Below are 71411 nucleotides of genomic sequence, written 5' to 3'. Positions count from 1 at the left end.
TTCTAAGGTTACATTTAGTTTTGACCAACCAAAAGTCCAAAGATATTCAGTTTACAATTAGATAATACGAAAAAGCAAATCCTAAGCAAATCCTCACATCTTTGCTTAAAAAAAGAGACTTAAACAATTAATATAATATCAAAGTAGTCAGGGATTCATTTTATGTTGATCGACCAATCAAATGAAATCTATTCTGAGAATTTTTTCCCTTTTTGTGATGAATTGGCTAGAGGAAGGAAATCGTTGGGGACAGTTTAAAGCCTTGAATCATGTTTGTGCTTTGTCTACATTTACTACATTAAAATGCTGATAAATATTTATATTTATTGTGACCATATCGTGTGCTTGATGGAACTTTATTGATGTATGTTTATTTATGTTATATGACTCACTCAGGCTGTGGGCTCAGAGTCACTGGAGTGGTCCACGTAGCTGGTGTTGTGTAGTTTTCGCCCATTGTGTTGTTGCACCCTGCAGTGGTGAGTGGGAGAGGATTTGTCTTTTCAGCCGTTGGTGGGTAAATCTGGGCTCCAATCCCCACCCACAGAGTCAACACTAGACCAATGATCATTCCCACGAGGCTTCCCTGCAAAGTAAACTGCAGTCAAATACTTCCTCCACGTGACACGTTTGTAAAGTTTTCTTTGTGTCGGGAGATGGTGCAGTTGTGCAAGTGAATGTTCCAGAAAGGAAGTACTCACTATTGAATTTGGTGTGCGGAACAGCATGCCTAATAGGTAAAGACCTAGAAGAGGCCCGCTGATCATGCCAAATATGGACAGAGCTGCCTGAAAATACAAAACCATCAGAAGGCTTGTAATTCTTAATACTCAACACATTGTGGTGCTGTAGAGCAACACATGGCTGCAGTACTGCTAGTGCATGGTGTTGGAGAGGTTTACCTGCAAAACACTTCCCATCAATGAAGCAACTCCAGCCATCCCAATGCACAGGGCACCAAAGAATACACCTGTGAAGATGTTAAAATCTGCATTATTGAATTAAAAGAAAGGATCTAATCACAACTTTCAATGGTACAATCAGTGGTACAAACTCTAAGGCAGATAGGCTACTTTTTTTTTTTTTTCTAAAATGAACATACATATACATTTTTTTTACATAGATGTACATGTAACTGAAATCTGAGTCCTTATCAATTTAAAAGAGCTTTTTGGATTTTGAATTTTGTGCATGTTTGTCCAGGGTATCTGAAGGTCTTGAAAAGCATTTAATTCATTAAATTTTCAAAATGGCCTTTAGTGGCCGAACACTAATTTCATGTATAAAAGTGTATAATGTATAAAAGTCCTTAAAAAAACAACAAGACAAAGAGAATGTTTTTGCATTTGATTTTGGCTGTCAGGAGACGACCTACTAACTAAAAGTGGGGGTATTGCGACAGTGGGATGCGGGTGCAGGCGGCTTTCTAGGTCACATTAATTTGATCAAATATATCACTGGTAATTACTGTTATCTACTGCTGAGAAGAACTGAACACAGGTTATGCAAACTGATTTCCCAGTAGGCTTACCTATTGGAGGTGTTAAAAAGGTCTTTTAGTTGTCCTGAAATGAACTTTGTGAACAGGAACTGTGTTTTGTACCTATTTACCTACCATAAATGACAGCTCTTATCAACACCTACAGCTACACTGTAATGAACAGGAACATTGTGTCCATTTTGAATCCAGTGTCTGTGTTGAATTAAGAAAACTGTGTCTTTGCTGCAGAATTCTTCTCAAAAGACAGCGAAGCCACACCCTTGATCTAACCCTGCCAAAAGAAGATTAGACCGTAGTTCCTGCATGTTCCTGCCTGTCCAGGTTTATATCCAAGTAAATCCATCTGATGAAAGACTTGAGATTATTGTAGCATTAGCCAGTTTGTGCATCATGTCCTGTGAAGTCTTTTTTTGGAAACTGTTCACGAGTAATGATTTAAATTTGTCTTTGAGCAAACAAGATTGTCTTTGTTCACAGCTTTCAGTCCATCTATCTCTACTACGTTGGACCATGCCGTAACCTGGACACGAGTACTGTAAACAGTTTTTTTATTACCAGCTAAGAATAACAAGATAATGGTTATCTTGGTGTCTACTGGTATCCTGTGAACGGATACCGTAGTATTCATGATCACTAGAATGCACCATAGACTTAATTTAGGCTTAAAGTGTCTAATTTCAAAATATTTCTTTATAAATGAGAAGATTTTAAAGAAAGGAATTCTTCAAAGCAGTTGTTAGCCACTCTCAACCTATGCTTAACTATGCTTTTGTAATCCCTGCTCATTTTTGATCTACTGTGGAACTTACTCAAGCCCATGTTCATCCAGGACACCTGTTTCTCTGTGAGGTTTTTGAACACTGGAAGAATAAAGTCTTCCACAGTGACAGCAACTAGGGCATTAATGCTGGAAGACACCGTGCTGGGGAAAAAAATAGAACAGAAAGGCAGATTCATTTAAAAAGCAGATTATACTATGGATACGGTTAGTCTCAGGTAGCATATAGATAGTGGCTCTCATAAATATCAATGCAACAACAACTTGCTCAATCTTCAGTGGAACAATGACGTGGACTTTTCACAGGAAGCAACATAATCTAGGTATTGCCAGCTCATTCTTTTTTAGCATTGTGTCTTATCTGTTGGAGCATTTCCTTATCAACACAATATTTCTGACTACATTTTTTCCTTGTTCGTGTCAGGTCTCACCTTAGCGTACCGCTGTAAGCAGCCGCCACAAACAAGCCAGGTATTCCAGGGTAAACTGCCAGAATATCCATCACAAGGTAGGGCAGCAACTGGTTTATAAATACAAAGCATTTTTTACTGCCAATGCTTTGTTACATTACAAACAGCATGACCACACCTGCCAACATTCTGGTTTTTCCAGAGTTTCTCCCATATTTAAAGGCCATCTCCCAGCGGCATCCTATTTTGTTGTTTCACCTACAGTAAGAAATGTTTGTAATTTGCATGGCTTTCAAACTTTATTATTAGTTACTTAGTTATTTTTACGATAGGTTAAATATGTTTGACCTCACCCAAGTTGCCAGATTGTCTATGAAGTTTAATCTGCAAACAGAATTTTACAGACAGGCTGCTTAAGCGTTAGCTGCTAGAGCAGGACGGCGTTCCACCTGTTTCCACCCCCACCCTAAAGACCTCCTTATTTTTGAAACCCAAATATTGACAGGTATGAACATGCCATCATTGTGATGGTTGATTAAAAGACAGTGGCAGCTGTAATCACCTGGTCTGGGGTGTCAACATCATCGTTTGAAAGTGGATCACAGTTCTTGTAGATGGAGAACATGGTGAGGCCAGAAAACACAGCCAGACTCACAGTTAGCCACAAGCCAACCATGTTCACGTACAGAGACCTGAGGGATATAAAAAGACTTGTCAGTGCATGAACCTTCGCTCACTGCCAATAGTTTACTGTTTGCATTGCATTGCAGGAATGCTCACATCTTGGCATGTCCCAAGGTTTTGCAGGAGATGTAGCGCTGCACCTGGGATTGGTTGATTGAATAGATAGAGGTCCACATCACGCTGCCGCCGATTACAATAGTCCAGAAAGTATGTCGCTTCAGAGGATCTGGGTCAAAACTGTGACAGAAGTAAAAAAACATGACAGAATATTGAAGGTAATGATGGGGACGTGGGGTGACGCTTATAGGGCAATGAAAAGGCATAATTGATATTCAGTTTTCTTAATTACTGTGAGCAGAACAGATTGGATTCAAGAACAATTAAGAGTTACAGGAAACGATTATGAGACAGTTGATCAAATTTTGATTTGGCCACATTATTTTGGTATCATAACCAGCTTAAAACAAGCAAACAACAAATACTGTTGGCCACAAGTCTGCTTGTGTACTTACTCAAACGCCGCTAGTCGGCCTCCTTTCCTTGCGTCCTCCCAAATGTTTGTCAGGCCTCCCTGTAGCACAGCTCCTCGGGCTATAACAGCCACAAAACCTGCCAGCATGATCACCATCTGCATCACGTCTGTCCAGATTACTGCTTTCAGACCGCCCTGAAACAACAGCCATCAAGTCTTTCCAGTGTCGTGATAGTTGCGGCTAACTGTTTTGTTCAAATGTGTACTTTTACTGTATACATTCTCATGCAGATACTTTGCCTTTGCGCAGATCAGACCACAGAATAAAATAGTATGATGACACCAAAATGTAAAATAATGACCCAGCCTGCTTTTGATTAAACAGTTATAAATAAATACACTATAGTTATAAATACACATTTTGACACACGTGGTACCAACCAAAGTGCAGTAGACTATGCACACTGCTCCTGTAGCCACCAGCACTCCCCATAGATCAAGTCCTGTAACTGAGTAATAAAAACAAGTTCCATCATGAGTCATATAAACAAAATAAGCCTATTGAGACATAACAACATGTGACCGTTTTAGTAACTTTAAGCCAAAGTCGCCATAACCTCTCTGATCCATCCTAGTCATTTTGCACATGGTTGTCTCTTTGTTTTTAGAGTGAACCTGTGTTTACGACAAACATTAGAGAAAGAGACCCTGCTGTATCTTTTACCAACTCTATCCATAGCACACAATTTCTGGTATCCAGAAAAAAATAGATTCAACTGAAAAGATTAGACAACAACACCAAGTTGCATCTCAGGTTTACTAATTTTCAGTAAAGTTAGGCTGATATGCAAAGAAAATCTTGTCTACCCTTGTTTGTTGTCCAGAAGAAGTACATGGGAGAGTTTGTGGCAAGTGAAAAACAAAACACAGGACTCATGACAATGCCATCTGACAAAGTAGTTTTTATTCATAATTGTAAAAAAAAAAGCCCATATATAGACTTACTTTGATTTAGTGCAAGAGCTGGAGCATAGATGACCAAACCAGTGTAGAGAGCCTGAGAAAAGAGGCCACCATTAGTTGATTAGGTGGAAACACAACAAGCATGTGATTCCTATCAATCTCAGAATTGTTATCTTTTACATAAAGTCAAACAGAGAAAAAGACAGGTGCTTTTGACTGTGTTTAATATGGATGTTTTTTCCATTCTTCATGGTTTTGTACTTTAGTTTTTAATTATCTAAATACAAAAATGAAAATGAATATTCCTCTTGATTTCAATAAAGGCATGTTTAGTTACCGTCTGTACAATGTACATTGATGTCCCAATTATCCGAATTGGCCGACTGAAGCGCAATTCCAGGTACTAGAAATGAAAAGGAAACATGGTCAGACATCATTAAAATGGTGTTTAATTCACGCATCCACATTTTTGTTTTTCTTTCTTTAGTTTTAACTGAAATGTCCACCAACCTTTCAGAGGAAACACTTTTATAACAGTTTCATTACGTACAAGTTTCTACAGCCAAGGTCACGTTTTATGTAGCCCTCCAATAAAACGTGTCATCTTTATTGATATTTTCACTGTAATTTCCTGCTCCCTGTCAGCCAGCCTTAGTACCAATATAATAATTAAAAGTCTGTGACATTTCCTTACCTCATAAGCACTGGTGATCCCCAGTCTGTAGAAAACCGGGACAAAGACCTCGGCAGTGATGGCAGACATGATGGCGTAGGAGAAGCCGAAGAGCCAGAAGGCAGCTCCGAACCGGTAGGCCTCAGCAGGTGTGCCGATGACTGTGATGCCAGACATGAAGCTGGCAGTGAGTGACATGGCAACCGGCACAGCTGTCATCTGCCGTCCACCCAGCAAGAACTCAGCGCTGCTCGTCTCCTTACGTCCCCGGATGGCCTGGAAGAGGCCAATGCCAGCCGCCAACAAAATTGTTCCAGCAAACACCACATAATCCCACACGGAGAAAGTGGCCACTGGACCACCTGTGCCAACCATGGTTAGTTAAACAGCTTTTCTAACACTTTTTTATGAACTGTCGACTGAGGATTTCTGTTTTATGCAATCTGGCTAATGTTTGATTTTCTTCCCTCTAAATGATCCTGAAATTGTCATTGAGACCAACAAGAAGAACAAAAGTGCACACATGCAGCAAGGCAAACACTTTTCAGTGTATTTTAGACTCTACTGTTAGATGAATTTAAATCAGCCACACTCATATTAAACATTTCCCTTCAAACCTTCAACAAAGAATAGAAAAATCCAAAGAGTTCAGCGCTTAAGTCCTTTGTTGTTTTATCCAATCCAGCTATCAGAGTCGCTCTGACTGATAGACGAAAGTACATCAAATGCAAGCGGCAGGCGTCTGGTCAACTCTGGTGTCTTCAGGAAGACTATAAAGACTAGTTCACTTTAGTTAATGATCTATCAAGGATACAAAGTACTGAAGTCAGCCAGAATTTCATTGATAGTAAAGGGTGGTGATCCTGTGGTGTGTCTCAGTTCGTGTTAACCTGATGCTTTATTATGACATAGTGACACATCCACAAACTCTCTTTATAAAACCTCATGTCACTCGGTAGTTATGAGGAAATTCAGGAGTCAGGGACAGGTCACTGCTCCGGCTATCACATCCTTTTTAATGTGTCAGACAATCAGGTGTGATTACTATTGCTTTACCTCTGTATATTTTGCTTATCACTCCAGTGATGCAAACTCAAAGATATGTAGATGTCAGCTGGGAAATGTGTCTACAGTAAAAACAAAATAAAATGTAGGTTTAAGCTGTTTGCAGGGACCTTATGTGAGTCCAACAGATATTAAGTGATGACTTGTTCAAATTTATATTCTAATGAAGACAGATTTTATGGTTGATTTCATTCAAGTCACTCTTGATGAGAGCATCAGACTCAGTAAACTCTTTGAAAGTTAATGTAAAAAAGCAGTTAGCGTTAATGTTTATAAAGGTAAGTAAGAGTTTAGGAAAAGAATGAGGCACTAAAATGGACATTGAACTTACACTGCACTGTTTATGTTTTTCGTATTCACTGATGGCTTTAGTCACTACTGGAAAAGGACAATACACGTGAGCCAGTTAGCCGTGTGCATTATCCAAGGTAAATGTTATTAGATGAAGACTTCAGTTCAGTAACAGGTGCTGTGGTTGAAACAAAATAGAAGAAAATCAGTCATTGTGAGATAGCCCAATTTATAACATGGCAACAGGAATGCCGAGAAATCGTTTTGGATTGTAAATCAAGAGGGAATAGACACAAATGCTTCACGCATATGAATTAATGTGTCAGAGAGACTCTGACTACCTTCAGCAATCATTAAACAAAAATATAGATAAGAAAATCTGGCATTGTTTGGAGGAAAACACTCCTCATTGGTTTTTGAGTCAAGGTATTGCCTTGTCAGTTGCTTGAAGTTTATCTGTGTAAGTGTATCTGAAGTATTTGGTGTTAAGAGATAAATGCTGATGTCTGCTACAGCAGTTTTTATTTTACTTACTATGAGGGCAGATTAGATAAAACCTAACCTGAATGTTTTCTGCTCATGTTCAGTCAGTACATGTCTGGACAGTGACAGCTTGTGAATTGACTTGTGCACATTGCTGAATGGTGTAGATATTTGTAACTCACAATGCACATCTCAGCATTCAGAAAGTACCTTGAAATATTTTGTATTACATAAGTGCATTTTGTTCAGTTAATTTTAACTCATATGAGAACCAGATTATGTTTGTTTCGGAAAAGGAAGAAAAAAGTCCTGGTTTGACTATCTCTTTATAAATTATCCTTTTTTTTCAAGCAGCCATGAAGCTTCTTCACCTTTTGTCAAGTGGACACTGTTTTGGACTTATTTGCACAGAAGGTTTTAGCTTGTGCAGAATCCATTGCGTCAGCTTCCGTGGTTACTGTTACTTTGTTAATGAAGCAAATCATTAATTCATGTAATCCACATAATGGAGTAAAAGTTCAGTTCTTCCTTTTCCGTTACAGATAGAAGATAACAGCTAGTTTGGATAAAGATGGACTGTATAATCTTCACATAAATACTGTTCAGCGGGATGTTCAGACTCACAGCATCAGTAGGCCTGCAAGCACTGCCATCTCTGGAGCAGGTGACTCACATTCAGAGCGAACAAACAACATTAAAGATTGCAAACTTTCTGTTATCTGGTTGTTAATTTGTCTTTTTTATCTTTCTTCCCATGCAGGTCCCGGATTGCTTGGAAAAAATAACACCCGCTGAACATGGAGACTGCAGTGTTCAGCTGCTGGCTCCTTTTTCTGCTCTTCAGTCCAACCGTTCCCATGTGTTTACCCACTGACTTCACCCTGTATGTGGAGAGGCCAGAGTGTGACTTCTGTGTGGCCATCAACACGACCATCTGCATGGGATTCTGCTACTCAAGGGTATGTGCAGTTTGTCCTTCATGGTGAAGAATAGTGCTGTCATTCATTCATTCTAATGGTGGAAAAAAGTACCTAGAAATATTAACAGACAGAAAGCGAAATCATGTAAAAGTTTATGCCTTTGCCATCGTGTGAATCAATGTTTAGTAACCCTTTTTACATTTTACATCACTTTGTATTGGCCAGAAGTGCCCTAAAGAAAGTGTAATGTTCATTTATGTGTTTGTGTATGGTGAGCAGGACAGCAACATGAGGGACATACTCGGCCCCCGCTTCCTTATCCAGAGAGGCTGTACTTATGACAAAGTGGAATACCGCACAGCCGTGTTGCCCGGCTGTCCCATCAGCGCCAACCCTGTCTTCACCTACCCCGTGGCTCTCAGCTGCCACTGTGGGGCCTGCAGGACTGACAGCGATGAATGCGCACACAGGGCCAGCGTGGACGGAGCTCGGTGTACCAAACCAGTCAGACGTCTCTACCCGTATCCTGACCAGAGCAACTACATGATCCCGTTCTGATTCTCCTGTTGTTAGCGCTCTCAGCTTGTTGTCTTTTCGTTTTTCTTTTTTTTCCTTAAATTACCAGGTGGAAACGGCATGATTCATGAATGTTTTGTGAGGAGACACACGTCATCCTTAACCTTGTGATGGATACAGTAATGTCTGTCCTGTCTGTATTATCTCTTGTACCAGCCTGTTTTGTTGTGTCTTCGTTGCCCAACTTATCTCTGCTGCAGCTCTGCTTCTCAGTTAACAATGGGGGTGGGGGTGGGGGAGTATTTTCATTAGCGCCATTATTTATCCCCCTGTACACTCATGTGTGACTTATTATGTTTACTGTGGAAGGGATACTCTGAATGCAATTCAATTAAAGCTGAAGTCTCTAAATAGCTCTCTTACTAAGCTGCACTTGACTTAATCACATCCTGTGCCGGACTGTGGCTTTCTGTTTACCACATAACAAACACAAGGCCATGACGCTCCACAATGTCACCTCGAGATACTATATTTGCACCAGGAGTCATTCTGGAAGGCACATGATTGTTGACACAACTCTTTTTAAATGGATTATCAGTGAAGATGTTGAACCACAATGATCAGGCACAACGCACGTAGAAGAGTCACCGAAAACTAAATTTACAGTGTGTGTTTGTAGCTGAGTAATTTTATATCAGCCCAAGTAGAGTTTATGTGTGTAGTTTCCCATTCACAAAGGGAATTTGGGAAGACAGCTGGAGCTTATTAATAGCTCAGCGGCTCAGAGTGGGAGTATGTATAAGTCCATCATGTGGAGCTCTGTGACATGTGCCATCTCATCTCCTTATTTTCTATTATGTCACTTATGGATATTACAGCCTTCTTCTGTCAGTGACGTTTTCTTCTGTGTTGATTAAAAATAAACAGTTTCTTCTTGCTATTAAAGTATTTTTATCAAAATAGTAAAATGAAATATAACCGTAAGCCTGCAAAACATCACACAGGCAGAGACAGTCTTAATTTCATGAGTTAATAGGAGTAATCATCATCTGGATCACTCCCCATGTCAACTTATACCTCTGCCACTGTTCCCATGACGTGATTTATAGAATTACACAACTTGAAGCAACCTTGAGGGTGGTTTGTGAGAGTATGGACTGAAAACCAGTTTGTAAAATGCTGAATCACTATAACCCAGGGGAAGCTTGTACAACTTATGACAACCCGACACTCTGTTTAACCTTGCAGACAGTCAGCTGACAAGATGGTGGAGTATTTACCACTTGTAGATTTGTAGTCCTTTTGTTGTCCTGATCATTTCTAATCTCATATGTTTGGCTTTTAATCATAAATTTGACTTTATCACATCATTTTGACTTTTATCTCATATTTTTTTTTTTTCATTAACCTTAGTTTTCATCATCTTTTTTTTTTTCTACCTGCAGAAATGGGCTTCCATAGTGTTTAACGGTTAAAACTGAGTTAAGAAATAGATTTTGTACTTGTTTATATCTTCAGGTAGATAATTCAGTTGAAGCCTTTTGTCTGCAAACTGTCTGCAAAGGACTGTCATATTTATCAGATGTAATACACGTCTGTTTTGAGATTTATTTTCTCATGAATGTTCAAAAAATATGTCCAATACAAATGAGTTGTACACCCACATAAATGGAGGGTTAGTTATGCTTTATACACAAACAGTTGAGCTGATTTGACTCTACAATCAAGCACAATGGTCTGAATTGCCCAGCTGAAATTCCCTGTGTGGAGGTGTTTTGAAAACCCTAATACCCTAATGGATAAAGCAGTGGATGAAATGGAATTTGCTTCCGTCAGCACTCCAAAAGAATCAGCTATATGCCCCACATACCGACCACTCTTTCATTCAGACAAACCACACACTTTTGTTTGTGTTGTGTTTATTCAACTGGAAAAAATGTGGGAAACGTTGTCGCTGTGTTGGCGGCTCCAGAGACGGCAATGTTGATCAGATAGTAGGTTTGAAACCGGCTGAAATATTGCTAACTATTTGACAGATTGAGACTACATTCATAAATCCTACAGACTTTGGGGATTTTTTGACTTTTCATGTAGTGCCAGATTTATTTTGACATTCCCATCACCCACAGCTGTAGGTCATGCTCACTGCTATTAGTAATGATAGACTGCTAACATGCTAAACTAAGACAGTGGCTCCCAACACTTTCGAGTAACGAGTGGGTCCCCCAGGTAATCTTTTCTCCTTCTTTGGTGTTGTTAACGTGATCCCTGATTATCTGATTCCTGAGTTGTCTTTTATTCAAAGAAAACGGTATGACAAGATGTTTACCAATCAGACAAACGCTTAAATACAAAAGTCTGATCAAAACAACCCAAGAACATATGGATAGGATAGTTATGTAAGTAGGAGATGCTTGACTGTAGGCTGCAAAACATGACTTGTAGATCATTCTGTTACACAACCTTTCTGTTACACAACCTTTTAGTGTCAGTCATGTATTAACAGTAAAAGACAGGTCCTAAACCCCTGGAATGTGTCTATAGATTCAACACCGTTACCCCCGATGCTCCACTTTCAGTGCCAACAAAAGCCTTCTTGTCTTGTCATGCCCTGGTAATTTTCCACATTATGCCGCTACTACTTGAGCACCTGCATTTGAAACCAATTCAGTAGAGTTCACCAGACGGTCTTTCTAAACCCAGGAAAAGTCCCTTTGAGTAATTCAATAGGGTACTTTTTGTTCCTGCTAGATAGACCATGTTCGTTTACGTAGTTATCTGAGGTGAGTTCATTGATATCTCTTCCATCCAAACCTGTTTCATATGCACACATTTGCACACAACCACACCTGGGCGTTGAGCAGTCAAGAATAATGTGTACCTTCATTGAGGACATTTCAGCAATGAGTAATTAGAGCGGGTAAGAACTCAGCTACTCTACCTACATTTATCCTGTTGAAGGTAGCATGAAGAAACCAGAGCCAGCTGATGGTGTAAGAAGTACGGTATTCAGATACTTGCCAACCACACAATTAAAATATACTCCTTAGTCCTGGGTTTAAAACCTTACTTTAGTAGACTCTTAGAAGTATTGTCAGCAAAATGAAGATAAAGGCACCAAATTCAAATTACTCTTAATTCAGGAAAATGACCCCAATCAGATTTACTTTTCTAATGGTTTTTTGTGTGTTTACAAACCTACAAGATTGAGGTGCAGCAGCTGTCGGTGCTCACCTAAATCTGGCTTGGTGAGTCCCCTGCGCAGCTTTCTCTGGTTGCAAACAGAACTGAAAACCTGCAAATCCTGTGGTCAAGGCTGTGAGGAGGTGGACCAACAGGGCAAAACTGGAATTTGACAACACTGGGTGGAGTGTTTATGAGGCTGCTGCTAGAGTCCTGGATTAACTCACTGACTGAGATCTTGCATCAGTTTTTGTGAGGATGTGCGTGCCAACTAAATCCTTCTGCACATACAACAGCAATAAACCTTGGTTTGCAGCTTTGTTAGGCCAAGGATGAGGCCCACCGAAGTGGGGACAGAATTCTGTGCAGCCACACCAGAAACACAGACGAGGAGATTTAGATTAGCAAAGAAAGACGACACCCAGAAGTTGAAAAACAGGTTTTTCACCCTGCTTTAGTGTCAGAAGGAATGAAATGGGGCCTTTCTGCCAGTGGCACTTTTGGCAATGCCGAGTCAACACATGCCATAGTGATTTGCATTTCCATTACCGGTTTTGACTGTTCTTTAATTATATAACTGTGATGCACTTACCTGACCTTGATACTGAGGTCCTTAAATCACTCTGCATCAGCTGTGTCCTGTTGTTTGTGGGGTTTATGTATTTTTTTCATTTATTTTTTACAATCTAGCTGCAAACCAATATTCCTGTAAGACACTTTGAACTCACTCTCTATAAAATGTTTGCAGACATGTCTACATGTATATATTGTACATCATGAGCATCCATTTATTATTTATTTCTTTGTATTGCTGAGAACTTACAGAACACTTTACATGTATATAGTTTTATTTATGTTTCTGGCCATTGTTGTCTTCTATACAGTACATTTCTACACACCTGTGCACTTAATGGTCATGTTTATTGTCCTTGTTCATAGCTGCCATGACTATTCCTGCGTAAGTGCATTAAGGGCAATGAAAAAAAACGTGTCAAATGTATTTTATTTGCTCTCCTACTTGGCCATTAAAGCTGATTCTGACATTATATAAAGTGATGATGTGTTTTTATGGGAAATCCTAATCTGTAAGGTAACAGTTGTAGCCTCCTTCAGTTTATTTGTGTACTTAGTAAGTATTTAGTTACTTAGTACTACTACTACCAACCTCTAAGTAGAATAGATCCTAATGGTGTAGCCAGCAAGCTTAGTAGAGTGATCTTAATGCCATTAGGATCTTAGCCACTAGACGTACTATGGGAGCAAGATCATCCTAATCTTAAAATCCATTTGGGAAATGACGCTCTGACCCCTTCACCTACCTTACGATAATCTCTCCAAAGGTATGTGTAGCCTTAAACATTTGTACACATCTAATCTTTAACTTTTATAATTAAAATAATTTAAAGTTCCTAAATGAATGGTTTTCCTCTTAAGTTACGCGCTTGACAACGGCTCTGCCCTTCGCAATCTTCGGAACTACACGATTGGTCGGACAGTTTGATTGATCAGTCTATTCACCAATGAAGCAAGGGGCATGTCAATTCAGCCAATCAGATCCGAGTATGCAAGTTAGCTGAGCGGTGATTGGTCGTAATTCAACGATAGTTCAGACTTGACTGAGCCCGCCCCGCCCCCGCTGATAAAATTCAATGGAAATTTCCAGTCCGTCTACTCACAGAGGAACCGGCGAAGATATCGGAGGTACACTATATCACCGGCTCGAAACAAGCATAAAGAATAACTACAAGACAATACTTTGGTGAGTAAAATGTTTAAATGCATGTTTAAGTGATGTAGTATGCGTGTTAGAGTCAGGAAGTCGTCCGCCAAAGCTAGCTTGTTCGCTTTTAGGGACGGTATTGTTCTGAATGGGCATCATAGCTAACGCTGCCCGCTAACCTTATGATTGAAAGTGAGAGTAACGTCACGAGACGTGGCTGTTTGGTAATTGTTTCTGCTCTTTAATCCTAAATATTTAAGTAAAACTGCCTGCAGTGAAGGATACTCGATGTATATCAGCAGAACCTTTTAATTGACATGCATTAAAGCATCATATTTGCATTTAAAGAAAAAAAAACTCAAGCTCTTTCTCATCATCTCATCGATCTGCATTGATAATAGTTATAAAACTCGAAGAAGTTAACGCCGCTGCCTGCACGCCGACGTTACTCAGAAATTCATCTTAATGAGTGCCGTTATCAAGAATGTGTGAAAGGCGGCAATGCCCATGTATGGCGTTCCGGTATGTGAGCTAAGACACGCCCACGGGTTGTACGACTCATATTACAACCAGCAGGGCTGCTACGTCACAGTCACATGACCCTGCGTGGTGTGTAGATAAGCCAAAGCCTCTGAGCTGCAGCAGGATAAGCTCTGCAAACCTTCCCCCCCTAACTCCAAGTGACTTCCGCTTTCTCTGTCTTAGGACTCTATTCATTGATCTGACTGAAGAGCACCTGGACCTACATCACTACTTTTTACACTTCTACCTTCATCTAATTCAAAGTCATCATGTCTCAGCAACAGATTAGGTAAGTCTTCATTCATTTTTTTTTTTTTAAACTGTTGGTTGGACTAAGCAAAACATTTTAAGGACTTTCCCTAGGGGGAATTTTGATGATGTCAAGATGAATAATTGAGAGAATAACTGTTTGTTTGTTTGTTTGTTTTTTACTGTGAGAAAAACAGTTATTTGAAAGGGGTACTATGTAGATTTGGAGAAGACTTTCAAACTCAGAATTTCAATATTTATGATATTAACAAGGTAATTATACCAAATCGGAAATAATTATTTTTTTCATAAATGATTAAACAGGCTGTTCTCAGAGGAAAATAAGGTCCTTGAAGCTAGAGAGGTGGCAGGGCCCATCAAATATATATTTTTAAAAAATCAGTCAATGAAGATCTCACAGTTACAATTTCTTCCCCAAAACTACATAGTGCACCTTTTTGAACATGACATTTTCATTTCAACCCCTTATTTTAAGGTTAAGGATTCATTACCATATTTATGATTATCTCTGATGTTTTATTTTCCACTTTGAAAAGCGTTATATAAATAAAATGAGTTACTATGTGTTGACATTCTTTTTTTGTCCTCTCCTTTCAGCCTCCCAGCCAAGCTCATTAATGGAGGCATTGCTGGCATTGTTGGGGTTACTTGTGTCTTCCCCATTGACCTGGCAAAGACCAGGTTGCAGAATCAGAGACACGGTCAGCAGGTCTACAAGAGCATGTGAGTATTTTTAGTCACTGTTGTTGTTGTAAGTGTGTTGTCCTGCACGACAACACACTTATTTCCAAATTGTGTCTGCATCCATGTATAATCCAGTACTATTACTGCTAATCCTGCAATGACACATGCTGGGCGTCAGGATGGACGTGTAGAATTAGGGACATTCCTGACGCGATAGACAATAATGACTTCATCCTCTTCATTCCTCTCCAATGAGTCGCTCCAAAGTCTCTGAAGGATGGAAATTTACTGCTCTATTTACCTCTCGCCGCCTTAGTTGCTCAGAGCAGGCACCATTACCATTACTGTCATTGTGATAAATCATTTATTCAAATGATAAAGCTTCTGTAAAATCAGTCAACAAACTTCAATGTTTCATACCACTTATATTTTCCTCTTTCTTGTGTCGTAGGATGGACTGCCTTGTCAAGACAGTTCGATCAGAGGGTTACTTTGGAATGTACAGAGGTAAGATTCATACGCTTCTGAATATTATTAACCAGTAGGCCAGAACATGTAGGAGATGAATAGATATAGTAGATCCTTCTAATGGTGAGGCTGAACATTGATTAAATGTTTATAACTCCGTACAACTCAGATTCAGATAGTGTATTTTGAGTGCATGGGTTGCTTGATTTATACAAAAATATAGACATAAGAGGAAGTAAGTTATAAAAAAGATGGCCAAACATGGTTTTGCAGCTTTCAAGGTCCAATTTATTAAGAAAGTTGATTTTCGAGTCTCATTCCCAACTCGCCAAATACACTTCGGGATGGCAGCTGACCCGACCTACAATCCCAAAGCGACAGTATTTGAAGAGTTGGAAACAAGAAGCCAAAATCAACTCTCTTCCAAATTGGACCTTTTTTAAGCTCTGGTGTTTTTTAATAGCATTCATGCAGTAAAACACATGTCCTGTTTTAAAGATCAGTTGTGTTGATGTGATGTAGAACAGGAAAAGTGAAATCTTGTGGTCATAGTTAAATATGAGGAAAATCGAGACCTTTTTAGTCTGGGTCTCTGCTTGTGTGAGGAATGCTGTTTGTTTGCATCTGTGTTTTTCATATTACAGACTGGGTCCCCCTGGGATAATGAAGGCTAGCCGATAAGGCGCAGCCACGCTGGAGGCAAATCATTAAATGGTTCTTACAATATTGCTCTATTTAAAACTATAGGCACAAGTTTTTGTTTTGCCATCTATTTGTTCTGTTATTTGACTACTTGTTAATAACTTCTTGGCTGTCTCTTCACTGTCCTGTCAACTTGTAGATCCTCATTTTCTAGACAATGAATTGTGCCCTGGCAGACTTTGGTTGATCTTAAAAACTGATGTGAAATAAACTTAAATTCACTTCAGATTCATTTTTAAGCTTGCCCATAGTCTGCAGACAGTGTACATAGTGGAGGATTAGGTCTGTCCTGTCACTAACACCTCTTCATTTCTCTTGTCTGTTGTTGTCATTAACCTACTTACTGACTTGGAGCCTTTCGATAGACACAGATTTCCTTTCTTCAAGTTTTCTCCACACAATGTGGGCCCTGTTATCATAAACTGTCTCATTCGATGTTTGCATCTTCTTCTATATTCATTACCCTCCTCATTTGTTCTCTTGTCTTGTGTTTGGCTTGTTTCTCATTTTCCTTTTTATGATGTTTTTTAATGTTAATGTTATTCTCTTGAAGTAATCCCCCTCAATCATCATGACTGAAGCTACTTTAAATTGAGCATTTGTCTTGTCTGTGTGTAGATTAGCTATACAAATGGACTTTGTAATATTGTAATGATAGTTGCGGGGAATGTTTTTGTGTGTTGTGAATGAAAACATGATTGCGACTTCAGTACTAACAGTGTGTTTGTTTGTCCTCAGGTGCTGCTGTAAATCTAACCCTGGTCACTCCTGAAAAGGCAATCAAGCTGGCTGCTAATGACTTCTTCAGACATCAGCTCGCTAAGGATGGGTAAGCAAAATCAACTCATGAAATCATCATCTTTGGAGAATACAGCATCCCATAAATTGTTGATTAATATGTTTTTTTTATCTGTTAACAGAAAGGGGCTGACAGTGTTCAGAGAGATGCTGGCAGGTTGTGGTGCAGGCATGTGCCAGGTGATTATCACCACCCCGATGGAAATGCTCAAGATTCAGCTACAGGATGCAGGCAGACTCGGTGAGAAAGTACAAAATTGATTCAAAATATAATCATTCTAAGCATTAGAACATATTAATATGAATGCAAGAAGCAGCAATTTGATTTTTTTTTTTTGGTCATTTGTTCACAGCGGCCCAGCAGCAAAAACCAGTCATGATGTCTCCTACCAAGCTTGTGGCCACCAACACCATGCTCAGCCGCTCCTACAACTCTGGCATGGTGGTCTCAGCACCGCGAGCTGTGTCTGCCACACAAATCGCAAAGGAGCTCCTCCAAAAGCATGGCATCCAGGGGCTCTACAAAGGCCTGGGGGCAACACTGATGAGGTAAATTCTTATTCTCAGATGAAGAGAAACTAGGGCTACATGATATTGACAAAAACTGATATTGCAATGCGTGTGTTGTCACAGTAGGTTGGTTACAATCACTAAGTTGCAGAAAGACTACAGAGTTAATATTTGTTGACTGTTAATATATACGATTCAAACCAACACTAGATTTTTGGGTCCACTGTCAATGTCGATATTAGGAAGTTAAAAAAATAGGATATCATTAGTTCGGTTGATTCACACATTTTCTGCACTGATCCCTTAAATGTGGCTATCTAACACTTGTGACAAAGATATGTGACGGAGAATAATTTACTCTTTAACAACTGTGAGTTTAGTAATTATCATCAGCATCTTTTTCCGCATTATAATCTAACAAAAAACTGTTTTTCATACGGGCCAACATATAAACAGATAGCGATATCTGATAGCTGTATTATCAGCCGATATCAGTCATGCTCTAGTTAATATTTATCAAGTGAAACTTAACATTCACCTTGAAAACATATCTACATATCTGTCATTGCACGCAGCCTTAAGAGGAACTATGTTGACTTGTTAGACCAGTTACTTCTGTATCAGGTTTTCAGTCTGAATCAACTTGTTGTTTTTTGCTTTCAGGGATGTTCCCTTCTCTGTCGTCTACTTCCCGTTGTTCGCCAACCTGAACCGTCTAGGTCAACCCAGTCCCGGGGAGTCGTCACCCTTCTATTGGGCTTTCCTCTCAGGCTGTGCTGCAGGATCTACTGCTGCTGTGGCTGTTAACCCCTGTGATGGTGAGTCTGAGAGCCATTTTGTGCTGTCTTAATTAGTAATGTCTTTGTAATGTTTCTGAACTCATACTTAATGCGTTTCTTTTTTTTCTTTTATCCAGTGGTGAAGACTAGACTGCAGTCACTGAACAAAGGAGCCAATGAGGAGGCTTACAATGGAGTTATGGATTGTGTGAGGTAAGTCGTTCATTGTAACATAACCACCTTTCTCTTTTTTGTCCTTTTTTATTTGTGTGTGTGTTTAAATAAACTTATCTCCTTGGTTGTCCACAGTAAAATAATGAGGAAGGAGGGACCGTCCGCCTTCCTGAAAGGTGCCGGCTGTCGAGCTCTGGTCATCGCTCCTCTGTTCGGCATTGCACAGGTTATGTACTTTGCTGGCATTGGTGAATACATCATGGACAACTCACCTCTGAGCCTCCTGTCGCCATGAGCATGTCAACTAGCTGGCTATGCACAGGACCTTTCCGAGCGTCAGTGGTGGAACAACTGGCAGCTACTGTACAAACTATCAGTTTACAAGTCTTGTCTGACTGAGTCAGAAAGTCTGACTGAGTCAGAAAGACTTCGGGGTGTGAAGAGACCTAAGATTTCATCTTCTGTGTGGTCTGACAGCTGTGTTGCACTTAAAACACTTTTGTGACTTATTATTCAGTAGGCTGTGGCCAACGTTTGCACTTGAAGCTGTTAGCCTTACTGGACTGGGGGGACTCAGAGTTGCAGTGTTATTCTTTCTTTGTCCCCTGCAGTCCTGTTGTTTCCCTCTGTGAGGGAGGGGAGCTCACTCCATTGAAGAGACAGATCTATTTGTGTGTTTTTCATGCAAACAACTTTCATATTATTCTGTATGTGTATGCTAAATTCATTTTAAATTGCAGAACTGCAGCAGCTTGCAGGGCTCTGTATGTTTTTCCTCCTTTTCAGTCTGTCTCATGTTACAAAGCCTTAAGTTGAATAAAAAGGCTTAAAATGGAAGATACACGGGGCCCAATTAACACCATTTATTGCAAAGGGATTTTTTTTTATTTATATATTTTTTTTTTTACACATTTCAGCAATAACTTTCAGTGTTTATATGACTGATCATGAACCTTCCTACTAACATGGGACCATATACATGCCTAACCATCAAAGTGTCCTGTTACATACTTGATATTCGCCCTACAGTTGTTTGGTTGTTGGCAAAAATTGTATCTTAATATCTGCAAAAACTTGAGATGCATCCATGCACATTATATATATGTATGTGTTTTGTTTAACCTCGGTTTATACATTTGAATATGCAGACCTACTTCACTAAAAATAATAATAATTAGGGCTCACGCCTTAAAAGATCAGATTGACATTGATCTGTGAAGAAATGAGGCTCCTGGCCAAGAAAACAGCATTATTACTGTGACTGTGAGCATGTGAAACATTACTGTTACTATATTTTGTTTTGTGATGGCTTTTTGTACATACCATATACATTCATTAAAATTTGCAATGCATTCATTCTGTGTTCATGGATTTATTGACTGTATGACCATGCAGAAATAGGGAAACAAGTATCAGTTTACATGAAGCGGATGGGCAAATAACAAATGCTGCATAAAGCAGCCAGGTAATTAATGTTGTTATTGTTGGATTACAATTAATGTGCAGATCACATCACACTAATGTTGCAGCTGGTAAAGATAGGGCTAATTTTAATGATATGACAGCTGAGTAGTCTGTTAATTTCCCCCTGGGGCTCAATAAAGTCTATTAGTCACTGTTGTTAGTTATTATTATTAAGTAGCATGTGATGGAATAAAAACAATGTTCCCATTTCATATGTGGTTACGTAGTAGTTGTAGAAAAATGTGTTGTAAAAAGTATCGGCCTTGTTGATCATCAGATTCAATATTCAGGATCTTTCCAATTATTGGAATCAGTGTCATTTTAACTAACTGCAGATAAAACAAATTCATTTAAAAATCTGCCGCTCTGGCTGAAAAACGGGTGAAAACATGACCTCGGCTGAGCTACATAAGACTGATATGCTATTCTGTAACCACGCACACATGACAACACTTAACATAAACATCAGTGTGATCTTGAGATAAGGCTCATAAAAATCAGTAACTTAGAATCGCACTTTTATAGACTTTCTTTTACGTGAACCCGCTTTTACTCCTTTTACTGCTCTTAGTCTGTTTATGTTTTTATTTGTTTATTCTTAATCTGTTTATTGTCTTTTTTTTTTACTGCCCATAATCTTTTTATCTGTTCTTAATTCCTCTGATGTGATGTCGTCTTATCGTCCTTTATTGATTTTCTCCTTTTACTTATTTTTATTTTTGCATTACTTTCCCCCCTCACTCTTCCTTGTTCTGTGAGTCTACCTGTTTTATCGCTTTTATTCCTTTTACTTGCAGTTATACACATTGACTTTTTGTCTTCTGACCTTTTCTGTTCTGCCATCTTGTTTTAACTCACCTTCGACTCAGCTTCCTTGTGTTTGGCTTGACTAGTGTTTATTCTGTAATATTGTCTTCCTGAGTTTCTTGCTTCTGCTTGGTTGTCAGAGCACTTTGTAAACTCTGCTTTAAAAGGTACTATATAAATAATGTTTATAATTATAATAATAATATGTACAATTACTACTATTATTATTATTATTATTATTAATAAGATAAAACCAGTCATCTTGCTGATATTTTGTTTCTCTAGTCTTTATTCACATATGTTTGGTATTGAGGTAATCAAAAAGTAACAGAAAGTAATCAAGTTACTCAACTTTTATATTATGATTCTTGGATTAGGTCACTGACAAAATGTTTTAAGAGGTAATTAGTAACTGTATCTGAAAAGAAATGGCAAAAGCCTTCTTCTGGTGAGAAATGTAAGGAAATTACAGTTTAGCAAATGAGAACTGATACTGAGGTCACTGTAGCGTTAAAGCTCGGAGGTTCATTCTCAACACGAGGTCCATTTGATGTTGGCAAAGCTTTCAGCAACATCCTGTGAACTTCCTCTGATGATGGAGTTTTTAAATTGTGTCAGAGCAAGTAGGCAAGTAGGTCAGTGGGCCTCCTGCAGAGATGAGTTTGTCATGCCAGTGTCATATTGTGTCAAGAATCCTGACTTTGTGTCGTTACGGTCTATGTGCAAACTGCACTACTTAGCATGACTCAACTGTTCCGCCATTTCATGTCAGCGAGTCCACACACACTGAGCTCTGACGTGTCCAGGAAGCTCACCGACCACAAAATTTACATCCTGACACCGCGACGCCGCTTTGACAAGAAGCCGACGGGAAACAGAAAAGCAGTCAGACACATGGATAATAGCACCCAGTATTGTTTTTATTACGGTTAACAGTATGACATAAACTATATTATTCTATAATTCACATCTTATTGGCACACCAACAAAATTTACATCCAAAAATAATTCACACAAAATGCAAAAAACTAGCTCACTGTTACAGTTCACACGTGCTCCAGAAGAGCTCAGGACGAAGTGTTACTCATGACCTTTTAGATGAATTTGGAGTGGCAGTTTATCATCAGACCTTTTTTCTAACCCTTTGGGTTGATATCACGTCCACACTTCCTCTATTGTGCTTTAAAGTAGAAATACTTGAGAGTGGTGGCTGGGATCAAGCACGGTCATTATGTACATATACAAATCACGAGGAGGAGGTGAAGAGCACAGCAGCTGGAGGCTTCGCTGTGTGGCTAAATATACAGTAGGCACATCATGGAAATTTACTTTGCAAAGGTAGAACAGTCCTCAAAACATTTAAGCACACAAAGTATGATTGGCGTAAGGCCTATAAATTACATAAAAAGAGCTAGAAAGGGCACGATAAATAATGTTAACAGCCAAGTGCATAAAATAGGTGCCCGTATTTACAGCAATACTCCTCAGACCGAACAATCCTGTGTCAGAGAAGGCTTCGTGTGCTGTGTTGGAGCTACAGTGCAGCACTGTCGCCTCTGTGGAGCGTCAGCGATGAAACAGAAACTTGTTAAAACCGAGGAATGTGACAGGGTTGTGATGAAAGCAGAGCGTGTGTTACGGAGAAGAACGGAGAAATGAATTTTCAGCGCTGGTGGAGTCGAGGAGAAGGTGTGAAGATAACGATCCAGCGTGTCGTGTTGAATTTGGCCCGAGGACAACTGGGACAACTGGGATGTGCTGTACTCTCTCTCCCTCTGTGCTGCTCAGTGAACCTCCCCACCAGATCACTCTGGACTATGAGAAATGACTTTGAAATGTAACTTTGGTGTTTCCCTTCTGACGCAGGTGATTATGAAGGGATCAGTGAGCGTGTAGCGGGCCGGCTGGTGGGGGGGTCAACTCACCGTCTATATCACCTCCCTGTTGTTCCTGATGGCACAGCACAGAACCATACTGAAGATCATTCCTAAGATCTGAAAGCAGAGACATTTCGGGACAGCTTAGAAAACATTTACAGGTTGGGTCAAAGGTAAGGTCACCCCAAGATCTCTTGACTACAATGGAACTGGGTGACACTCAAACCTCAATAGCACCCATCCTTCTTGCAGACGTCAGTGCGAGTTACACTGGAAGGACGTAGTATGGGGAGCAACTGCTAATTGGGAGGACGTTGGCCTCACCAATGTCTTCCCATACTATGTCTTTATTCTATGCATCAACATCTGCAAGACGTAGAAGGAAGAAGGAAGCATGCATCTACTCATGGACGAGAAGCTTGTGCTCGTGGCAGCACGGGACGTGAATATAAATGGCGTCCTCCTCAGTTTAGCAAAGTTAGCTAGCCTCACATTCATGAGTAGATGCATGCTTCCTCCTGCACGGTGATGAGGGAAGAAAATAGTTCCCACATGAAGCTGCTCACAACAAAGGCTGTGGATTATCTTCAGTAACTGGGTCATGATTTCTGTATAGAGACATCGCTGTTGAGTTCCTCAAAGGCAATTTTTTCCATTATATTCAAGAGAGGGCCGATATCTCTAAAACTTGGCAATTCACACCAAAATAATCTAGATGGAGAGATAGCACTACATGTAAGAGGAAAAAAATATGTATTTTAGATTTTGTGGGGAGCTCCACGTAAAGAAGCACCACACAGTAAAATCACTATTTTAGGTTTGCGAAGTTTAAATTCAAGGTTTAGTAAATCCTCACCATGACTCCCGCAACACCGATCCCAATGTATCCAATAATATGAAGCTTCTCGTTGAAGAAGTCTGTTATTGCAGTGAGACAGTCCTGAAAACAATAGAGCATTCATATCATTAATTAAAGGTACAGTACACCATCCTGCTGTGAATTATTTTACATGGAAAAGTACCAGTGATACATGAGTGACCCAACGCTAAACTGAAGCAGATACTGTTCAGACAGTGGTATGCTGCCACCATGTGGATATGAAGTGTCACAGCAGGTGTGGGGGTTCACCTCGGTTTCCGGTGGAGCCTCTGCGCAGAGGGTGTTAGATGCTTCTGATGTTGTGCCTCCGCAACAGTTCAGCTGCAAATGTAAAAAGCAAAAAGGATAAAATGATTGTGTTAACTGTTACAAGTCACATGAGGGAAACGAAAGTCAAGTTTGACTCACGGTTTTGTGGTAAATTAAAGCGATTGCAGTGCCGTTGGCACTGGTGACGTCGGCGATGGAGCTGCTGTAAAACTTCTGGACTTCCTCAACAATCTAATCAAAGATACAAAAAACACACAAACAATACATTTCAAGAAATTTCGAAGATATTACAGTGTGAATAATTTATCACTTGACACGTCGTACCTGCTCCTTGTTTATGAATCCAAACACACCAGCAGCGATCTCTGCTCCAAAGATTATCAGAAGGCAGGCGAAGAACTGCAGAACAGACAAGAGGCTCATTATTATTGTTGCCTTCCGGTGAAAGCTATCGAAAAAGAGTCAGCGTTAATGGGTTTTTTTATTGGTTAATAATTTCCTATTACTGAGATTGAAAGTTCATTTAACGTTCATTCAAACAGCATTTGGCCAAACAATCTCTGAGATTAATTTGTCAATTTCTTCATTATTTCCTTGGAGGAAATATGTTATATGGTACTTAATAATATGAAATGTCCATTTAAGCCAAAGTAAATATTCATCCATCATCATTAATTATTAGAAACTTTCTCTGTATTTGTCCAGTTGCTTGCTTTTCTGCAGACAAATTTCACTTTGCTTTCACCTGCTGTGCACCAACTAAAAGACTCAGCAATTAATCAGAATTAATTAATTGAAAGTACACCAATCAAACTCCATTTCCCTTATAATTAGTACTAAATTTGTTTTATCTGTGCACTGAAATATATGGACCATATTCTTTTATGTTTCATTATCCCTTTACACTGCACTAGTTTAATTTTAATGTGCAATTTCTGTCTCAATGTGCAATGTCAGTATTTTTGTTTATTTATATTGTTTATATTGTTTCTACTGCTCTTTTATTTATATTTTTATATATTTTTGACTTATTTATAAGTATTTTAACTGATGCTCTCTATTTTTGCTCTCCCCTTTACTGTAATATTGCAAAATTCCCCGCTGTGGCACTAATAAAGGAATATCTTATCTTAAATTCTGTGTTTCCTGTATTTCTTACCTGTAATTTTACACTTCTGACCTGTAAATCTTTTGTTTTGCTGTATTATTATCCTGTACAGCACAGAATTGAATTGCTTTATGTACGCAATGTGCTATACAGATAAAATTGCCTTGCCTGATTTGGGTGTAATTTCAAAGAAATTTCAAGCATATTGTTTGGTAATCACCAATGACGTGTTACTATAAGTTTGTGAATTACCAGTAAAATAACATCAATGTATAACACTCAAGTCCAAAAATTCCCCCACGAGAGGCAGAACTTTCATCAATCACTTCAACCCACCGATGCAAGAAGACACTGAGACTCACGAACAGCCCCGAAACATCCAAAGAACCCAACGATCATCATCAACGCTCCTGCACCGAGAAGGATGTACACAGCTGGGGAGAGAAAAGGTCGGACATATCGTTATCTTCAACCAGGAAATTAACAATCCTACACCTGTGCAATTCTCATGATACAGTCATGTATAACCTCAACAGACAAAGAAGACTGGAATCTAATCTCAGTGTGTGGCTGCAGTTCACAGCTTGAACTGAGGATGGCAGCACGATCCAACTGCTTTCTTCTCTTTGGTGAAGCAGAATTCATAAAAAGCTCTGTTGTTGTGTTTGACTACCAGCAGAAAAGTGTAGGAGGAAACTCTCTGAGTTGCCTAAAAACCTCTGAATCGCCTCCCACAATTCACTCTGATTATCGGCCTACTCCTTCAGTCAAGCCGCTTTGAGTCGAGATGAAAGAAGTCGGAAACACAAAGAGGATCTCTCTCTGTTCTGTTCTCTGATCAGAAGTTCTGCCGCTTTGGCTGAAAATAGTACTTCTTTGTAACTTTGCCTCCACTCGGTAGATTGTGGACAAACTGTTATAAATCCGTAGGAAAATATTGGAGATGGATCAGTGCTTTGTGAGTCAGTCCAGAAACGGCTGAAATAAAATATCTTTGGCCATCTGTCCATCTCTGTGAGTGTGTTCAACAGAACAAGATGCCGCCCCGCTGCAGGCGGGCTGCAAAATAACATCCTACCCTAAAATCTGAGTTAAAGCCGATGCAGTAGCTGAGCCTGTTTGATAAGTTGCGTTATTTCCAATTATTTCGACTGTCCTGAGGGGTAAAGCAGTGAAAACAGAGGCCATCTGTCCTGTAAAAAAGACAAATCTAATATTCAAGGGTTTGATCTCTGCAGAATCAGACTACATCCCCCAACATCCCCGCTCCCCGTGAGCCTGGATGTCGTCACCTCCTCTGTCTGCTCCCCTGCTCCCAGCCCTCACTACTGAGCCCGGCACACTGTAACCATACACCGGACCGGTCTCTGAGGCCCCTGCTAAGGGTCTAATCAGTGACACAGACAGCAACCATTGCCGCAATTTAATTAATCCACATGGGGGGGTTGCAAGCTGTTGTTTTCCTACTGAGGAGGTAAAGACGAGGTGAATAGACGGCTGGGAGCGAGGGATACGCTGCTTCAAAGAAAAGGGAGTCAGCAATGGAAAATATTAACAGGCCAAGACATTTTCTACTGTATATACAAAGTGTCGACACAGAGCTGATGTTGGCTGCTGATGTTTTCCATCGCTTGATCGCAGATGTTAATGTGTACTGTTTTACTGCAGCACCTCCAGGTGAAATCCAGCAGATAGCCACACTTCCCACTTGTTAATGTACATATTAGTGAGTGTAAACATCTCTTCGTCTCTTAAGTTATCTCGTATTTGAACCTAAAGGCTGTTTACGCGCACAGAGCAACAAAGGTGATAGAATGGAAAGTGATTCACCCTCAGGGAATGCTGCCACTTCGCCTTGTTATGGTATCACACACTGTTCACACTCTGTTCTTTGCGAGAGCTGAATGTGGCTCCACCAGGCTGCTCGGGAGGCTCGTGACGATATTTATTTTGTTGCTAAGGCTCCGCAGGAAGACGATCGATCCTCTGCCGGATCGTTCAGATATTTACTGTAGATAAATTGGTAACTTTGCTCTGCTTCAGGCTGTTGCTGCCTGACAACAAGGGCGCAACACTTGTACAGGAAGTATTTTTTCTTAAGTGCCGATACGCTGTTACAAGTAGGGCTGGGAGATATATGGATATTATTTTGTTATTGTGATATGAGACTTTCTTTCCTCGCTTTATAGGTGACCTTACAGTGAAGTGATGTTATATTCTGAACTTACCAGACTGTTCTACTTGTGCTAATACTTGCCTTTGCCCACTTACTCATTATTTATCAATATAATCAGCAATGTGTTGGGTCAATACTTTGTGAAAGTCATAATAGTCATCCCAAAAGTATTGTCACAATATCAATATCCAGGTATTTGGTTAAAAATATTGTGATATTTGATTCTGACATCCAGTTCTACCATAACAATAACCGCACACTGCATCTTTTCTTTAATCCTGCTTGGACTCAAGGCTGCTCCTGGCTTATGTCCCGTCACGGGAAAATTAAACGGATGGAATTGGGCTCAGACTGGCCCAGCAACGGAAGATGAAAGACTGTTGTGCCCACATCTTGGCAGGGATCAAGCTTTTGCACCCGACGGTGGGACCTTGTTTTGAGCCGACAGAGTGCAAGACGAGGACTCCGTGTTTACTTCATTGATGCTCGGTGCTCAAACAAAGTGAAAGTGGATGGACAGTGTTCACCTGATGTTGAACTTTTAATGAGAAGATGCCGACCTCATTATAATAAACTTTCATTTCATTTCATTAGGCCACCCTGTGTAGTATAAATAAATCACCTTGAAACTGAATCTTGAACCTTATGAAGTGTTTTAAAGGAGATTTTATAATGTCAGAATATATATTGTGTATTGTGATATAGCATAAATATATTGCAATGTGATTTCAAGGCCATCTCGCCTAGCCCTGTAGTTATAAGTTCCCGCATTCAAACATTTCCTTAAATGTCCTATTTGTAAGAAAAGTTGATTTTAGAGTTTAATTCCCAACTTTTTTTCCCCTAAGATTTTATAAAGGATGTACATATAACGTCTTTTCAAATCATGTTGGCATCATGGGGCTTACGAAGACTTATTACGCTGGACAAGCTGATTGGAAGCCCTTTTAGATAATGGGTGAGTAGATAATGACTGAATTTCAATTTTTTGGGTGAACTGTTCCTTTAAGATATTTGCATGTCAAATGAAACCAAACTGAAGAAATATTATCTCACCCCGAGTAGTTTGCATAAACAGTCACCCGTGAGAACAAGCATTTATTTTACCTCAATAATATCCTGTTCAATCTTGTTCGCTGAGCATGAAAGCACAACTGTCCAGTTTACACAACAATAAAGAAACAGAGATGCACTGCATGGTACGTTTTAATGACTGCTGCTGAAGGAGTCTTCAACATCGTCTCCTGTCACCTGCCCCACCCAACCTGCTCCTCATGTCCTGAGGGAGGCAGCCAGTTCCATGAGACGCAGCACAGCAGAGAGCTGATGAAGTGAAGTCACCATTTTAGGTCATGGTCCAAATGGGAGTAACAAGAATAGGCTTCATTCTGATCATCTGCTCCTACGCAGCGCGAGGGAGAGAGGGCCTATTGTGTGAGCACTGCGACGCTACTACACACTGAAGGGTGTTTGTATCGTCTTCTGCACGTTTTAATCACATACCGTGCGTTTTATTCTGAGCGCTGCGGAGGAACTCTTCAGTCGATATCGATTATCAGCCACCTGAAAGTGCTGTGAACTTGCAGGATGTTTCAAAGAAGAGAAAGAGCCATTCATTTATCAGCTAGAGGCTCTGGTCTATTTGTCTACGTTGGAGCACCTCTGATTGATCAGCTTGTATTGTTCCAGTGAAAGGAAACTCAGATCAATATTTGTAAACACGAGCTATTCCCTCCATAACTCATAAACCAGAGTCGTTACACTAATGGTGCATTTCAATCATCGTTTGACATGTGCTCTCTCACTTCCCCTCAGCATGTTTCATGTGAGTGAAGCGCGGATATGAACGACGGTAAAACCACTCAACAGTTTCAACGGTGCGTTGTGCAGAGGAAGTGATGAAACATCACCGTGCACTGAGGGTCAGATGTGCCAGTTAAGCGTTCATTACTGCTCAGTAACACCTGCGGCCCCTGAAAGTTAAGCTGGCAGAGGGGAATCCCCCCGGGAAGTTCACAAGGGTTTGTTAAACGATTATTATAGCGCGCCATAAACCACAGTGCTGCCCTGTAGAGGACAGAAAGACCTTAATTAGATTTATTTTATATGCAAAAATGTGTCTTGATCTCCAGAGAATGTGTGTCTTGAAGCATAATTCGTAGTCTCACATTTTATACTTGTTATGTCCTCGACTTTCTGGCTTTTTATTACAATTAATCAGCGACAAACCATTTAAATTCTGCAATAGAAATCAAGTTTCAGCTGTTTTGTGGCCGATAAATCTTTCTTTATATCGTCACTTGTACGAAAAAAGCCGGAGACAATATCTGGATAATGTATTACTGTTGATAAAATGATGTTGCTGAAGACAGAAACACAAGAAAATCCAACAATACCTGAAATCATTTCATTTCGGTGTCTTGCACCATATTTTATGATCATGTGGAGTGTGGAGGCTGCACGTACCTATGAAGAAGGTGTCGGGGGCGCTGTCATCTGTCAGCAGCTCCACCGTTTCTGGGTCAAACCTGAGCCAAAGTCCCACCGCCAGCACCAACAGGCCCGACAGCTGAGGAACGATCAATCATATCATCATTAATCATGTCATAATTACATACTTTTTTTACTTTTCTGAATAAAAAAAAGCACAATTTCTATTCTCCTTGAAAACGTGCTTCCAGAGTTCTCCCTGAAATGTCTTCACAGTTAAACCCTGAATCAGCCATCATGTGTTTTTGTCTCTGGCTCTTGTTGATTAAGATTCAGGAGGTGCTTCTCTTGTCTTTGTCCTGTCACTGAAGTGGCTCTTGATGCTCACAGCCCGTTTTCTTCTTCTGGTTATTCTAAACAAACTCCTGACAGAAATGTTAATACATCGCCTCTTGAGCAACTCGCAGCTTTAGACTTGTTTAGACTCTCAAACAGCTCATGTAGCCAACAGAACATCTATTTCTATTAACTCTTTTCTCTGTTTCAGACAAAATCACGTGAAATAAGTTTGTCTTTAGTGTTTATATGTTGAAGTGTAGCCAAAGTTGAAGAACAGAATATCAGGTGTCACAACATTACACAAGGACATCACGGCTCCCCGGGCAAGAAAGACCAGAAATAAACCAATCGATTAAAACCAGGAGTCACCCTGAGAAAGTTAATCCCTCTGACCTTCTGCACACACCAGACTGGCTTTATTTGGATTAGACTGACGATGTTAGACTGTGTATTAGTGTAGTTTGCTATGGGATGATAAGTATTGTCAAACACTTGTGACAAAGATATGTGACAGGGGCAGAATATTTTACAGTTTAATCATAAAGTTTATTCATCAGTGAACTGATACAGTAAACTTCACTGAGAATTTAATAATAATAAAAAACCTGAGGCATCTTTTTCTGTATAATAAACGACATAAACCCCAATACAATATATCTGTGACAAGCAAAAATCAATAATATGAGCTGAGCAATATATCTGTCAGACTTTAGTTAACACCAGTTTGGAAATGAAATTAACACCCATGTGTCTTTGTTTTATATATCAGAAATAACAAAGGTGATCCGATCATCTCAACCTTTTCAGCCTTTCACAGTGAACATGAATTTGAAAAATAACTCATTCTCAGAGGAAAACAGTAATCAAAGCTGTTTAGTCTTTGATTTCTTTTCTTGGCACGATGGATGCGCTCTCACTGTTGCCAGGGAGCTGATGTAAAAAAAAAGGCTGGAAAGGGAAGACTTGAACACTCTGTAACAGCGTCTTTATCACCATATGGACCATCAGAATATCTAACCGGCCGTCCCTCTCCCATGGTGCATTTCAGCCACAGGCTGTGCCAGCCTCACAGTGCCTTGGTGATGTAACTCACACTGGCTCCGCACCCCAAAATGACTACGTACTGTAGACGCCCCTCCTGGCTCCGGCCACAACAGCTCTGCTTTCAGTCCTGAAACTCCTCAACAATGAGGCCGCTGTCTGTGTGTGTGACACAAGTGATCGTCTTACAGAGCACAGATGAGTCGATTCAGCCGCTTACATCCATATATACTGCATCAATTAGCAGTAAAACATGAGCATCCAGGGCTGAAACACTTGGTCGATTGATTGGGGTAATCAATCAATTGTTCAAGTGATCTCCAACAGCAAATATAACAAACATTTCCTCATTCAAGCTTCTCAATGTGCTGTTTTTATGTCTTATCTGACAATATATTTCATCTTTTTGGGGTTTTAGACTCTTTTTCAAACAAATGTAGCAATTTAAAGACATCACTTTCAGCTTCGGGAAACTGTGATGTGACGCTTTTATTCATACATTTGATCAAACCCCCCAAAAACATGTGTGCAAATCCTGCAATCTGAAGTTGGAGGGAGCATAAACAAATGAATTTGGCACTGATGTTGTTCTCTAGTGGATCTCAGCCTGGGAGTCAGGACCCCCTGTGGGCTGCAGAACAAATCTGCAGAGTCGTGAGATGATTAACTGAACAGGAGAGCAGAAAAACAAAAACCTTTCAGACTTTCTCAGACATTTTTCAGACATTTTTCTGTGATTTTTTGAATTATCTTGAATGCCAGCGTATTGCTGGAAAAAGAAAAACAGAGCAGAGCCATGATATAATGTGAAAAGTTTATCGTTATAACAAGTTGTTTTTCATATTATGATAAGATATTTTCACGTTACCAATCATACATAGTTTACACATTATAAGAAGAAACTTTTCATTGTTATAACATGAAATTTTACATGATAAAGTAATGTGAAAATATCTTGTTATTACATGCAAATATCTTGTTATAATGTGATATAACTTGAAAGCGTGTTGTTATAACGTGAACATATCTTATTATAACATACAAATATCTCGTTATAACGTGAAATAATGTAAAAATATCTCGTTATAACGTGATATAATGTAAAAATATCTTGTTATAACGGGATACAATGTAAAAATATCTTGTTATAACGTGATACAATGTAAAAATATCTTGTTATAACATGATATAATGTAAAAATGTCTTGTTATAACTTGAAAGTATGTTGTTATAATGTGCAAATATATTTTTTATAACAAAAAACGTTTCATATTATAACGCGATACTGATCCATTTATCTTTTTCTGGCCTGGCAGCAGTACACTTCTATACTTTTGTGGCTCTTAAATCATTAAAATAAAACAATCTGAAAAGGAATGACCGCTCTTACATCCTTCACTTGAACTGGTTTGCATATGTACACAACTTGTGAAGATGGATCACAAACACACAAACAGCAGCTTTGCTCCAAAACTTTTGGAAACCAAGTCCCTAAACTATTTCAACCAAATGTGTATCCCATCATCTCTACTGATAATAAGCAGACCTGACATGCTGCACAGTGAATCCTGCCACAGGTAACTTCATCTGCAGCAAAACAGCCCAAAACAAAAACCTGCTGTGATGTGCCCAAAACAGATTAACCCTGTGTGCAATAAACACCCTACACACCCTGAAACCTGCAGCAGGAAAGTCACAGCACAATGCAAAGCCATGGGAGAGGATCTGAACAGTGGGTGTGTTGGAAAAGTAGCAACACGCTGCAGCTTCACAGTACATTACATACTACATAAATCACATGAGGCTTAAAGGAGTTTGTGGCTTACAGGCTCTCAGATGATTTACTCATTAATTATTAAAACATTTTACAGATAGAGGAGGCTTTAAGAGCCGTATGGTGAGGTATGAGTGCTGAATGATGGGTTGAAATGAAAAGAAGGTTACTGATACTATGAATAAATATTGATTGGACGCACAGGTGTGGGTCAGAGTTTGCACTGAGCAGGTGGATCTGCAGGATTAACGAAAACCAGGTTAATTAAAAACCATATCTGACTATTATCAGCAGGCAGACGGACAGCCTGCAGTGTGCTGAACATGTAAACACCACAAAAGGCGGAGCACTAACAGGTTTTCCACATGCAAACACAAGCATGATAGACATTTAAATGAGATAAGTCATGTATCCGCTCCTGTAATAAAATATAAAGATAAAGATGACCCGGCTGCAGAAAACACAAGGTGATACTAAAATAGCAATAACGTTGTTTCCATGCAAACCGCTTCACTTACCCAGAAGATGAAGTTGAACACGAATAGCAGATATTTCACGCATTTCATCCCACCCTGCACTTTGCTCATGATGCCACCTGATTTGTCGCTATCTCCGGTCTGAACGCGTGTCTGTTCGCTTCTCCCAGTTGGACATCAACCATGAAATGATGCTGACCTGCTCCGCTACATCCAAACATGCGCACAACCAGCCGCACAGACAGACACACGCACGGACGGACGGGCGGGCGGGCTGAGCTGGCTGCTGCACGCCGCCTCGCACCGCCCATCGGCGTGTACATCGTGTGATGAGGTACCGGAGTGGGCTTCGGGGACCAGCCGGGACCCAGGGGGGAGCTCCAGGTTGTCACCCAACAGCATTAGCAGGAGTCGGCTCATTTCTGTCTATAATATCACTGCTAGGAGTTTATCACGGTGGTTATAAAGGTGAGGTTTGACGAACGTTTACTCATTTAAGTAACATTTATCTTAAAGTATAAATAGACAACTTTTCAGCCCCCCCTCTAGTGTTTCTCTGTGGTATTGCTTTTGGCGCCACTGTCGCGAGACAGCTAGCAACATGGCTACTATCGCTAGCAACCTGGCTACTGTCTGAAAGCAAATAAACAACCACAAGAGTCACAATTTGACCCAGAAACCCAGGTGTCAGTGCTGTGAAAAGGCAGAAGTTAACACCAGGTTGTGTTGATAAGTAGGCAGGTTTTTGTTTCCTACTGATTGAGCATAGCTGGTTTAATCTGAAGACACGTATTAGCGGGGCAGCAGACTTCGTCACAACACCGGGGCTCTCCATTAAGTGAATGCCCCCCCTACATTTCCAGTATAAATAACATTTTGTTCAATAAACCTCATTTGAAAATAAAATTTCTGAGAAAATACCAAATTACATAAGGTATCATATATCTATATGGGCATTTTTGCTATATTTATTAACAGCTCCTTCAAAGAAAAGATATTTCCCATTTCTGTGTAGATCTAATATATTAGCATATTGTAAGCACCATTTACAACTGCACATGTATTTTATTTTGTCGTGCAATAACATTTTCTAGAGTACAAAGAAGAAGGGGTTTATTTTATTGGATTTGGTGAGAAATATAAATATCTAGCCCACCACTCAGTTTTTGTACATGCAAAATCTATTGCAACGTCTGTTGCGTGTCTGTCCGTCCTGGGAGAGGGGTCTCTCCTCTGTGGCTCTTCCTGAGGTTTCTTCCATCTTTTTTTTCATCATGTTTGTCCTCACTTGAATCGAGGGTCTAAGGACAGAGGATGTTGTTCACTGTACAGTTTGTGAAGCCCACTGAGGCAATGTGATTGTGATTCTGGGCTATATAAATAAAATTGATTTGATTTGATTTGATTAATTGGACTGACAATACAATTTTAATTAGCCATTACAAAAATCTTTATATTGACTTCTCTTTCACCTCTTATACCTCCTTGACTTTTACACTAGACATGTATTCACTCAGTGATCCTTATTTCCCACGGACACCTCCTGCATGTCACCCTACACCAGGCCTCTCATATCAGTGTTTTATGTAAATATGAGAACTTGTGTACAGTGTGCACCTAAAATACCTGACCTGACCTGAGATAAGTGACTGACACGGTTATGAGAAGATATATCAAGGCCTTGGTCAAGATTTTTAGAAATACTGAAGTCAAGAGTGCCTAGTTACCCACAACTCCAAAATATTTTTACTAGAAACAAAGTATAAAGTCTGAAAATTATTCTTAAAAAAGATCTTCGCACTGTCAAGAAAATACCTGTGAAGGGGTCAATTTTTGTTGGGTGGTCCACCACTGTGGTCCACACTGATATATCTCAGAAAACAACCATTGGATTGGATGCTATGTAATTTGATAGCCATATTCAGGGTACCAAGAGGTTGTACCCTGATGACTTTGGTGATCCTTCAACTTTTTCTCTCCGGTGCCACCATAAGTTTTGACATTAAAAATGATCATAAACTATTGGAACAAATCAACAAATGCTATGATATTTGGTTCAGACATTCATGTCATCATCAGGATGAACTGTAATAACTTCAAATATTTAATCTGTGACCATCATCAGTTCCAAATTGACCTTTTTCCAAACCTGATTTATGACAAAATGCAAAACTATTGACATTCACATGAGCCTCAGCTGTACTTTGTGTTTACTGCTGATTATTAGAGAATGTTAGCATGCAAAATGAGATGGTGAACATGGTACATCAGGACTTTTTTTTAATATAGATCTGAATGTATTGAGTCTAAAATATTAAGGGTTTGTTTTTAGTTTTAAGTGTGGCTTTAAAATGTAAAATCCCTGCAGGTTGCTACAACCCAAAACCAAGGACGTGACTTCTGTGTGCTTCATATAGGTACAGATTGCATTGTTGAGTCTTTAGTGTTACATGTCACGACAAAAATCTACCTACTCGCTTGTGTAAATATGATAATATAAAAATTGTAATTGGTATCCCATATGAGGACATAATATTTGCTTGATAACTATTTGTGTCATTCTAACATGAATGTGTGTTCTAACACAGTGTTGTAGTCTTGCTTGGCACGCTGAATGTAAGCCAGTTCCTGTGAACGTACTGAGCGTCACCAAAGCTCTTCTGTGTCTTCTCTGCAGGCCGGAGGGGGTCAGCTCGGGTTCAACAGCTCTGACAGTCGAGCTTCTCATGTTTGTGCAGCCTTTGTTTGCAGCATTGATGTGGGAGGGAAACAGCGACCCCCTGTTTGTCTGCCAGACTATCTGTGAGGATCAGTCCGGGTGGATCATGAGACACATCACATCACTGCCTACATCCTCTTCTTATCACATGACAACTATAGAAAAATGATAAAAGGATCCATTTATAATAGACAGACAGACAGACAGATAGACAGATAGATAGATAGATAGATAGATAGATAGATAGATAGATAATAAGCACCATGTTGAATTACAAATGATTAATAGTTTCCATGTAACCCTGAATAAGATCACTGAACTGCATCAATGTTAACCTCATATGACTCTGGTCATCCAATCCTGTCTTGAATCCAGAGCTGTAATTATCACAGTGGAAGTATACCCAAACTGAAACCATATCCTCTGGGTATAATTGAGTCAAGATCCCATTATCCCCCCACTGCCGCCCTCTCCTCACCCTCCTCGGCTCCACTTCTGTGCTTGATATGTAAATGTGGTGCAATAATGTAACCTGATCTCCATATGGCGCAACTGTGAGTCATCCTTAAGATCCAAGACAAATCAGAGATGAAGAGACAGGGAATTATTCAATCATGCCTGTCAGTTAATTATTTATTATGGGCCAAGGTCCTTTTTAAGATAAAATAAAAAATCATTTCGGTTGACTACCATGAAATCCAGGACCTGTAAGTAATTAATGAACAATTCAATTCAGTGGTCTTCACAGTTTGTATCATCACCTGAAATACAGGAACGTTTACTGTGGAGACCCAATAAATGACCAGGACTGCACAGATGCACTGTAGTATTATGGGACTGAATAGTCATTCATGACAATGTCTCCATCTAGTGGACATACTGAGAAGTGTAAACACAGTCTGTTGGCTGTAGTTTGTTTACACTAGTGAATATGAAGGATATTATTCTTCTGGATTTATTCTGTTATTATTGTCGCTTATTGTGACCAACTGCATGTATATGCTTTTACATTTATAAAACAGTATTATTATATGATACACGATTATCAAAATTACTATTCATTTTCTGTCTTACTTAATAACTTAACTGCCCTGATTTAGTATACTTTCTTTATTTTTAATAAGCAACCTTAACTCAAGGTCAAGGTTTTGATTTTTTTGGAGCTTTCATATTCACCTCTAAGTCTTTGAAAAGTAAGATTATTTGTGACAATAATCTGTCAAGGATCACGCTTAGTTACTTATTATTGTTAACCTTCTTCAGTCCTACATTTAACTGCCCTAAAGTTAGCATTACTGCTATTATTATTATGTCACTGTCAGTTTATCGTCAGCTCACTTAAAACTGGACTTTATCAGGACATTACAGTTTCCTGTTTCTAATGATTAGATTAATTAATGTCTTAAAATCTGTTCATTAATTCTGCTTTTAAACCATTTCTTTGCTTCCTGTTGTTGTCTATTGTCTTTTGTCTTTTAATTTAATTTGTGTTCATGAGGTTTTTTCACCCACATTTTGAGTGTCTGCATCTCAAACGCCCAAGCTGCGTTTGGGTGCATTGACGACATTCATGTCATATAAAAGAAGATGGGAGCACAAAGAAGAAGTGCTCCTTTGTCCGAGTAGACTACCTGAACTATGAACTCAACATGACGCATGCGCAGTCACTAACTAGCTTTTAGCTTTCTTGTTAGCTAGCGCCCGTATTTCTCGTCACGTAAGTAACGTTTCTTCGTGTTGCTTTTAGTTTGTGAATGTATGAAAGCAAGTAACAATTCCTTTTCAACTTTTTAACTTAACGTTTTGATATATTGTGTTTATAACAGATACAATTAAGTTTTATCTCAAGACGTGTTCCTGCCTGTGACCACTAGAGGGCAGTGTTGCATTGTGTTTTGAGGCAGAGGTAAACAAGCAGCAGCACTAAAACAAACAAGTCGGCTCAGACAAGTCGTATTTACAGTTGACAGGTAGACAGCTCAAAAGAAAACACTTATCCTAAAAGTGAAGTTTATCAGAAAAATAATCTCAAGCATCTTCTTTGTCTCTGTTTCCACTTTAACTCCGAGCCTCAGACATCTTAAATGTCAGCTGTGATCCAACATTGGGCTGTGAGCCTTAAAGGAATCACTGCTGATACTGACTCTGTGCCTCGGGTACAGTGTGTTATGCTGCTGACTACACTGAAATGTCACTGCCAAAACAAAGAAAATGACAAGCCATGATATTATCAACCAGAGTTACCCTGATGAATCAGACAATCTTATTTGTGTTTCTTTTGTTTCCCATCTTGTGTCGATTGTAGAGCAGGAAAGAAAACAAAGCGAAGCCAAAACACCAAATTACTGAAGCCATGTGGGTTTTCTCTTGGTTTTTCCCTCAAGGCCAAAAATGTCTTTTCGTGTCGAAATGTTACTCAGTTTTTCTGGAGAAGCAACAGGCTTACCATCCACACAATAAACCTCATAAAACACACCGTGTATGTATGGAAGTGTTTAATAAATAACAATATCAACAACAACATTTTAACAAAGGTTTTGCTTATATCAGACCTGGGTCAATTTGTATTTCCAGAATTTGTGGGTTGCATCACCTGGAGTGAGTGTTATGTGCTATAGGACAATATAATGGTTGGCAGACAAATACTATAATTAGCATGATTGTGTTGTGCCGCCAAAACTCTTAAGGGGATGTTGCTCTGTCACCAGCCGGTGGTTTCAAGGTTTATGACAGGTTTAAACCCATGCTGTCTTCTAAGAAATCACACAGCTTCTTAAACACCGTTGCTGTGTCTCTCGAAGCTGCAGTTTAAAAACCAATGACGGTCACCTTAATGTCATCAGAGCTCAGGTTCAGGTTAAAGCTGCTGCAGAAGCTGAGAATCTAGACCTTAAACGATGATACACACACAAGTTAGTGCTATTTTTACATTTCCTTCCCTTGCAGATAATCATTAGCAGAGTCAGACAGCTGAAACTGATTTCCTCTCAATTACAATTTTTCAAGTCTGCATCACCCGTGACCAGTGTGAGGCAGCTCTCATGAGGTAACTTCATCGTGCAGTTTGATTGTGGTTCAACTGTAATGAAGTAAATATCCAGAGATCCCTTGAACGGTCATGGTGGGATTTTTTTTGTAAAATTTTGCAGCGCTTCACAAAAAAGCGAGAATTCCTTCTAATCCACAATGTAAGACTGAGCTTTGTTCCTCAGGGGAAATGAAAAGCTGGTCCCACAATGACATTTCAAGGGCACCATAAAAGTCATTCACTTTCACCCATACTTTCCATCTGAAAAGAAATATGAAAAGTGCTCCAGAGACTCTTAACCTGGAAAGAAGTTGGAGAAAGATACAGATGAAGGCAGCACAGAAACAGAGCTGAGGGCACAAACTCTTATGTTTTATGATCGTATAAAATGTCATTGGTCATAATAAATATTTGCACATTGAACATCTGATAGGAAGTAACACCACTGTATTTAATTTAAATTATGGTTAGCTTTTCATGCATCTTAAATGGCTGCACTTGTCAATGTGGCACTAAATTCTCCTGTAATGTGATTTTTCTGGTATACCCTTATTACCAGCAGCAGAGTGTCTTTCCTGCTCCAGTTTTGTTGAATCCATATTTTAAATCTTTATCTATTTTAAATATACTGTATTAGTTGTGATTTTACATCTTAATCGCTACTGTAGATATACAAAAAATATATTAAAAAAAATGTTTTTGCAGAGTAACATAGTTTACACAATTATTCTGATGTAGGGTAAAGTCTTGTCTCTCTTGCGCTTGCTCTAAACATGCATGATCAATAATGTAACCGTTTAAGATGTGCTGCTAAAGTTTACTCTTACAATTCACTGCAAGTTGGAGCAAAAATACTGAGCGAAGAATATTTCCCCTAAACTGGCTCACTCCGAAATGGTCCATTGTGTAGGATTTCGGGAGATCTATTGTCAAAAATGGAATATAATTCATCATATAACCACCTGAAATTAAGAATTGTTGTGTTTTGGTTACTTTAGGATGAGCCTTTCAGTAGTTCAGATCTAAGAAAATAACACCTGTTGCTGTTTGTTTGTAAGCATGTAAATGCATCGCTAGTTGTGTATTTTTATTTATGATGACGTGTATGTTCTGAGAAAATGCTTAACTTTGTAAATTTAAGATGGATTTACGAGTTATTTCCAGCGTTCTTCTTCCTTCCTTGTCAAAACCCTGGTGCCTACATTACCCACAATGCCACTTAACTTATCTTGGGTGTCTTAAGCTAATAGCAGCTAATGTAGCCTCAAGCTGTTAGCCTCAAGAAGAGATGAGGAGCAGGCTGCAAAGTTCTGGTAAACTTTCTTCTTTTCTCACGTTACACCAGATCTTTTTTTTAAACTTGTAGTTGTCGGCTTAAACCAAAGTTGACTCAAGTGACATCAGTTGAGGCTATTTAGCATATTTCACACAGCTCTCTCTGGAGCCACAAAATTGTTTATACAACTTTCATTTCACATATGCAGTACTCCCCAAGGCCTGTTTACTGACTCCGACTTGTAAAATAAGTGAATTTATAAGTAAAGGTTTGATAAATGTGCTCATGTTGACTCAGCAGTCAGGTTCGACTCAGGCCTGCTGGTTTTAAGCCTTTGCAAGCTGAACCTGTAATAAACTTTAGCTGAGACTGTCAGGTATCAAGTGACACAGCAACAACCCCTTAATGTTCGGTTCTCCTAAAAAGGTAAAAACAACAGCTACAAACGTCAGATCCTCTTTGACCCAGGCCTGGTGTATATTCATGCAGTCCTGATACTAATAATTTACTTTGTGCAGAAGGTGAGAAGTCTTTGGTGATGAGTATGTCTGTGTTCGTACTGTATTTCACTGAGTGTGTGATCCTGTGTGTGCGTGAGGAGCAGGTAAAGTCTTCATTGCCGCCATGACTTGCGACTCAGCACACACACGCAGGCCACGTTGATGCGTATGAGCCTCCACGCCACCAGGTTCTTAAAGGAGGTCAGCGCTCGTACAAAAGTGTGTGAGTTGGTGCAGTAGGAGTTCCAGTGTTTCGCGTCGATTCCCAAACAGCCAGAGCTGCCTGATCGGGCGCTGTGACACGTCGTCTCAAAGAAGTACTGCTTCTTGTTGACATTGTTGATGTTCACGTCCGGGAGCACCGTCACCTCGTTGCCTGAGATGTCCGTGGCTGTGGTCTTGTTGCCAACCCAGACACTGATGCTATCACACACTGAGTAAACTCCACGGTGCTGAGGCTGCCCAGCTCGCCTGTGCCTACTTCTGCCGGCGCCCTGTGACCCTGCTGGCTCTGCATCAGGGGGCTGAGCGCTGAAGAGCACCCTGGGTGAGAGGTAGCGGCGTTTGGTGAAGAGTTTGGGGTCCACTGTGTGGACGGAGCTGGGGTTGCTGCCTGGACACTGCTGCTGTGCTGCTCCTCCGATGGCCGCCACAGCCTGGGCACTGAAGAGGAGGAACAGGACCAGCATGGACGACCTCATGGGCACACAACCTGGGGGTGTCCACCAGCACAGAAAGCGTTACTGCAGATATACAGAACACTTCAGTACACTTACTTATTGACAAGACCTTTTACTGGTATGTTCACTATAGAGGGGTTATGAAGTTTACGTCTTAGATAATAATCTAAACTTTGAAAATAACAATTTTATTTACTTTTCTTCACAAAAATGAAGGAAAATGCAGAGACGTAGACCTGCTGTACAGTGTAGTTTTTAGTTTTTAAAACTCCTTAATATCAACAAGGCCTTGTGATCTCCCGTGAAGCTTTAGGGGACCCCTAGGCCTTTAGAGGAATATTGTGTTTCAGGGGAGTTCTACTAAAAAAAACAGACAGGTATGACCGTCGTCTAATAGTAAGGCCACATGAAGGGTAACAAATTCACTGAAGTTCAAATGAAAAGTCTATGAACACTGGATTAAAGCTCTAAATCCTCCAATTTTGCTGCATTCCAGTGAACTTTCAGAAGCTTTAATCCTGTCTGTGGATACTCCCAATTTTTCCTCCCCAGTTTCAAGGTACAACATGTCGTTAAGCTGATAGGTGTGTGTAACAGCTCCTCTTCAAACACACCTTGCCTATAAGTGACGTTGATCCTCAGTGATCATTGGCTTAGCAGTGAATGTTTCTAGAAGTACAGCACGAATTAAATACTGTGTCTGACACGTTTGACAGGAGATTTAGAGGAATTTCTCGGTCAGCTTTCACTTGTTGTCCCGACCACATGCGACCCACAGATCAGTCTGGTAATCACAGGGAAAGAGGGAGGAAAAGGATACGGGGCACTGCCTGAGAGGCTCAACAGAGGGCAACAAAGGCCCTGATTTTATATTAAACCATGTAAACAGGAAGCGGTTTAATGTTTGATTTGTAGTTTATTGGAAAATAGTGAAATGATCAACCTAATAACATCCACCGAGAGAGCAGGGAACTCTGTTGTATGTTCGGCTATCTTAGATCTTCTAAAGAAATATGGAGGGTGAAAGACGTCATTTTGACAGTAAACACACTAAATAGTATTCTCTCTCTTTTTGTTTCAGAGGTATATGACAGTGCAGCCAAAAACTTGTAAGTAACTCTAATATAAATTTAATTTTAGTTTGTATTCTGATGATTTTAATATGTGGTTTTAATTAATGGATAATTGGATGGGAGCATGATTTTATGGATGAATGAGTTGAAGCTTGAATAAACCACCGCATTTTGGAGAAGCTTTCATTTTGATTCCAAAGATATCAACAATGATCTGAGCTGAGCTCGGCTAAGCTCACAATATAATCTTCACATTGTGTTCGCAGACATGAAAAGGAAATCCATGATTTGTCTCCCAGCAGGCAGGAAATAATGTTTAACTCTCCAGAAACTGACAGAGCTGAATTCCCTTTGAAGAATATTATATTCACGAATAGATCTTGTATGTTTTCTGTGTTCACAGGTGTCACATTGTCTATAAGAAACTAAGGCGACACTGTTGTGACATCCCATCAGTTTGATATTTCTTCATCGCAACATCTGTCTTTACCAGCCTGCATAAATTGACAGGCTGTGTACTATATTTAACACAGTAATCACAGGCGTGCTTACACCTGTGGTGGCTCTGCTAGCAGGCTCCATCAGGTAGCTTTATTATATGCCACGTTTGCCTCAGGGGTCAGCGAATGCCCGTGGATTAAAACTGTTGCCACAACAAATCAAAAGAAACAACACAGCCTGCTTGATTATGAGGTCTTTCCAATTCAAAGCAGCGTCTCTCCTCCTCACAGCCGCCTCTCTGCTCTCTGTTCCTGTGCGTGGTGCAACATTTGGACATAAACAAAATTGCATTATGTGCCCATTTGAATTGCTTCAGGACACTCAGGAAGGCTGCTTCACAACAGGAAACAGTGGAAAAAGAGCTTTTGGTTGTGATGAAAAGGGGAAAAAAAACTTTGAATGATTAAAGTGCCTCCCCAGTGGCAACAGGCTCTTTACTTTGAGAACAAAATCATTGGTGAGAGAAAGGATCTTCTCCATGGTCTCTCTGATAATTATAAATCAATTAATGCTTCAATTTCTGGACATGCATCAGCTACTTATGAAACACATATGTCTGTTATTATCAGAGAGGCCCAATGAGGATCCTTCACCTTCTTCTTCAGAGGTTTTGATATGTCATAGCAGAACAGCAGGCGTATTCAATAACATAATTGATTGGTGAAATCCATTAAAGTCTTTTGATCCAGGACTCTGGTGTTAAGCTGCGGTCACACGTACACAAATGCAGGCGAACGGAAATTGCGTCTTTGCTATTGGTTGGCTGCAATTAAGCCAGTCAGAGTTCACCAAAGTTGAACTCGACACGAAGCCAAGATGCGGATTTGCTTTGCCACCGGATGTGAAACGCACAGAATGGAAGTGAACAAGGGGCCACTGTTGACTTTGTGTACGTTCGACAGCGACCTTATACTGCTGACTTACTAAAAAAGGGCTCACTGGGTCTGTTAACAAGTGGGACAGAGCGACAGACTGTATAGACTGTTGTTTTGTGGGTATGAGTCGAGGCCTGTATCCATCAAACAGCTTAAAGTGCATTTTTGGAGAAGATAAAAATATAGAACAAAAGCTTCCAAATTCCTTTCAGCTTTAAATTGCTTTTGAATCTGAGAAAGCGCCGGGTCGTTCTGGAGTCGGTTCAGACTTGATCCGAGATGACCACAGCGCAGAAACAGATGTGAACACCCAATAAAAAATCAAAGTTGAAAAAAGCTGAACAAAGGGGTATAGAATAGGGCCATTTTAGCCAATCATTTGCATTTGATTTGAAACGTTTGATGTATTTGACAGAATTTTTGACCACGTTTCCTTTTTGCTTTTCCTGGCTCTCATTACATGTATAATGAGAGTCAACAATAAGAATAAGGCACTTTCCATGCATCTTCACTGTTGTTGTGTCACTACAGGATTTCTCTGATGCAGAATTGTTTTTTCCAGTCTGTTGTTTGCTCCATCCTTATTATTATATGTACACATAATGAAAATATTAGATGGTTTTTGTTTTGTTTCACGTATTAATTGCTACCCTGGAGATATGAAAGATTTCACACAAAACTAGCTTTTAAAAAATAGTGTGTAACAATTCACTCCAACTGTAAAACTTAAGTATTTCTTAAAGAATAGACAATAAGTTCAATTTAAATTTTGAGTGTTTATTGCTTTTTTGAAACCTAAAGCTAAATAATTACTACTTTTTTAATGTGGCATTTTAACCGCGCAAGTCTCTTCTTCACTAAAACAAATCAAGCAAAATGAGTGTATTCACATCGACATTCAACTAACGAGTCAGTTCAGTATCGAATAATCTGCAGAATATTTTACATTTAATCGATTAATCGTCTATAAATGCCAAAAAAAATTTAAAATGCTCATCGCAATTTCTCAAAGTGATGTGTTCACATTACTTCTTCTGTCCAACCAACAGTCCAAAACCCAAAGACTCTTAATTTACTTTCATAAATGACAAAGAAAAGCAACAAATTCTCAGGTTTAGGAAGCTGGAACCAGCAGATGTTTGACATGTTTGCTTGAAAAACGACTGAAATGATTAATTGATTATCAAAATAGGTGGCGACTAACTTTCTTTCAGTCGACTAACAGATTAATCGACTAATTGTTGCAGCTCTATTAACAACTTGTTTCGGTTTGTGACCCCACACTAGCTTTGACTGATTGGTCTATATGCTACTGCGTCCATCCATCCATACCTTGACAGTGTCTCCACGTGAACTGTAGCCCCTCGGTGGCTTCTAGAGGACGTTGTTAGAGCTCAATGTGTTCTGGGCTCCTGCCATCAGGCCCGGCTGTGGCCTCCATCCAGCACACCTCTGCCCTCCTCTGCCTCCACTCTGTGGCCCTGTTGAGAGACAAGCAGAGAAAGCTTTTCAGCCGGCTCATAAACGCAGTGTAAACACATTCTTCGTGAGACTGAAGGAAGAGAAAGTTAATATGCTATTCCCGCTAACCAGATCCTCACATACTGAACATACTGAAACACAGAAGCAGACCTGCATAATGTAGACTATATTATAGTGGAAACTTTTTATATTAACGTCGTAAACTCTGTCTGCATTCCTTAATATATGAGTTTTGACAAGTTTGTTTAGACTCAAACACTCCTGTACCTTAACAGACAGAATTATCGCAAGACATTAAAAAGCTGAAAGATTATTTAGGAGCAAGTAGAAACCAGATCGTTTAGGAATTTGGTATTTCACACACATCAGAGTAGTTAGAAAGGTGTCAACACCATGTAACATTATTCTTCCATCGGGATGTTCATTGTCTGTTTCGTCTCTCTCTGTTAAATTATTCCATCAGGCTTGATTTCCTACGTGATTCATTTTCTTTTGTGCGGCGATGAAACACAGACACCATCCGAGCCGGTTAATCCATCACAGTAAACCAAGAGCCTTAATTCTGTTTTGTCATTTTGTTTCATCGTTATGTCGCCGTGCTCGAGTGTGCTGAAGTATCAGCAGACTACGTGTTCTGCTACACCTTACTTAGTGCCAATCACCTGACGCCCACAGAAACAAAGTCTAAAAAGCTGAGAAAAAATCCCTGAAAACATCTCGCCTTACAAAACTCAATTTTATTATGTATGTATTCTTAAATTCAGAATATCTTTGCAAGAACTTGAACAGGATGTTAGAAACAGTCAGTAGGTTATGGCACGCTTGCAAAGTGAGAGGAATGTAAGATATACATAAACAGAAGCAAATGGGCTGTAAATCTAAATGACACCGCTGTGTTCCAGTGAAGAACCCACGCTGGCACAGGAAGTGTTCTCGTTTACGGGCACCTCAACAACGGTGGTCCATGGCTGTCAAGGGGATGTAAACCTGTGACCTTTCAACTGCCTGTTTAACAAACGAGCCGCCCTGCTTTTGTGCTCTGTCGATGTTCTCTGATCCTTCTCAGTCACAGTGTGTACCAAACTGCTGCTGGTGTAAAAGAAGAAGCACATACCAGCTGTGTGTTTCAGGTTTACTTTGTGCCACTGACACTGGTGGTTTACTTCTAGTAGTCCTTTAAAGGGACAGTTCACCCAGAAAAATACAACAACTGGATACTGGAATTCCTCACAAACAAACCACAGACAGTTCGGATTAGTAGACACACAACCTCTACTTTAGAGCTAAACACCAGAGACCCCCGTGGATGTGTGCTCCAGCGCCAGACGACACCGACATCATCGGCTGCATTACAAACAACGGTGAGAGGTTATATCGAGAGGAAATCTTGCAGAGTGGTGCACAGAGAACAATCTACTGCTCAACGTCAGCAAAACCAAGTTGCTGGTTGTTGTTTTTAGGACAAAATGAGGCAAAGACCCACAACCCTGTCTACATCAGTGGGGCTGAGGTGGAGCAGGTGAACAGTTTTAGGTCCCTCAGAGTCTAAAACTCAGTCAGCATCACAGAGAAGCTATCATGTTCAGCAATAGAAAGCATCCTGACTGGAAACATCACAAACTGGCATGGTTCGTGCATGACCCAGGACAGGAAGGCTCTGCAGCGGGAGATTAAAACCGCGCGAAACATCGTTGGTACCCGTCCACAGAGCATCAGTGACATTGGTGAAGTGAGATGTCTGCCCAGAGCCCAACACTCCACTTGTCTTATGTAGCATCGAGGGACTTTTATTCTAACTTTGGTGACGTAAAATGACCATAAAATGAACCTTTAATCATTATCCATAGTGTTTTGGTGTGAGTTGCCAGGTTTTGGAGATATCGGCATTAAAGACATTGGACATCTCTGCAATATAAAGGAACTAGATGGTGCTCAACGCGTCAAAAAAACCAAAAACATTTCAAAACCACAACAGCGATGTCTCTTTCCAAAATTCATGACCTGGTTACTCAAGATAATCCACAGAACTTGTTGTGAGCAGTTCCACGGGGCCCGGGTCGACATTACGTTTCTTTCTGACAGAGAAGCGTTGACAGTTTACTTGGGAGAGCCAGGTTGAAGTGCTTGTGCTGTGAGAGAAAAATCGCAACACTGTCTTTGATAAAAGGCTTTTTCTGAATTTTTCAACCGTATCACGTCATCATATCTCTCATTACTAATCATTGTTGACATATGAGACCAGCAGCACTTTGTCATCTCTTCTGGAGGTGAAGCTCTAAAAGTGCAGTAGATGAAATCATAACTGAGCTTGCATGTGAACAGATCCATCAATATGACAACTCCAAACTTCTGCTCTGTGATGTGGCTTATAGCTGGATAAAGTGCTAATAGAAAACAAATGTCTTCGTTATCTTGAGGATCAGGTTTTGGCTCTCGACACACAGCTGTCACAGGCACTCAGTGGTTAAGATACATGCAGTCAGCAGTGAGAAGAGAGTGGTAATAGTCATTTAAGCTACTAGGTGGGCTACAAATATGCTCATAACAGCGCTGTACAACATTAGGGTGCGCTGGAGCATCTCACATCGCGCTACTCATTGAGCCTTGAAGCAGATGGGCTACAGCAGCACACCGCCACCTGATGACTGCAGGGTAGAAAAATGTTGCTTGGTCAGATAATGGTGATGGTGCAGCAGAGAATGAGGTGCTATTCCTCGGCACACCCCACTGTGATACAGCAGGATGGTGTGTGATGTTGAACAGGATGTTTGCAGGACAATGTGCCAATGACAACACTGCAGTACATTTTTTTTTAATTAGCATGAGCAAGATCCTTATGGAGTATTTCCAAAATGCTGCTTGGGACAATTCAGGCTGTTCTTGGGTCGTGCTCTCCCCTTTTACTGAGGGCAAAGGTTGAGAAATAGCCTACAGCAAATAAAACGTATTTGCTGCTAAAAGTTAAATAACTATTTCATGCTGCTAACACTGCCAGACACCTTATAGCCATCAAGCGCTGCTTCTGTTTTTCATTATATAGGCCTTACGTATTGCAACAGCTTATGGAGCCTATATCCTCACATTATTTGTGATTGTGTCTCAAAACACTTCATAGTTAATAGCCTAGGCTAGGGATGCACAATATAGATTTGCTTATGTGTCTTACCCTGCTGCTGTGTATGAGGTGATTAGACCTTTTTTACGGCAGATATCTTAACCACAGGTGCATTTAAATGCCCCACTAAGCCACTAAGCAAGCATTCACAATAGTAGAGTCCTGGAAAACTAAATGGAATGCAGCCATGATTGTTACATCTATGTTTCTGCCTTGAAAATGGTCTATTGCTGAGTTTATACTTATCCATCTGCAGTACATAGATAGTAGGGGTCGGCCGATATGGTCTTTTTAGTGGCCAATATCGACTTTCAGTAATCAAGGAGAAAAAGTTACTCAAGTACTGTATTTAAGTACAATTTTGAGGTACTTCAGTATTTCCATTTTCTCCTACTTAACACTTCTACTCCACAAAATGATTTTGATAACTTTAGTTACTTCGCAGATTCACATTATTCAGTGCTAATAAGCTATTACTATTGACAGGTAACCAATCAGATATTGTTGTTGGTGGGAGATTGCGTGAGACCGTGTAGTGGTGACTACAGACAGAGAACGGCTGCTGCATCGAGCCAAAGCGGCGCATTTTAAATATGTTTATTATCGAAAATCGGACATAAAAAACACAGATAATCGGAAAAATACTGAATATTGGCGACCAATAATCGGCCAGGGTGAAAATTGGTCTACCCTTAATAGAAAGTATATTTGTAGTAGTTATAGTTGTAGGTGGTTTGATAGTGTCTACACAATAGCAGATCCCTGGCCCACATGTTGTAGAAGGTGCTTAGAAGGATTAATCCCCTCTGTGTCTTCTCCCGTCCACTTAATGGCTTCCACGTAATAGCTGCTGTCTGTTCTCTTATCTAATAAGTATTTGGGGAGGATGTTTACCTTCTGTGCTGCTCAATGTTTGCTGTACTGAGCTTGGTGAATGCTTGGAGAAAGTGAGGAGATCAAAACTCAGACACCAAATGTCCACTCTTTACTGTGTCTGCACATCATAATTTCAGTTTATGGAGGTAGCTGACTAGGGGCAAAATAATTGCCAGTATCAGCTTAAGTATCAGCTAAATACCTACAAGGTATTCAGTTATTTAACTGCCTGAATTATGTTGAAATGTCCTGTTGCCGGATAGTTTGAGGCTCCTGTATTTGCAGCTATAGAGTGAAGGCAGACGAAACTGTTCTTCCCCTGTCAGTGTGAATTAACCGAATCAGCAAGCCAGTCAGTTATGTGGTCTGTTAGTCCTGAATGGAGAGGCCACCCACAACAGCTGACCTACAACTCATTAGCTCTAATGGAGTCAGTTTAATGAGCCCCGTCTGGGATGACTGACAGGCAGCCCGGGGTGGGACGCAATCCAGTCTGCAGACCTCGAACAATCTGCTCTCTGAAAAAAAACAAAAAAAAATGGCAGTGGCTTCATTCATATGGTAAAAGTCACAAAGCCCTTCAAGTAACCTGATCCACCAGGGCTGGCTCTCATTCAAAGAGGAAGGGAGGTGCAGGTGACTTTATCTGAAAGCCACCAGTGGGCTTTGAATGACATGCTGCTCATTACGTTGCTGTGGTCAGTGGTGCAAAACTGCTCCGCAGGTTGAAGCATAGTTTAGTGTTGAATTTTACTTGGAGTAAATGTGGGGATCTATATGAAATATCTAAATATTATGGCCTACACGGATGTTGATAGAAACAAGTATGTTTTCCAAGCTTTCTTTGTTTTATTTCCCCTCTTTGCTTCTTTCCAAGACTGCCATGCTGTGAAGTCTGGTCCTCAGTAACAAATAGCAGCTCTCCTGGTGATGTGTTGCTACAACAAATATGAAAACTTTGAAACTAATTTTAGAATAACAGTCATTTGTTCAAAGGAGAATATTTTTATGAACTGACATTTAGTGGTAGTTATTACGTCTGTGACTTTGAATCTACCAAAAAAACATCAACTATTACGTAATTTGTTCAAATTTCACCCAAACTGCACAACATAGTCTGTAACACACAAATGCTAAACACAATCTAATCTATGTGAATAAACATGGCTGATGACATGTAGTAGGTTGTTTGTGTGGGGAAAAAATACCATTCATTTATTTTCAAATTGTGAAGAAATTATTTAGAAATAGATTTTTTTTTCAAATCTGTTCACTGACAATCATAGATGGGCGCAAATACGTCAAAAAGTGTCTTGTTACTAAATACAAATATTTTCTCAAGAAATATTTCAAAATAAAGTTGTACAAAACTGTAGTAAATTAAAATAAAAGTAGTTTATAATTTAAGAAATACAAAAATTTATATTATATACAGATTTCTAATGGAGCCTCTTCTGATTTCGCATTGAACATAGATCATGACAGGGGTAAAAAGAGTTTTCTAATGCAAAAAAATTAATGATTAACCAAATTATCAGTTTTTAATGCAGCCGACTATCTATTGAAAAACTTTCCATATTGTGAATGATATTGCGTCTAAATATTTAACGTTACAGCTTTGCACAATGGTCCCATGTCATATAAAGCAATGTGCACTGATGGTAGCTTGATAGCAGCATCTGAATTGAATAATTTAAAATTGAAAGTTCTAAGCAGAAATGCTTAAAGTGGTTAAAAACATTTTTTTTCTCCTCTGTGATTTCATTGTCAGACTGTCACCATACTGCTGCTAGCCACTATAATTAGTTTTTTGTTACTGTGAAAGCATTATTTTGAGCCTCTGCAGTTTTTCACTGTACGTCCCGTCTCTCGAGCCACTCACATCTTAATTGACGGATGAGAATCCATCAATTAAGCATGCACGCAGCTCTGCTGTGGTGGATTCCATAGAAAAACAGGGGCAGACAGGAAGACGCAGGAATTATAGTGTAGAAAGATCTCTAAGTACAGTATCTTGAATAGTGTTTTCGGTCAAAGGTAATTAGGGCATAATTTTGTTGCCATGGCATCTGTACAGTATATCCCTTCCTGAGGCCATTTTCTTCACAAGTCAGAAAGAGTAGGTAGGTACACAGGAAGAAGTAGGTTTAAATTAAAATGGAAAAGAGATTAACAGTGGCAATTGAAAGATACGTATTCTGCTTCGCTACTAAACAGAGGAAAGGTTTAATACGGTCTGTGAGAGCTGTTCCTGAATAATGAAAAGCATGTTGACGTCGCTCCAGCACAAAAAGGTGAAAAATAGTTCAGTTTTTGTCCTCTCATTGATGCTCCCATCGGCCCGCTGGAAAAATGGTGTTATGTTCGAAAACAGATCTTGCATCAGGCCGTCAGTCCTCTGTGTATTCAATTTGCAGCCCGTTTGACAAAAAGATCCGAGCACACCCACACACAGCCCAGCAGCAACAGCAGCAGGTGATTATCTGGCAATTGGCTAAAGACAGTAAGGCACGACAATGAATTTGTGTTAAAGGTAAACTGCCGGGACTGTCTGTCACTGATGCACGGCTGTCTGTGTCAAGTAAAATCTGTAAAAGTGCCATTTTATCCATTAAATACTGGGAAACTTGAGCGGAGGAAGAGAGAACTGCATCACCGGGGGAATTTATAAAATCAGGATGAGGTCAACTAATGTCAGTTAACATCCTTTTGGAAACATCCAGCGAGTACGATCCTCTCCTTGACATTAAGAAGAATTTTTGGCAGTTTTTAAACAAAGTGAAGAAACATCCCCTTCACTAAAGAGGTTCAGCTAACGTGGGGTTATGCAAGTTTGGATTTTGCCCAGTGTTTATTTTTTCAATGAATGAAGAACTGACTACTAGTTGGAAACAGGCACATTGCCTCGTTTTTAAAAAGGTAGGGAAGACGACTCTGGAGAACGATAGCTGATTATTGTGTCCCATCCCCAGGTCGTCAAATACAGATGCTTTAGATCAGTATTCGGCCCAAAGGCGTCGGTATTTGACAACCTGGGAAAGAGATTCAACGATAAACTATCTTTCTTCAGAGTTGCCTTCCCCACTGTTATGGTTACCATGGATACAATCAAATTAATGTGGTTTGCAGAAATGTACATTGATGTTCAGGAACTCTCATGCAACAAATTTAAGATACATTTAATGTTTTGAGCCTTTGCATACACTTGCCTCAGCTTGTCCATGAGTCGTAGGGAAGTGAAATGTCTTATTTTGTCTTTTGGCAATGAGTCAAAGGAAACATTTTAAGAAGGATAATAGCATGCAATTCACGCACATAATTTCCCATTTTCTTCTGACTGCTGTCTTGTTGTATCTAGTTGAAGCAATTTTCCATTTTACTGTTATCAGACAACTATGTGGGAAAACAGTTTCCAACAGAATATGACCTTTAGTTGAGAAACGGGGCCTCTGCTGGCAGTCGGTTGTGATTTAAGGCAGATGTGTGAAAGTCTGCCTGGCGCTGAGACCCGAAGACCACATCAGGTCCAAGCTGGAACCGAACTGAGTCAGACCAAAGAGCAGATTAGGGAGGGCCAGTCAGTCAACAAAGGCTCGAAGACTGGAATCTGACTTTCTCATCCAAAGCTTTTAGTGATGTAACAGAGAGAAACTTCAGGTTTATCACTTTGATTGCAACATCTGGATGACGATAGCTGCCCATTGTTTTCACACAATCTATAGCATATCTTTGTGATTTTGTATTTACGAGCTAAAGAGTTCCCAAAAGAGGGTTTTGAACATGCTTCCTGTTGACCACACACATTATACAGCCGATTACTCATCTGATCACTCACGCAACCTGAACTTCATGACGTCAAACATAAGTGAAAAAAGCTAGAGAAAGAATGTGTCATAAAGCTTGCAACATTTTTCTTTGTATTGCCCAAACCCAACGACACGAAATTCAATCACTATCTACAAAAGAAACAACCACGTGAGAATGGTAACTGGCAGATTTAACAAGGACAGTTTCATTACTCACTGATGGCTGTGTTTGGTCTCACTGCGCTGAGGAAACACAGCTGACCCCAGTCTCTATACACAATGTAACTAAACACAACAGGCTCGGCGGAGAAACTGGCTCCACGAGACTACTCCAAATTAGTTAGATAAACCTTCACAACAATGACTCAAGGGGTCAGCGAATGTAGCGTTCAGCAATGTGGCGGAAGTTTAGTTTGTGTGGTTTGTGATCAAACCTTGGCAGACCTCTGTCTCCTGAGATGAACCATTCATCATTCAAGTCTTTTTGTGAATTAGCTTTGGCCCAGTTAAAGTTCAGATGAAATCTAAATACGTTTATGTGTTTAAGGTTTTTTTTTTCTCTTTTAATCTCATATTTCTTGCGTCGATTGTCACCTTAATGACAAAAAAGTATTTTTTTATATGTAATGTTAACAGTATTTCAGAGTTTGTCATTTCTTGGAAAAAGATTTGGAAAAAAACCCTCCTGCACACTGTCCACTTCACTTGCAATTAAGTTTAATGACAACAATGTACTTAGACCTTTATCAGGCTTTCTCAAGATGTTGTTGCAGATGTTGACTGGCGTTTACTAGGGTTAGGCTGATTTAAACATTTCCAAACCAGTTTGATATAAGGCCTAAGACCGGACCAGTAATACCTACTTTCACCACTAGATGTCGCACAAGACTCCCAAGAGGAACATAATGAGTGCCCATAAATGAGAGTGTAGCAGCACTACAGTCCATCAGGGCAACTGCAACACGTGGTGTTTTCATTTCTCACAACAATTCAACTTGTTTAACATCAAAGTAATAAATCAAATAAGATTTCAGCTGGATGAAACCAGTTTTGTGGAAAAACAAACAAACTGTCCAGCAAACAGAGCTGGATGGTGATCACAGAGATGGGAGCACAAATTGTAGGCGCCGTGCCTTCAGCCATTGTGACAGGTTTAAGAATATTGAATGACATTGACTGTAAAGATGGGGTCTCCCCAATGTATAAAGGGGTCAATAAAGGACTGTATATTGCTGAGCTGGACATCTTTTTCAGTCGTCATTCATGATTGTTTCCTTAAGATGTACTAAAATTGAGAGTTAGTGCACACACTGCCACTATACTTCTCAGACTGAAGTCCACAAGAGAAAACTCTCATCATTAACAAGTTATTGGTGTTAAATACTGGGTTTGTAGCAATACGAAGCCTCATTTTCATCCGCTGCTCCTGTTTGCCCTGTTACTGCATTACGTTGTCAATACAAACTCAACACTTCCTGTATTGTTAAAGCCTTCTAGCGTTTCAGGAGACAGAAACTCTTTATTTCTCAACAAGGCTTTTATTGTGAAGCCTTATCTGGAAAGTGTTGTGGAAAACTCTCAAGGTTCACATTGGCTACGTGACTATTTGAAATGTCACCGCCGCCATCTTTTTTCTGGTTTCACTCAGCAGAATTCTTATTTCATTTATTATTTTGATGTTAAACGAGTTAAGTTGAATTGTTGTTATGAGAAATGAAAACACAACGTGTTGCAGTTGCCCTGATGGACTGTAGTCCTCTTGGGAGTCTTGTGCGGCATCTAGTGGTGAAAGTAGGTATCACTGGTCCGGTCTTAGGCCTTATATCAAACTGGTTTGAAAATGTTTAAATCAGCCTAACCCTAGTAAACACCAGTCATCATCTGCAACAAGTCCCTCCTTAGCTTCCTGCTTTTACCGGAAACACATAATATGCAGATCAAATCACACTCTGCTAGCCTTTTCATGGGAACTTTTGGAGATGAAATTAAAACAGACTCTGTGACCTGGAGCTATATCGAGTTCTCCTGCTGATAATGACTGTGACCCAACTGATTTTTTTGTTCTCAGGATTATTGCCAATTCAATTACTGGAAGACATTATGACGGCAGATGCCAGATCAGATTTGTCTTTCACTGCTTGGACAGAGTAACTGCTTTGATTTCTCCCTTTACTGAGGGAAATTATTTGGCCATTCTCCTGAGTCCACACTTGGCTGATGTTAACTCTATTACTGTCATATTAAAAAAATCATGCAGATCCTTTAAAAATAAAGTGCCAGACACGTCTTTTACATTTGGGAATTCTGCTGCTTCTTTTTTATTGCTGCTTGTGTCTGTCAGCAGTGTTACTGACTAGCGCCAGTTTAAACAGTTTCGGATAACATGTTTGTTTTTAGCGGCTCTGTTAGTCTGAAAACATAATCCAGAGTTTATTCTTGGTATTCGAACAATTCAGCAGTAAAATATTAAGTTGTGGTCTGTTGTGTTTGTGGGGACTTTTGGGTTTCACCCAAACGTCCTAAATGCTCCTGTTTTTCATTTTTTATTAAAAGCAAAACAGGATGCAGAGGGGCCAGAGAAGTCCTTAGTGAGTTTTTATAGAAAGAAGTACACATTCGCAGAAACCACAATTGCAGTACCACAATTTGGCTTTGGACTTTGTCAAATGCCGACCCGTCTTAGCCAAAACTAATTAAATTCTTTGTGCAGCAGCTCCTAGTACGAGACAGTCTGAAGTATTGTTTTGCCACCTTGTGGTAAAATGACCTCATTTCCTTTTTCTAGCTTTTGTTTCCATCTTTGCTTTGACATTTTGTGGCAAACTCTTTCCAAATCGATGTTTACACTCTCTCTTTCACCGATCACGTGATATATATGCACTTTTATGATCATTCAAACAGCGTCTCACATGCCCGACACCTTTCAGGCTCTTTTACTGCAGTCATTGTTTCCTTCTCTGCAATTTTCTGCATCCTTATATTATGGTTCCACTTTCTCCAAATAAAATCACCCCTGCTGTTATGAAGGGTAAATAAAGCGACACCACAGAAGCGGAGGTGTGCGTGTAAAAATGCATACGTGGTGCCGTGCTTGACGTCGTCTGCTTCAAGCAAATTAGACTGTTTGTATTGTGTCATTTAGTGGTTGTCTGGGCGTCTTTAGTGGTTCAAATCAAAAAGAGGAATTCTTTACACAATTAGTCTGCAAATTACAAGTTTGAAAAGGTGGAGTCAGAGTATGAATCTGGGTATCAGACAAGCCCATTGATGTGCCTTCAGCAGCATCTATGGAAAGTGGAAACCAATCATCATCAGTACAAGTGTGGGTTGAAACACCTAAATAAAAAAAAAGTACTGCCCTGGTGCACCTGATATTCAGCAGGTCAGGTGAAGAAATGTATAAGAAGTATTTTTGAACACCAACTGGTTGTATAGACAGTCGCCTTTGAACAAATATTAGCCTTTAAACATATTTTCTGTAGAATAGATTGTAAACTTTTACATCAATTGATGGTTTCTGTAATACCCCAATAATATTTGCACATCGGCATCAGCATTTTGTAGTTTTAGTCTTTTAAACAACAAAGTTTGCTGCAATTCCTTGTTGCGTGTGCGTTTAAATGAAGAAAAACCTTCATCTGCACCTTCATTTCTGTATATAATCATTTACGTTAAATCGAATTAAAATGTATTATTGCGTGCACCTAAATTAAGTGCTGGTGCAGCCAAATTGAAAGGTTAAGGCGCACCAGTACAAACCAGTGTAAAAACGAGTCTGGAGCCCTACATGGTCATCGTCATTTACATTCTGAAAGGCTCTCTTCTCAAAATGGCATTACTGTAGCGTCGACTGTGTCTAAAGGAGCAGAAGCTACAGAGAGGGCTGAGTTGTAGTTGGCGTGCTGGATGAGGAGCGTGAGTCACAGTTCACTGTGTGTGTGGCCTCATTGTAACTCGCACTATGAGATGATGAGGTACTCCTGCTTGCAGGGGCACTTCAGTGGAAAGAGGCAATACAGCTCAATTACAGGCACAGGCTTGTTGTATCCCTGCTGCTTATCCCCATAGATGTTCACTTTTACACTGTTTCTGTAGGCTATTTTAATCCGCTCTCTTCAGGTGTTAAAATTTTGAACATGCACTGGTGGCTTATGTCTAGTGTGATGTCAGAGGGAAGTGCTGCTCTTGAGTTATTAAGAGGGATATCACCGTCTGATATCAGCGTACAGGAGCGGGTTTCAATAGCAGCCTGTGTTGCTCTCGTCATGTTGTGTAAGTGGGTACCATGTTCTTTGAACTGTGCCTGAGGCTGCGAGAGATGATGGGACATGTCTGCGGACGGATAGATGGTGATGCAATTATATATGAAGGGTGGCTAATCAGGTTTGATGCCGACGTGCGGTGGAATAACAGAAGCTTCTGTAATTGTCGGCAATTACAGAAGCCTGTTTTTTTGTTGGACCGGAGAAGAGGGAAATTATCAAAATATTCATCTGGTGTATTTTGACACACGTGTTTGGAAATAGTCATCTTTGAAGAGATGCATTTGAAATGGAGCTAAGTTTTGCAACTTTCTACAGTGACTGGCTGCTTCTTCTGTGTCTGTACATGATATTACTTACTCTACTTCACATAATTACACATGCCACTGTGTCTCTCAGCTGTTCATTACAAAGCTCTGTCAGGAAAAGGTGTGTTAGCGTTTAATTACATTTATTAGCTAATGTGTAACCCGGTGAATTACTGTCATTGAAAAATTGTTTATTATTTAATTATAATAACAAAACTGTAATTGTACATCACTTAGACAGACGCTTTACTGTTTTCTGATTTGCTCCCTTTTCCCATGCTTTCATGTCTGCTAGAAACCCCTCTTCTTTTGTGCCGTAAATCAAGTTACAGTTTTGGTGCACATTTTCTCAGATACACACTTCTTGGAATCGGGCTTTAACAAAAGTCATGGGCATAAAGGAACAATTACAGGGATTCAGGAGCCATAGTGGTCAACAATAAACTCTGTTTCCACCAGGTTTCGGCTGCCAAAATTCAACTAAATGGAAAATTTAAACTTTGAACTCAATTGAATTTTGTGCGTCGTCCACAATGTGTGTCCAATGGGATTCTGGCATTGACAGGAGAAGGAGAAGTTTTTTATTTTCCTGGTGTCTGAATTTCTTTCTGTTACTGTAATTGACATGACAGAAAATGTCAGCGTAAAATTAAGATTTGCTTTATAGCACTATTAGCCCTTTTCCATACTCATTTGCTAGCTTGGCTTGACTTGGATTGACTCGTTAGCGTCGCTCGGTGCATCAGGGTTACCCACTGATTACATGCTTGTCTTGAGACAATGACGTTTGGCACTGTTTACTACTGCACTCTGCAACAGTCCTTGTTAGCCAGCTACCTCCATCATGGACTTTCAGGCTGTTGTTACGATTTTGCTTGGCATCTATAGCTAAAACAGAGCGGGATGATGAAATGGATCAAGGAGGAAGAGGAGGAAGAGGAAGCTACCATTTGTTCCCTAATAATGACAAAGCCCGCCTGACGTCACAACCCGCTTGGATGCGGTTGGGAGAGCTTCAGCCTGACTCCGAGGAGGTCTGTCTTGGGTGTGACTCGGCACGACTTTATTGCACATTTACCATTAAAAAGCTTTTACTGTGAACCTGCTGAGAAAGTGCTGACTGTGGCCACCAGGTTAGGAATGTGAGAACAGAATAAAAACTGCACATTTAAGAGGTACAAGATTTAGATAAAAAAAAACAACTCTCTATCGCAAAACCCTCAGCTCTCTACAGTGACACTATTCATCTCATCTTCTGCTCAGCTAGTTCAGAAAAAGGTGTAAATGATTGTCAAACGCAGACGGGTGTTTTCTATGCATGTTTGTTTTTATGCATGCAGAAGCCTTCACACCCTGGTTCTACTCAGATGGACCATGCGGCATCTGTAACCTGTCTTGAGAGTCTCTGGCAGACCCTGTTCATCCACCTGTGGAACAGATTGTGCAGCAGTGAGGAATGCTGGTGTGTAGAAAGGCTCCGCTGATGTACATTGCTGCTCTGCATACCAGGAGAGATGGAAAAAAAAAAAACTGAACCCCACATTTTTGCTATCTTCCATCTCAACACCTTTCAGATGGAGTCCAACACTGAAAACATCACATGCTGTTCTTCAAAATGTGAAAAATGTTCAGATGCACACAGGTCGGAAAAATGTGGAATTGCCGCAACATGTGGTCTTATATTCTGTTAGATTGCAGCCAGACAGAAGAGTCAGTGTTGGGTTAGACAAAAACATTTGTAGACGTGGAACAAACTGTACCTTAATTTAAAAAAAAACATTATATAATGCATATTTTCAAGAATCATAAGGATGCGTTAATCCAAGCATTTATTTGTTATTTAGCCATGTACAGTTCAGTGCAGGTATTGATTATTTTTGCAGGGCACCACACCCATTATTACTGGATTCAGGAGAGGAAGGTTCAGAGTAGGGCGGAAAGTTGATTAATCAATTAGAGGATTAGCATTTACTCATGAAAGGGCTTTTAATTTTCTCTCAAATAATGTCTAGTTCCAGCTTGCAAAATGTGATGTGCTATCTATATTTAATATAGTCATCATATATCGTCATAAATGAAAAATCTTGGTTGGAATTGGAAGACGTATCAGGGCTCTGACAACTTGTGATGGACATATAGACATTTTTTGGACATTTTGACTGAACAACTGTCAACTTTATTAAAAAGATAATCGAGGGATTAACTGATAATGAAGTCGCCTTATTTGGAGACTCCGTGAAACTTCTACTTTATGCTTCAACAGTCTCACAATTGAAGACTGAAGAGGACAAGGCACAGGAGAAAACATTCGTCCCACCACCTCGATAAGCAGATTAGTTTGAGAGGCTCAGACATGCCTCATTACTGTGTTCAAGTAAATCAGAAACATGTCATTGTCCAACCCAGTAGCCAGAATAAATGTACGTTTCTGCAAACCAAGAATATGTTGGCACAGATTGATATATGAGGCACAGAAACCAATTGGTTAGGGTTAGGAAACCACAGCTGGAGATGTTCTGACTTCCTGTCAAAAATATCTATTTTTGCTGCCGCAAACACATCTGGAAACTGTTCGAAGGTCGCCTTAAATATATCCAGTGGTTTCACACTTACAACTGCAGTCAATGGCTTGGCAGCGTTCTCGCCTGTAACTCCACCACCGTCCCCTCCCCCTCCTGATATGACAGTCAGGTCATAAACATGTATGTCATTGTGATATGACACACTTTTTTTTTTAGAGAAGTCAATATGGTACTTAGGCATGTGACATGTACAAAGGGGGAATGTGTGAGTGGTTTGCAGAAACATTAACTGCCAAACGTTTTATCCTGCCGACAAGGCTGCATTTCAAGAGAAACAGAGCGGTGCATGTAGATACGTGTCTTTTGGGAAGACGTGGTGCATAAATCAAACTTGTACTGAAATTTATAGCCTATTTCTGATCAGAAAAAAAAAAACTTAGTTGGCTTCACATAATGTGGCTTTGCTTTCATTTAATCTAATGTGATTGTGTTTGTTGTGTTTAGAGGTGGAGTCCATATGAGTCGCACACTGTTGTGCAATTCACAAGTTTTGAAGCAGAGTGAGTTTGGAGTTAAGTAGCCACAGGGCAGCCTGTGGAGAGTGGTAAGAGTTTTTGTATGCATTTTCAGCTTCCTTAAATGCAGAAAATGCAATCATTTACCATTTAAAACAAAAAAATAAAGACAAAGGAGCCACTTTTTTTCACTTTCCAAGTTTAACCGCAACTGCCAAGCAAAACTATGTGGTCAGGCTCCCTTTGAAGGCAGCACTGAGCATCAGTCATACAGAACAAGAGACCACTACTTCAAAAGAGTGGACGTCAAACTCAGAAAGTGAAATTTGTTCCCATGAAACAGCTAGTGGAGTGCTATTTGCTTCGGCGTAGTTACGCCTTTCCTGTAAACAGACAGCTGGGGAGGGACCTGTTGCGGATATTGATTGGTGTTTACAGAAGCCAGTAGCTTCACACTCCCTCTTGCCATTGGCGCTAATGATCCACTGCCGACTGTGCCAACTGGCAGCTCTGAGTGAACATGGCTGGACTGGGATGGAAAGACGCCGCCTCTAAGAAGACAGAGACCAGTTAGACGACAGCGAATATAGTACGAGTTACCAGGTTGGGCTCCTGGCACTCCGGGACTGAATCAGGCAAATGGGACTACTGGACTAGCTGCACGGCTAACCAAGCAAACGACAATCATGCTTACTTTATTATCAAAACTACAGGAATCTTTCCATCAGGAAGCTCCATAAATTACCTCGGTACTGTAACTGGCCTCCGTCGTCCTTCTTGGAGGTTGTGTGTGGCCGCAGTCTAGTTGGGAGTCTGCTGGTTAGCAGTTATTTGATTTAACTGTTGCTAAAGGAACTGCTACCCGTCAAGAGTTGAGACAGAACAGCCGAGGACATCCGAGGGAAAACCAGAAAGTACTTTCTCCATAAAATATGTTTCCAGTTTGACTCAAATCAGTGAAGAAGTAATGTGTTTATGCAAAGTTATAAAGTTGTTTGTTTTCATAGAAGTAATATATTTGTGTTTTTCTACAGCAATCCGAGCAGTCCTGCTTTTATACATCCATGGCAGCGTCATATAAAGTAAGAAAGTGTATATTAGATTAGGATAAGTCTTCAACATTTTTATTGTTTTATAGAAAATCACAAGATCTAAAATACCATACCAGGAGAGCCTACAAATGGCCTGATACTACATTGGTTTTGACTCATGGGAACTTTAAATGAAGCTGCCATTGATGAAGATGAACATTTGATAGGTGTAAAGACCGACCACAGATCCCATCAGTGATCCACTGGGGGGAAAAACTGGAATCTGCTTTTGTTACTTCCTTGCCTTTACAAAAGTATCATAGTTAAGCACGGAGACCAACATCCTACCTTCAGCCCACCCCCCTCTGATTTCATCACTCTGACTTCATCACTCTCTTTGTCATTGTAAACTGACTACTGCCTCTTTTGTTTGAGTGCAGAGAAGCCTCCCTATTGATAGTTTATTTTTCATGACATATGGTTTAGTTTATAAATGAGTTGCTCTGTCTGTGTGGTGTCGATCAAACGCAGACCCGCGCTGTAGGCTGTAAACTATACATACATGGAAACCATTAAACACTCACCCTCAGCAAACATCTAGAAGAAGTTTAAGTGATTTATTTAAAAACATGAAAGGAGGGCAAATAAGCAAATGTGTCTAAAATAAATTGCATGTATATTTAAAGATCTGATTGCTGCTCGAAAATGACAACTATAACGCACCTTTTTATCAAAATAGCACAGCAAGTCTTCTCGAGTATAATCACCTGCTATTATGTCAAGAATGCAATAATTTGTTTTAACTATGTGGCAAACATAATTTGAGAAAACTACCCTGCAGCTCGCTCCTGGTTTCCAAACCAACATGCCCTCCAAATACAGAAACAATGCAGGAATGCTTTTCAGAATATCACCCAGCCCGAGGACACGAGTGCTAGTTGTCGGTGCTATTGTAACCTGATGAGCCCGAGGCTAAGCTTCAGCAGTTTCTGAGGGGATGGAGGAGATGATCAGTCCCCTGTAGGGTCTGATCTCCAACCCTAAACCCACATCAGCACGTCTAAAATTTTAATAAAGCTCTCAGTGGGTAAATATCATAAAAATAGAGGGATAGAGATTATAAATAAGTGCTGCATGTGACAGTTAAACTTTTTATTTATCACTTGGTTAACAGAGGTGTTACTCTTACTTGAAGGCTGCACATATAAAACTATTAAATACTCTCAAAACAACCCTTTCCTTTGTCTATAAATTGATTGAATGTGAAGCAAAACGTGCACCAAAACAACTGCTTTGCATTTAATGCAGTAGTAATTCACACAATAGTAGGTTTCTGTAGATTCATGCAGAGTAGATGAAGATAAAACAGTCCTCTACCTCTGCCAGAGCTCTCTCTTCTCTCCAGTGACGCAAGAGTCTCGAGGTTCACTGAAATATATTCCAGTTTGGGTCCAATTCCACAAGATGCCAGGGAGGAAGAGGAGCGAATTCTTGGTCAAATATCCCAAACAGTCCTTTCTGGGTCTTGCACTTGTTTGAAAACTGTTCTGAAAGTAAGTGAGAAGCGTCCCACAGGCTGCAGCGCTCAGTCTGACTGAGGAGCGCTGCAGGTCCTAGTGCCTGTCTCTCTGTACACAGCAAGGGTTGATCATTCACTTGGTTGTGTGTGTGTGTAAGTATGGTAGGTCATGTTCAATACACAAGTTAGGACCACTGCTACTGCTGTCATGGTTACTACTCTGGATCCACTAGAATAAACATTAACATGAATATTACTCCAAAGACATGTTAATTTTACTGCGTATTGATAGTTTTAATTTTATTTATTTCTCTCTCCAACTTGAACTTAATCCACTCATTTTAACTATTTTCACATGCCAGCAGTGAAGCTGAGGGATCCGTTTGTCACTTGGTCAACTACTTTGGGCAGAACAGTGTTGTGCTTCTGTGTGCGATGAGTTACTCTGACATATGATCATATGTTATTAACACGATGCGCCGCAGAAGAGGAATCATAGCCGTTTCACAGGAAAGCCATAGTTTTGCTGGCGACGCTTTTCTTGGCTGCTTAGTCATGTTGTACCTGTGACTTGCAGTGTGATGCACTCATTCACACAGTTTATACCTTTTCCTTAATCGTGCTTCATGTTTTTATGCCTGTTATTTGTAACATAGTCACACTGCAGTTTGTTCAGTGCATAATTATGAGTTTGTAACATATGCATCTTTTTTCAGAGCTGATTCAGTTATTGCATCACATTTTAAAAACTGAGCAAAACAGAATTAAACAATGCCGGCGTTCACTTTATTATTCAGCTCATGAAGCTTTACAAAGTTACTTAATTACAGAAAAAGGCATAATCTCATTCAGATGAATGAGAAACACATTAAAAAAAGCCACAGGAGCATAATGTTTTCTGTCTCCTTACGATTTCCCAAAAGTGTTGTTGTCTCAAATGTTTAGCACTTTTTAATTTACTTTATATCCTTCTTGTCAAAAGCAACAGCAGATGTTTCACAGAGACAAACGCATATGAGGTCACCTTCTTCAGGCAATTAATTTTCCAAGAGTTTTAATGACTGATGTACTCATTTGGCTGATATTAAAGTCAACACTGGTGAACTGCCGAACTCTAATGCTGGAATAGGTTTTTTTTCCTATCATCCTTAAAAGAGAGACGAAACATCCTGCCAACCAGGAATCCGATTATTCTTCCATTATTTTCCTGCAGATGTTAAATTGGTGAAATTGTTCAACTTTTTTCAGACGGAGTGAATTTTTTGACACCAACTCCAACACAGGATAAAGTTATAGAGTGCATTGGCACATGTGAAGCAAACACGGAGTGTGTGTGAATGAATAGTGCTAAAGTTTCAATAAGAGATTTGAGTTTAAGAGGTGAGACAGCATAAACTAATCCAGGTGTGGGAAAAGTACATATGTGTCTGTGAGTGGGTTTGTATGGATCTGTGTGTCCTCTCTATGTAATTTCACTCCCACAAGTAGTTTGAACACAAGGTCACTGGAGAGTCTGTTTTGAGTTTTTATTTCATAAATTAGATAATAGTTGAGCTTTTTTTTTTTTTTTTTTTTTTAAATAAGGGCTTCAGTGTGTTCGTATTTATCACTAGCAGTTACACACATCTGGATCCTAATAAGAACATATGGAGGCAAAATCTGCTTACCATATTACACGAGGATTACACTCTGGCTTTGATTATTGCTCTCAACTCGTCATGGCAGGTATTTAAGAGTGGTCATGGCCGTGTTTTGAGAAGTCGCCCTCTGGTTTCCTGATCATTTTTTTCAGCTGGTAGGAGTAGCTCTACTCTGTAATGGATTAGACTCAATTTGTCATTTATGAACATTACTGCTCGACTCGTCTTTGGGGAATCTGAATGACCAGACACCAGCGAGAGACGAGTTACATCAGTGGCTTCTTCCTGCTTTGGTACTGCGGGGCTTTGGGGATTTGAAACCTGGCCTCCCGCTGATCTCCTGTAAAACTCATTTGCCCGTTTAGTCGCTCAGGCCAGACCAGACTCTTCTGCTGTTTATCACAGATTTTGGACATCCTTTACACATGGCCGGGAATATATGTAACAGAGGAGGAAACATGGCCGGGAATAAACATAACAGAGGAGGAAACATAAGTCTCGCATGTTTTTTTTTAGAGATAGCATTTGATCAATGTTTCCAGTGTTCAGATGTGAACTTGTAGCTCACAGACACTTTTTTTCAATGTTGTGTTTGACTAAACAGGTTCCTTGAGGAGAAAGAAACAACAGGGAAGGTCATTTTATTGTTTGTTTTGCTATTTTAGCATCTTGCGTAAGCACAAAACTGGTTTTGAAATTTTAATTTGGCAGTAGCACGCAGCCGGTCCTTGACCATGGGAAACTATGTGTTTGCATTGGGTTTTATGAGCCGTTCTTATTCCAGTAACTGTGCTGTTTACTGAAGGCCGGAGTGGGATATACTGTACATTATTGCTTTATCTTGTAATCAATGTAATTTGAGCGTCCAGATCTTTTTTTATGTAATGGGATGCAGGCCAGCCATGCATTTATCGCCGTCTCAATGTGTGCACACTAGATGACAGGAAGAGCATTATGGCTCATGTTTACAGTAGCTCCGGCGGGGAGATGATGTAGGATGTCTGGCAAAAAAGGAAGTGAGCTTTGTCTCATTTCAACCTCTATTCTGAAAGTAAAACTGAAATCAAGGGGAATATAACGTGCGCATAGTGAGAAAATAAGCATCTAACACCTTGTGCACCATTTTGGCACGATATTGAATTACTTTTTTCTTGTACAAAAAGGTCTTACATGGTGTGATTTGAGTGAAACGTACAGTTCAAATCAAGGTTGCTGACAATCCCAAAGGAAGCCAAATTAAATACTTAAAAAAATTGATGCAACAACAAACCACATGCTGTTACAATGACCCTTTGTGCTAGACAAAGACATAAAAAAACATAAATCGAAAACAAAATAATCATCATGTAGTATCAAATTAACAAATTCCTTCCAAAACTGAACCGAGATGTTGCTTAATGCAGTATGACCTGACCAGTGCCACGCACGGTATCACATGGAGGACCACAGATCAGCTCGTCTTATAAAGCAACACTGTAACTCTCGATTTCTCTGCAGAAAGAAAATGTGTGCGCTGCGGTGATCCACATCTGGCCTTCATCAGCCACATCAACTCAGACCCGGCGTTTGAAGAGACAGCTGACTTCGTGGAACTGAGCAGGAAGTAAGGGCTTAATCTCCATCTATGAAACATTCAGATTTGATTAGCACAAAGACATAGCTCGGCGAGATGTAGCGCAGGTTGTCTATCTCAGCCAGCTTTACCTTTCCCGGTCAACAATGGATGTGTTACACATTATGTTGGATGCTGAGTTGCAAGTACCCGGCATGAGGTCATGTTTACATAAGCAGATTACACAGAGCTTCATTTTCATCTTGTTCTGGTGTCCTGGAGGTGAAGTTTTATTTTAACTTATAGTCATCAGTGAAATTGGGGCTGGCACTTTTAAATGTTAAACAGTTCAATCAGGGAATAAATTAAATAACCAAGTCCTACTCACCTGTTAGAATTAAAAATTCTTAGTGTGCAACAGGCCGAGTCTTATATTTTAGCGTCTAAAATGCCTTGTAACATTTGCTTGTCACTCAAGTGATACGGCGGATTGCAGTATGATACAGTTCTGAAAAATACTTGATTTTTGATTCCAGCTTGAGGTAAAGGTTGCCCTCTCTTCATGTGATCTCTGGCTTTATTTGTACTGAACTTGGTGAAATAAGTTTGTTGTATTGCACCCTGTGTTGGAGGAAGTATTGAGGTATTCTACTTGAGAATGGGTTGCAGTACTACAGTGTAAAATACTATGTAAAAGTTCTGCATTTAAAATGTTACCAAAATGAAAGTGCAAAGTACTTAAAAGTACGACCAGGAACTTTAACTGGTTCTGAAACAGTCTGAATTTAATACTGATGCCTCTATGTGATACAAACAAGACTGTCAGCAAGAAGATTTCTATTTCTGCATAAATATAAAAAAAATCTCTTACAGTAGCTTTAAAGTAAAAATACGACGTATTTCAGAATATTGTGTATTATTGGATTATATTTATTGATGCACGTCAGTTAAATGCTGCAGCTAGTAAAGGGGGGGCTGACTTAATTACTACACATCACTACATCTGGCTTAATATCTAATTATACATCAACACTTTATTTGTTGGTTATATTCAGTTTTATTGATCTGAATCTTTAATGTAACAAGTCACTAAAGATGTTAAATAAACAGCAAAGTAAAAAGTACATAATTACCTCAAATATGCAGTGGAGTAGAAGTATAAAGTAAAATAAATAATAAAAATAAAATGGAAATACTTACGTAACGTACAAGTACCCTTAATACAGTGCTTGAGTAAATCTACTTTATACTCCACCACTATTGCTATCATCTTCTCCTTACAACACTGCTACACCCTGAGAAGGCAGTCAGACTGGACTCAATTTGTCAGTACCTTCAATTAATGTCCTGCCGCGAAGCAGCACATCGTTCAGTCATGAACTCTGGGAGTGAACTCTGCTGTGACTGTAGCCACAGCATGTTTTAGGTTAGGCTACATGGGCTGCGTCCGAATGAAATCAAACAAATTATGCGCAAGAGCCAATTTGTTCAAACGCGATTTATTTTTTATTTCAAGCGGCATCCCCGTTACACAATGAGTGTGCATGTGAGCAGGCTGTGTGTATGATTCTTCACCTCAGGTTGTTTAATCTGGCTCGAGCTCAACCATAAATCTTAAACTGAGTCTCAAAGCCAGTGGCGGTATGCTTCTTCTGAAACAAAAGGGCTGAACACAAAAACAGAGAACCAATGGAAGGTATGTAAGCTCTTATGTCAGATTATCTCAAGCAAATTGAGCACCTGATCTGAAGTAGTGATCTGAAGGCTCTGCGCTCAGACCACCAGCTAAAACCAGTCGAAGCATGTGCCCTGTGACCTCCCCTCCGCACAGTCCAGATTAGCCCGGGGCCACCAGGCAGATAGCCTTTCAGGAAAAGGCTCCCCTACTCTGGAGGACAATGGCTGTGTTGTCTTTGACAGAAAGGACCATTTCTGCATTGGGTTCAATTTCTTATAGAACAGAAGAATTCAAAAAATTTCACCGCCATTCTGTAATTTCACGTCAGGCTGTTTGAGTCTTCACCACCCTGAAAGCTCATCGTCCTTAACCATCAATGTTGATCTGAATCCATATCTGCACCTGATATGTTAGGTCTCTACTGGCCTCTTTTATTTTGAAATATTTTTGGCTTTTTTTTATCTTTTAAAGGCTCACCAGTTGTTGAAATGTGCAAACGATTTGTCCGGGTCTTACTGTACTTCCTGTTCAGCTTTGTCTGTTTCTGTTTCACGACACGATTCTCAGCACATCTGTGTTTACAGCTGTGATGATGATGATCGAGGGATCTATTCTCTCTCGCCAGCGTTTGTTTACAAAGGGTTCAGTGTGTGTGTGTGGCTGGTGGGAGGACGGCCTGCTGACAGATGAGCTCTCATGTACAACAGTTGTCATATGAATGTTTACAGTATTTCACATCCTTATGCTTGTTTTCCTCAGTAACGGTAGAAGGGCCAACCTGTCCCACACACAGTTTAAATGATTCGGTTCAGCTGATTAAGTGTCATTCACCTTCATTGTGTACAGTATAATATTTTGTCTGCATATAAAGCCATCTTCTACCTCAAAATGATTTATTTTATCACAATATTGGTGACGTTCACTTTTACCAAAGTAGTATTATAACACGATATCTTTACTTTTACTCAAGCTTGACTTCTGTGCACTTTTTTACAACACTGCATAAGTCAAAGTGACACTCTGTCACAATAAGGGTTTGTGATATAGTCATAGCCATTCACTACAGGGCACTATATCTCCAGTTTGGCTCACTTCCCACCACTGATGCCCTGCGGCATTGATTCAGTGCCACTGCCCAGAGGTTATATACTGAATGAGTGGTTTGACAGAAGAGTCTGCTGTCACATACTGTACACTGAGATTTTTCCATGAATGATTATCTGTCAGCCAGTTGGAATGTTTCCCTATATCAGACGCACTTGTTGTGAATTGTCCGTATCGTTCAGCGTCATTTCTTCATATGGGTTCACACTTTTTGGTTTGTAAAAAGTCAAGCACCCATTCTTTAGAGAACAAGACAACCCCTGGTTCTCCATTTCAACTTGTTTTTGATTGATATATTACATCTTAAATCTCCAAATTTTAGAGCATGCACTGTTAAAACCAACACCTACTTACCCAGATTAGAAAACTTACAGTATTCTGCACAATGGTACTGGTATCTGTTGCAAGTACTGAACAAATGCATGAGCCAGAGAGGATCTCATGTAGCACACAAGGATGTAACTGATTATAAACCTAATGGTAAACACAAGTACTTCCAATATCAGCCTTTAATCTTTTACAAACTCTCATTTCCTCTTTTATTGACATGAAAGTCTTCGCTCAGATAAGACGGCTCACACTGAGCTGAGCACAGAGTATTGACGAGAAAATCAAAAGAGCACAATCCTCTCCCTCGGTCTCTTTCGTACCTGTCCAGGACACATCAATTCAAAGATTGGCCCTTGAAATCAAATATGACTGAGGCGGGACGCTTTGTCGGAGGGCTGGAGGGGTTTGACCCCTGGGGTGGGTTGGTGCCTATTATACCATTGCCCCGAGGCATAGAGCACCCCCCGACTACCACACACACACACACACCCAGAGGATCAGGTGACCCTCCAACCTTTGAAACTGTGTCTGTGATCAAACCTTCCGCCTCTGCTAAGGACACATGGAGGGAAACACAGGATTGTGTCTCTGTACAGGGAAGTTTTCTCCCCAGTTGTGTTGCGGTTACAGATACTTGGATGGGATGAATACAGTAAATACTGTAAGTTTACGGCCAACAGAGCTCTTTCTCTTTGCTTTCAGACCTTCTGCCACAGCGGAAAAAAACAGTGTTACGTTAACTATAACAAAAATGAAGCCAACTTGAAACTGTCAGTTCTCCTCCAATTGGACTCTGGTTTTATAAGGACACGTCTTGGTGTAGCTGGAAAAGGTTAATTTTGGCTGTTTGTGAACAATTTCTTGTGCATCAGTTTGTCATGTTTGTTAAAAGGTCCAATTTGTAAAATTGACTAATTGTTGAGTCTCATTCCCAACTTGTCAGATACTGAGCCTTGGGTCGGTCGGTCGTCAGTATCATCCCAAAGCGTCAGTATTTGATGAGTTGGGGAAACCAAAGCTGTCAGCATTTGACAAGTTGGGAATGAGACTTAATAATCAGCTGTCTTATGAATTGGACCTTTAAGCAGTTTATGTTGCTCAAGGTCATTCCTCAGACAGTCTGGTATCCCAGGAGTTATGTTCATGTCGGATGAATCTGCACCTCACGACTGTAGTCTGCCAACATAGAGCAAGGCTGTGAGATCTTTTCTTAAAGGTCCAGTTTGTAAATTAGTTGATTATTGAGTCAAATACTGATGGATTGGGAATGAAATTCAACTATTTTACAAATAGTTGGACCTTTTAAGCTAAACAAAGTATTTAAGTTGCCTTATCCAAACATACCTTTGGTTCATCCAGTCACCTGCAAAGTATTTTTTGAAAGACGCTGCCCATTTCCAACACAAGGACGACCTCTCGTCATCGGTTACGATATGGGTGTGCCCTGTTTGTCACAGCTGACTGTCCACTGGGCCTCAATCTGGAGATCTGTTGACTCTTTAATCTTGCTTTCTGGTTTGTATGCGACTGTTCTGGCTTTTTCCAGACATGATTGACGGCTCTCCATTTTGTATTGACCTGAGACTTCTTGGAGCAAGCCTCACTGAGCACAGATTTCCTGTCCTCACTAATATTTCACCACTCTGACAGATCCACGGTTTTAAAAAAAAGAGTATACCCTGTCTCTGTGAATTACTTGTAGAAGCACTGAAATGAGTGTTTATCCACAGAAACCTTCAACTCGTACAGCTCTGTCAAAAAACAGTCCTTAGCCGGGCTGTGACACTTTATGTGATGTAAAACCGTATTTG

At 40.0% G+C, this 71411-nt stretch overlaps 5 protein-coding genes across 6 annotated transcripts in view; 2 read left to right on the top strand and 3 right to left on the bottom strand.

The window, feature by feature from the left end:
- slc5a8l (solute carrier family 5 member 8, like) overlaps positions 1–6416 on the bottom strand; it is an 8783-nt gene extending 2367 nt beyond the window's left edge. Inside the window, exons 1-12 of the mRNA XM_084348383.1 lie at positions 5503–6416; positions 5146–5211; positions 4851–4902; positions 4287–4354; positions 3886–4040; positions 3470–3610; positions 3252–3381; positions 2711–2799; positions 2311–2423; positions 903–970; positions 702–788; positions 393–586 (exon numbers count right to left, since the gene is read on the bottom strand). Of these exons, the coding sequence (XP_084204509.1) occupies positions 393–586; positions 702–788; positions 903–970; positions 2311–2423; positions 2711–2799; positions 3252–3381; positions 3470–3610; positions 3886–4040; positions 4287–4354; positions 4851–4902; positions 5146–5211; positions 5503–5856 (1517 nt within the window). The 5' untranslated portion in view covers positions 5857–6416. The remainder of the gene's footprint in view (positions 1–392; positions 587–701; positions 789–902; positions 971–2310; positions 2424–2710; positions 2800–3251; positions 3382–3469; positions 3611–3885; positions 4041–4286; positions 4355–4850; positions 4903–5145; positions 5212–5502) is intronic.
- Positions 5774–9685, top strand: tshba (thyroid stimulating hormone subunit beta a). 2 transcript variants are annotated; one of them, XM_084348386.1, is made up of 4 exons: positions 5782–5857; positions 7863–7984; positions 8081–8279; positions 8520–9685. In XM_084348386.1, the coding sequence occupies exons 3-4, from the start codon at positions 8118–8120 to the stop codon at positions 8796–8798; spliced, it is 441 nt and encodes a 146-aa protein (XP_084204512.1). In that variant the 5' UTR covers positions 5782–5857; positions 7863–7984; positions 8081–8117; the 3' UTR covers positions 8799–9685. The 2 variants fall into 2 exon arrangements, with proteins under 2 accessions (XP_084204513.1, XP_084204512.1); XM_084348387.1 differs by lacking the exon at positions 7863–7984 and having other exon boundaries at positions 5774–5857.
- A 3908-nt stretch (positions 9686–13593) lies between these two features.
- On the top strand, positions 13594–19922 carry slc25a55a (solute carrier family 25 member 55a). The gene is made up of 10 exons (XM_084349102.1): positions 13594–13698; positions 14365–14470; positions 15049–15174; positions 15587–15642; positions 17044–17134; positions 17226–17344; positions 17457–17652; positions 18277–18431; positions 18530–18605; positions 18702–19922. Exons 2-10 carry the CDS (start codon positions 14451–14453, stop codon positions 18859–18861), a joined length of 999 nt encoding a protein of 332 aa, XP_084205228.1. The 5' UTR covers positions 13594–13698; positions 14365–14450; the 3' UTR covers positions 18862–19922.
- Positions 19923–21736: 1814 nt separating this feature from the next.
- Positions 21737–33508, bottom strand: tspan2a (tetraspanin 2a). The gene is made up of 8 exons (XM_084349135.1): positions 33251–33508; positions 29615–29717; positions 25309–25406; positions 24189–24263; positions 24003–24095; positions 23844–23915; positions 23571–23654; positions 21737–22831 (listed from the first exon to the last, which is right to left on the bottom strand). The coding sequence occupies exons 1-8, from the start codon at positions 33317–33319 to the stop codon at positions 22766–22768; spliced, it is 660 nt and encodes a 219-aa protein (XP_084205261.1). The 5' UTR covers positions 33320–33508; the 3' UTR covers positions 21737–22765.
- Positions 33509–38489: 4981 nt separating this feature from the next.
- ngfb (nerve growth factor b (beta polypeptide)) lies at positions 38490–63294 on the bottom strand. Its single transcript, XM_084348530.1, has 3 exons — positions 63155–63294; positions 45193–45341; positions 38490–41443 (listed from the first exon to the last, which is right to left on the bottom strand). The coding sequence occupies exon 3, from the start codon at positions 41430–41432 to the stop codon at positions 40845–40847; it is 588 nt and encodes a 195-aa protein (XP_084204656.1). The 5' UTR covers positions 41433–41443; positions 45193–45341; positions 63155–63294; the 3' UTR covers positions 38490–40844.
- Positions 63295–71411: the final 8117 nt, after the last annotated feature.

Source organism: Pagrus pagrus (assembly GCF_965226575.1).
Source record: "Pagrus pagrus genome assembly, chromosome: 3".
Taxonomy (NCBI): Eukaryota; Metazoa; Chordata; class Actinopteri; order Spariformes; family Sparidae; genus Pagrus; species Pagrus pagrus.
This window is presented reverse-complemented; position numbering and strand designations above follow the sequence as displayed.

Coding starts and splice junctions, on each gene's coding strand:
- ngfb (XM_084348530.1), bottom strand. CDS start 41,432: ATGAGGTCGTCCATGCTGGTCCTGTTCCTCCTCTTCAGTGCCCAGGCT.
- tspan2a (XM_084349135.1), bottom strand. CDS start 33,319: ATGAGCAAAGTGCAGGGTGGGATGAAATGCGTGAAATATCTGCTATTC. Junction 29,718..33,250: donor TGTTCAACTTCATCTTCTGG/GTAAGTGAAGCG, acceptor ATCGTTCCTCAG/CTGTCGGGCCTGTTGGTGCT. Junction 24,096..24,188: donor GATTCATAAACAAGGAGCAG/GTACGACGTGTC, acceptor ATCTTTGATTAG/ATTGTTGAGGAAGTCCAGAA.
- tshba (XM_084348387.1), top strand. CDS start 8,118: ATGGAGACTGCAGTGTTCAGCTGCTGGCTCCTTTTTCTGCTCTTCAGT. Junction 8,280..8,519: donor TGGGATTCTGCTACTCAAGG/GTATGTGCAGTT, acceptor TATGGTGAGCAG/GACAGCAACATGAGGGACAT.
- slc25a55a (XM_084349102.1), top strand. CDS start 14,451: ATGTCTCAGCAACAGATTAG. Junction 17,135..17,225: donor CATCAGCTCGCTAAGGATGG/GTAAGCAAAATC, acceptor ATCTGTTAACAG/AAAGGGGCTGACAGTGTTCA. Junction 18,606..18,701: donor GGAGTTATGGATTGTGTGAG/GTAAGTCGTTCA, acceptor GGTTGTCCACAG/TAAAATAATGAGGAAGGAGG.